The sequence below is a fragment of the Solanum verrucosum genome, unplaced genomic scaffold (genome assembly GCF_900185275.1).
Source record: "Solanum verrucosum unplaced genomic scaffold, falcon-dt-bn FXZP01000181.1, whole genome shotgun sequence".
Taxonomy (NCBI): domain Eukaryota; kingdom Viridiplantae; phylum Streptophyta; class Magnoliopsida; order Solanales; family Solanaceae; genus Solanum; species Solanum verrucosum.
In genome coordinates this window covers 3202711-3274799 of record NW_026020407.1, presented here as the reverse complement: position 1 = coordinate 3274799, position 72089 = coordinate 3202711, and the positions used below count along the sequence as shown (strand labels likewise).

At 35.0% G+C, this 72089-nt stretch overlaps 2 protein-coding genes across 2 annotated transcripts; one reads left to right on the top strand and one right to left on the bottom strand.

The window, feature by feature from the left end:
* Window positions 1-56470: 56470 nt before the first annotated feature.
* On the top strand, window positions 56471-58412 carry LOC125840516 (glutathione S-transferase U9-like). Its single transcript, XM_049519487.1, has 2 exons — window positions 56471-56794; window positions 57910-58412. The coding sequence occupies exons 1-2, from the start codon at window positions 56477-56479 to the stop codon at window positions 58276-58278; spliced, it is 687 nt and encodes a 228-aa protein (XP_049375444.1). The 5' UTR covers window positions 56471-56476; the 3' UTR covers window positions 58279-58412.
* A 3392-nt stretch (window positions 58413-61804) lies between these two features.
* Window positions 61805-64193, bottom strand: LOC125840544 (pentatricopeptide repeat-containing protein At1g74630-like). The gene is given in 3 exon segments (XM_049519516.1): window positions 61805-61948; window positions 62042-63231; window positions 63234-64193. Coding segments are annotated over 2 exon segments (1929 nt in total). The 5' UTR covers window positions 64183-64193; the 3' UTR covers window positions 61805-61948; window positions 62042-62251.
* Between the last annotated feature and the right edge of the window lie 7896 nt (window positions 64194-72089).

Genomic DNA, 72089 nt, shown 5'->3' with positions numbered 1-72089 from the left:
TACAAAATTATTGAGTTTATCTTTGTGGTTCAACTTCTTTGGCACTGGAAAGAATCTTGCTAGGAACACCTCAGTCAATTGGTCCCATGTATAGATTGAGTTATAAGGAAACTTAGTAAACCACACAGCAGCATCGCTGGTCAATGATAGAGGGAATACTCGCAATCCAATGACATGCATGTCCAAGTCCGGTCGACCCACACAACTTTTGCAAACACTCCTTAGCTTGGCTACGTGAGAATGTGGATCCTCTGATACCAAACCCGCAAACAAACCCCTTGATGTAAGCATCTACATCAAACTGCTAGTCACCACAAATGTATGACCCTGAGGTAGATGAGGTAGGACAAGAGGTCCATCAGATTCAGTAGCATTAAAGTTGACCCTATAATTATCACGCAGTCTTGGCCCTGGTGGATTTGGTACCCTCACTGCATCTCTCAGTAGATTCTCAGCTTGAATCTGATTATTCTAGTTACCAACCCTCGGAGGTTGCAACCCAACACCAACACCAACACCATCACCTAACTCTCCTCCGATAGGATTAACTGGAACTCCTTGATTATTCATTCTCCACAAAGTTCTGTTCAGTTCTGGATCGTAGGGAGTAAGGGGTTCTCCTTGACTCCGTATTCTTGGCATACACTAGAGTAGGAACCTAAGAGAGACAAAAACAAAAGAAAAAAGTAAAATTAGGAAATAATTGACTAAAGTTCAATAATGTAGTTAAACTTAATCTAAAAGCCTTATTCCCCGGCAGCAGCGCCAAAATTTGATACGCTCAAATTACACCTCCCTAAAGAAGCGTAAGCGATTGTTATCAAGTAAAGAACCCAACTTGGAGGTTGGGGTCGATCCCACGAGGAATATGGTTTAGAATGAAATTTAACTGACGATTATATTCGTTTAGTCAATGTATTTCCAAAAACAAGTAATTAAAGGGGGGGAATTTATGAAATAATTTCTGAAAGTTATGTAAGTATTCAGTGAGAAAGATTCAAACTTTAGTTGTTATCAAGATGAGAAAGTAACTAGGGTGTACGTGTTCCCCATAAGCTCATAACACGGTAATTCTAGTAATAGCAATCCTTTCCTAGTGTATTAGATGCAAAGTGATAAGTTAGGTATCTCTAATTCCTTGGTACGGCAACTAGAGAATTTCACCCCACACCTTGGTCCGGCTACGTGTGTATAATTTACTAACCCTTACATTTACCTCATATTAGACATTACATCGATGTATGGCTTAGTTTTCACCCTCGCACCAATAAACATTAGACTATTAGATAGTATCACACTAAATCTATGCTGATAATTCTTTTCTTATTAACTACCTCCTTGGTCCGGCAAATAGCAACAAGGCGAGTTCTAATGTGTGCACTCGTTAAAAAGACTTCTAAACGAAAGAATTATCAATGCATGCAACAACACTATTCAAGAAATGCTTAGTTACTATTCATACTTTGTTAATCGATCATGGTTCCCACAACCCTAGTTGTGGATTTAGTTACCCATATTAGAAAGAACACAATTCATATTTTTAGAAGAAGAAATCATGAACTTACGTAATGAGAATGATAAACCCAGAATTTCAACTTGAACTTCCAAACCAAAAACTTCGAAAAAAAACTTAGGAAATTAAGAATTGCTAAAGTTGCAAGTTAATCTCCCAAGTCAAGAACTAGAATAAAAGTAATTATGTCTAACCCCCAAAAACGAGGTTTACATGCCCTATATATAGAAAAACAAGTCCTAACTAAAAAGGAAACGAAATAAGGAAATAATGTTTCAGGACGCGGTTTCGTTCTACGACACTGACCTATGGACCATGGATTGATCTACGGTCCGTAGGTCCCATCCGTGGCTCAGGACTTAGGCAATTTTCCAATCTCCACTTCTCTGAATCAATCGACGGATCCACAGTACGGACCGTGGATTGATCTATGGTACGTATCCTCCTCCGTAGATCCATACTTAGAATCTTCAAAATTAGGTACTAGAACCCCTCTCTGAATGATTTGACGGAACAGTAGTATGGCCCGTAGGTCGATCTACGGTCCGTGGTTCCACACTTGGTCAAGAATTCCTTGATTTTCCTTCAACCCCTGCCTGCCCATCTACGGTCACCATCTACGGAGCGTAAATGGAACTATGGTCCATAGATCACCTCCATAGATGCCCTTTTTTTTTTACATCCTTCAGTTGTGTCTCTCAGTTTCCACGTCTGAACATATTTCCAGCAAACATGATAAAAATGCATTAAAACCAATAAAAATAGCCCTAGACACACACAACTCTTTAAGTGAAATGTATTAAAAATACCGTAAACCTCACGGTATATCAAAGATCCGACATCTATAATTACCTTTGAAGGCTTGGGAGTTAAGGAGAATCTTTCTTATGAAGAAGTGCGGTTGGGATTTTTGACCGACAAGTCAAGAAGTTGAGAAACAAGGAAGTTACTTCCATGAAAGTGTTGTGGAGGAATCAATTAGTTGAGGGTGCTACTTGGGAGGCCGAGGCCGATATGATGTCCTGACATCCTCATCTCTTTCCTTCTACTCCTACTCTAGCTTGAGGTAATGAGTTCCTCATGGTTTATTCTTTGTTTTGGAGTCATGTGTCTTAAATGTTTCCATGATTTCCTTATTTATGCATGTTCATGAAAAACTTAAGTTTTGAAAGAAAATGAGTTTACATGATTGATTTTTGTCATGTTGATGTGTGTTGAGTACAAGTTGCCTATGGACTTCATGAGATGATATGTTGAACATGTTTAGCTTGGAGTTGATGTTTCCTCCTCAAATATATGCATTTGAGTATGAGTTGCATATAGACTTTGTGATATGATTATGAGAGCACGCTTTAGCTTGGAGTCGAAATTTTCCTCCTCGGATATGTGCATTATGATATTTGTATTCATGTTGGGCTGCTAGTTCCTATCTTCCTTATGATGTTTTAAATATGTCCTAGCTTGGAGTCGATATTCCTCCTTAGTTGTGTGCATTTTGATGAGGTTGCATGTATGATGGGTTGCTAGTTTAGAGTCAGTTTTCCTCTAAGTGATATCTAGAATCTCATTTGAGGACGAATGATCCCAAGGGGGAGATAATGTAACACCATGGATTCGAGAAGGGGCAAGATAACTATTTTCAGAAGTTATTGGTGCTAACCCACAGAGGCCACTCATTGCCCGTGGATGAGACCACGGACCGTAAGTGTGGCCCGTGGTTGGTCACAACCAACCTTGACTAAAGGTCCAGAACCACGACCAGACCAATTGACCATTGATGGGACCACGATCCATGGTTGAGGGCCCGTGGTCCAGACCCCCCAAGTTCAAGTTTCTGACCACAGTCAACGGTCGTGCAGGACGGGCCGTAGGTCAGTCCACAATCCGTCGATTGAAGGTCGTGGTCGACAGGTCGACAGTTAGTTCAAAGGTAGGTTGGTATTTTTATAATTATTTTATCCCTATACTACGTCATTTTACCCTTCACTAAGACCCCAATATAAACGTTTTAAAACCCAAATTCCCCAATTGAAATTCTCAAATTTCTGAAAGAGGAATAAGTCTTCGTCCCAAAATATTTCTCTCTCTAGAAAGCTTGAAGATGAAGGGTCCAAGCTAGGGTTTGGAAGTCAAGTCTTCTAATCCTCCATTAAAGTTAAGCGATTGGCATTGAGGTATGATAGTTTTTATCCATGGATTCCTTCCATTCATGGAGTTCTCAAATTCTCATATTTTCAAAGTTAGAAATTCCCAATTGAGTTAGGGTTTTCTTCAATTGTCATGGGTTCTCTTGATTATTGATTTAAATGGTTGAATTATGATCTCTTATGCATGAAATGATGAAATAATGAAATACTTTGATTTTATGATGATTCCCTTACGAACCCATGTAATCCCCATGTTTTTTTGAATTATGATCATATGATGTGGGATTTTGATTATGAAAGAAGAGTCTTATGAAAACAAGCATGTATTGGTAGAATTACATGATTTTATGATGAAATCTATCTCTAACCCATATTTTCTAAATGTTGATGGTTGAAAGTGGGTTGTGAACCTTGAAAGGTAAATTATGGAATTATGCATGTTCTTATGAAATCTATGTAAATGTTTTAAGGATGCTTTGAGAGTGAAGTATCAATGATTATTTTGTTGTTGTGTTGTTGGAAGGATTTTTCTCATAAACACATGAAAGCATGATTGTGAAAGGTTTTCTCACATAGTAAGTATTCTAAGGTTGAAAGGTCTTCTCACCTAATTGAATCAAAGATAAAGAACTATCCTAATAAAACCTAGCTTGGATTGGTTATTAAATGATACCTTTCCATGGATTGACTTATGACTTAGCTTGGATTGGCAAGATGGCGTCCCCTTCCATGGATAATAAGAAAAAGTGAGAAATGACTATTTCGTAGGATTTATGCTTTACACTAAGAGGATATTGAGGTGGAGGCTTTCCCGTTAGTAGAGGTCGGGTTTCTAGTAGCAATCTCCTTATCCCTTACCTTTGTGCCCCCATAGGATAATTGTCTAGATAGACATTAGCTAGTGGATCCACCTAATCTAGAAGTTCATGGTCCTTACCTCGGCAAGTAGGACAAACCGGGGGATCATGTTATAGCTCACATGGTCTCTATGTCGATTAAGGCTACTTTCCACAATAATAATGAAATAAGGTTACTTCAAGAAGTATCTCATATGTGTTCAAAGGTTTTAAAGATGTTAGCTTGCATTGACCATGTTTTATGACTCATGTTTTCTAACCTTCTTATATCATATTTTAGCTTGGACAATTGCATGTCATGAAACATCCCATTTTAGCATGATTTAAATGTTTTATGCATGGTTATCATACTTGGTACATTGTTTGGTACTAACGCATACTCTTTCCTACATTTCCCCAAATGTAGGGTCCGACAGTTAGGGTCCTCAATTTCGTGGCTAGTGGTTGATTGCGAGATTTTCAAGCTTGGTGAGTCCTCATGCTTCGAGGATGGATTTTCATTGTTTTAGTTTCTTTGTTATATGCAGTTTTGAACACGATGAATGGGCTAGGCCCAATTTAATTCGATTTTACTAGATGGCTAATGAGAAAATTGTTTTAGACTTCTGCTTGCTTTTATAAAACTTTTGGACTTGAAATGTTATTTTTACCTATTATGGTCTATTTCTTATGTTATGAATGCTAAGTGGCTTGTATGGACTCTCTCGAGGTCCTATACGCCATGTTACATCTAGGGTGTACCCTTGGGTCGTGACAATTTAAGGCTTTATATAGTAGGGGGTGTAGATCTCCTATAGGTTGGTTTGAGGTGGGTGAAATTGCTTTAATAGGTCATGAGTTGGTGAATGAGGCTATGGAAAAAGTTTGGCCTATTAGGGAAAGGTTGTAAATGGCTCAAAGTCGGCAAAAGTCCTATGCCGAAGTTAGAAGAAGAGATCTTGGGTTTGAGGTAAATGATTGAGTCTACTTGAAAATTTCACCCATAAATGGTGTAATCAAATTTGGTAAGAAAGGGAAGCTTAGTCCCCATTATGTGGGCTCATATTAGATTTTAAGGTGAATTGGTAAGGTCGCATATGAGCTTGAATTTTCCAATGAGTTGCCATTCGTTCATCCTCGTTTCCATGTCTCCTTGTTGAAGAAATGTGTTGGCGATCTGACATCTATAGTTCCTAAAGAAGGTTTAGGAGTCAAAGAGAATCTCTCTTATGAGGAGGTTCCGGTTGAGATTTTAGAACGGAAAGTTATGAAGTTGAGGAACAAAGAGGTTGCTACTTATGAGGCCGAGGTTGATATGATGTCACGTTATCCTCATCTCTTTCCTTTTATCCCTACTCAATCTTGAGGTATTTAGTTCCTCATAGATTTCTCTTTGGTGTCATGTGTCTTAGATATTCCCATGATTTGCTCAATATGCATGATTCATGAAAAGCTTAGTTTTTGTGAAAATAAGTTAACTTGATTGATTTCCACATATTTATGTGCATTTGAGTATGAGTTGCATGTTGACTTAATGATTATGATGTTTTGAGCAAAGCTTGGAGTTGAGGTTTCCTCCTCGGATATGTGCATTTATGTAATTGCATGTTGTTGGGCTGTTAGATTAAGTTCCTACCCTTTGTATGATGTCTTGAATCTCATTCGAGGATGAATGATCCCAAGGGGGAAATAATGTAACACCTCGAATTCAAAAAGAATAGAATAGCAGCATTCTCCATGATTAGGTGCCAATTGACACACAAACCATAGGTCAGCACCATGGTTGGCCATCCCAAGATCGCAAAATGTCAAGTTTCAGTACTTTTTTTATGGTTCACCAAGACGGTATGTTGTTTAGTGTAAGAGTCATAGGTAGGTTTAGTAGGCCAATCCCAGACTTACAAAGATTTTTATATCAAAAGTCGCGACCCATGGCCGAGACCCATGGCTCGTCAAGGGAACCACAGTCTATAAGTGGGTCCCGCTAGTCAAGGACCAAGGATCATGGTCTCTGACCCCAAATGACGGTCAACTCGTATGGTTTGTGGTTCGACCGACGGACCGTAGGTCGTGCTATCTATGGGTATCAGCAGTTATTTAGTTAGGAGCTTTTGGGTCTTTTTCTAATTATTCTGGCCTAATACTATGTCATTTTACCCTCCATCTAATAAAGACTTATATAAGTATTTTTTTACCCCAAATTTCTTCAATTGAAATCATTTTCTCAAAATACTAAAAGAAGAATAAGTCTTCCTCTCTAAAATATGTCTCTCTCTAGAAAGCTTGAAGAAGAAGGAGTCAAACTAGGGTTTCAAGGCAAGTCTCTTAATCCTCCATTGAAGGCAAACTTTTTCCAATGAGGTATGATAGTTTTGATCTATCAAACCCTTTTCCTCCATAGAGTTCCTAAATTTTTCAACTTACATAGTTAGCAGTCTTAAATTGAGCTAGGGTTTCCTCCATGTGATGGGTTCCTTTCAATGTTGAATTGTTTGATTTTTTTTTTATGATCTATTATGCATGAATTGAGATAATTCTATGTTTTTAAGACTAATCCCCATGACCCCATGCATCCCCCATGTTTTTTAAGTCACGATGATATAGTGTGGGTTTTGAACTATGAAAGGAGAATTATAGAATTATGCATGTTCTTATGAAATTGAGGAATTATGATGTAAGTTACTTTGAGAATAAACCATATATGATGTTTTTGTTGTTGTGTTATGAAAGGATTTCTCATATACACAAAAAATCATGAATGTGAAAGGTTTTCTCTCATAAAGGATTCTAAGGTTGAAAAGTCTTCTCACCTAAAATGAATCAAAGTTAAAGGAGCTATTCTAATGAAACCTAGTGTGGATTGGTAGTCTTAATTGTACCTTTCCATGGATGACATATGACTTAGCTTGGATTGGCATTATGACGTGCCCTTCCATGGATGATAAAGGCAAGTTAAGAAAATGACTATTCTATGGGATTTACGCTTAGCACTGAGAGGATATTGAGATAGAAGCTCTTCCATTAGTAGAGGTCGGGTTTCTAGTAACAATCTCCTTATCACATACATATGTTCCCCTATAGGATAATTGTCTTAGCTATTCATTAGCTAGTGGACCCAAAATAGCTAGTAGTTTATGGTCTTACCTTGACAAGTGAGACACCCTTTTTGGTGTGGGGTAGACACTAGATTCGTGTTGATAGCTCACTTGGTCTTATATGTCGTTTAAAGGTAAATCTCTCACATTAATGGACTAGGGTTACTTCTAGAAGTATCTCACAAAGGTTTGAATGATATTAGCTTGCAATGACCATGTTTTATGACTTATGCTTTCTAACTCTTTTACTCATGTTTTAGCTTGGTCATATCATGTCACGAAAATCTCTTTCAAGCATGATTTATTATTTTTTATGCATGGCTATAATACTTAGTGCATTTTTGTACTACCGCATACTCTTTCCTACATTTCTTATAAAAATGGAAGTTCTGACACTCCAGATTCACACTTCTGTGGCTAGGGATCTACTAGTAGAAGCTTGAATATTGGTGAGTCCTCATGTTCCGAGGACCAAGCCCTTTCTTTATTATGTCTTTTCATTTCAGTTTTGAACTTGATGTACAGGTTACGTCCCGATTACTTCTCATGTACTAGATGTCTTTGAGATATTGTTAGATTTCTGCTTCACTTTATAAACTCCATGTTTGAAATTGTCTTTGAAATCTCTTGATTTCCATTAATCTTGTATGATGTATGCTAATGGTTGGTAGGAGGCCTCTCGGGATCTTATACACCATGTTACGCCTAGGGTCAACCTTGGGTCGTGATAAGTCAGGTATTGTAAATTGGCAGAAGGTTATTTGTTGTTAATCTTGTCACTTGTCTCTCTGTTAAAATTAAGGATAAATTTTTATCAAAGTATAATAAGAGAGGTATATTTCAATCGAAAGTATAATAAGAGGAGTATATTTAGACAAAAAGTATAACGAAGGTATATGTTAACTATATATATATTAGCACATGCATATATTTGGCCTTTTCCCATTTTGAAAATTAACACTAAAATATATGCTAAAAGTAGAATATAATTTAAAAATTAAGGAGTCCTAAAGTATAACGACGGGTAAATATAAATCATTTTACTAGTACATAGGTATATTTGAATTTTCCATTAAATAAAGTTTAAGCCAACATATATTGTGTTTTAACCAAGGTGGTTTTGTTGGAGTGTGGAGGGTACATTACTCATTCAACTGCCAAATATTGTGGAGTTGTAAATACAGTGTCTCCCGAAATTCACCCTCTCTATTATTCTCCTCTGTTTACATTACGCCACCAACGATTCAACTCCAACGAATTGAATTTGCATTTTTTTACGTCACCTTGATGAATCATGTACTTCAATTTGATGATTCCCTCTGTTCCTTTGTATATCTTTTAGGATTCAAATCATAATTTATTTTCTTATAAAGTTATATATGGAGAAATTGATGTTGTGTTTTTATGCTGAACTTCTACTTTTGATATGTTTTAATTTTGTAATTTTATTCACTATTAGATGAGTTTAATTGATTTGATATGCTTTACTTGAGCTATAAGTGTGTCTTGGAACATGCTCTTCTACCTACACAATTTAGAGGTAAGGTTTATGTACACATTGGGTATGTTATTATTGCTAGACGAGTTAAATTCTACTAATTGAACATTTTTCTATTACAATTCTAGTGCATAAGCATTTTTATGAGCCAAGGGTGTATCGGAAACAATCTAGTTAGGGGTTAAGGACGCAAATATATTTTCATCATTTAGGTTATGGGTTCATCTGAATTATATCATTTTGCTCGATTCATCGGCTAAAATAACATAAATAATAAATTTTCAATTCGGTACATTGAATGTGTTCTGATATATTATCAAATTTAAATATCTCATTCAAATTTTGAATCAGCCTCTCCATTTTTTGATACACTAAAATAAATTTTATGTTTCAACTCTTCCCAGCATACTTTTTTTAAGCAGTTGTGTTTGTCAAAAATAGAATGTTTTTCTTATGGAGCATGGAGGATACATTAGTAGTTCAACAGCCAACACTTCATTCAAAATGCTTTTTGGAACGAAGCATTTCTAATTAAATGTTGTCTACTTAAATTCCCAGTTTCCATTTTTTCCATATATATATATATATATATATATATATATATAGTGGCATATCCCATCTATTTGTTTACACCATTGCCGATTCACAACAATGGCCTCTTTAACCTCCAATTTCCTATCTTTTAGGGTTCAAATCATAATTTATGCTCTTCATAATCCTTAAAGAGTTTTATGTAGAGAATTATATTATAAATTACTATTAAATGAGTTTATTTTCTCTGACATGCTTTACATGAAGCGAGGATGTGTTTGGAAACATCATCCTCTACCTACACAAGGTAGGGGTAAGGTTTTCACATGCACTGCCTACCCGGTCCTCCCCTAGGTACATTGTTGTTTTTGTTAGACGAGTTTACCGCATTTAGCCTCTCTACCTCAAAGGTAATGGTGAGATCTGCAAACATCCTACCTCCTCCATGTCTCACTTTTGGGATTACACTAGTATGTTGTTGTTGCATTGTAGGGTGTGTTTGGCATGAAGGAAAATGTTTTCCTTGGAAAATATTTTCCTAGAAAATGTGTTTTTTGGAAAATAAATTTATTTCTAACTTATTTTCTCATGTCTGGATGAATTATTTTTTTGAGTTTGATTGGTGAATGAAAAAACATTTTCCAAAATATATCTTTTATTTTTGGCTAGAGAGTAGTTTTCTGAATCGGAAACCAATCTCGAAACTGATCTAAGACCCGACCCTGACATCTAATAACACTCAAATGTCCACTTTAAAATCAATTAAAAGGGACATCGGTTGTAGTCAATAGAAACCCAACGAAGAGTCGGTGTAAAATCACACAAAGAATTGTATATCGTAGAGAATTTTTATCAAGAAATTTGGATTGTAAAATCACTCATTTGTAATAGTAAGAACAAATGGGTGAATGATTCCACCAATTTAACAAAAAAAATTGGTTAACAATTATCACAATTAAACTAGAATTAAGGAAATCTCAAAGGTTAACAAGCAATCTAGGGTGCGGGGGTTGAAAATCAATGTCACATAGGGGTAATTGTGCTGCTCTATAGTGATGAACATCCATGAATAGGCTAAGTCATCTTCAATGAAGCTAATCTTCTTTCGATCTCATAACATCCTTGCATGAAATCTCCTATCGGTCTCATCTATATCCCAATCTAAACAACCCAATACCTTGCTCTATTCTCTCTTTCGATGCAAAAATAGGCAAATAGATTTGACCCATAACCTCTATTTTCAAGCAAGTTACAGACATCAAACCTAAATTGCTAGTAGTGGACTAATTATCAACTCCAATCAATCTCTTCCGAGCATCGACTGGAGATTGGAAGTAGGAATTAAGTTTGCAAACTTTACCCATAAGCCAACCCCATGCTAATTAGCTCAAATTCATGTATGAACAATAGTAAAACAAAGCATCACACAATACCCAATACATTAAATCAACACCCAAACCCATAATTGAACCCCTAGTTCTTAGAATTTTATCCACCCATCACAAAAAAAGTAAATAGATTATACCTTCCATGAATGCAGCCAAGGGTAACATGAAATTAAGCAATTACAGGTAAACCTACTTTGGATTGAACTTCAATTTGTCAAATTAATGAACAAAAGTTGAAAAAACCCCAAAAAACAGAAAGTGTTCTTCACTAGGTAAAGTTTCTCTCTCTTAGTTCAAACTCTCAGTACATATTTCTTGTATCTCAATATCATTCTCTCTTTTATTTCTTTATCCTTTCAGATATTTATAGTTTCCCAAAAACTCAATGCGCATCTCATTCAGCGACATTAGTCAGGCTCGTTGTGCTTATTCATCGAATCGTCTCTTATGTTTTAGCTCACCTTCTCATTCACTTGGCTTAAGGTGTTTGAACCTTATTCGGTGAACTAATTTGAGTCAGTCTTTCACATTAGGTGAATTGTCGAGTACCATCTTGTTTTGCCTTTCGAGCATTCAATTTTTCTCCTTGCACCGTCAATTTCAACGATTATCAACGTCTATTTTCTCATTTGGTGCATCGCCTTCTCTTTTGGAGTTCACTGACCTATCTCGATAGACACAAGTGGTGTGCACTGTCATTGTGGGCGAGGCCATACTCACTAGGTGAACCGCCTTTCTCGTTTAGCAATCAACAATGTATAGTTTGCACTTGTATTTGCATTTTGGCCATTCATTCAAACATAAATCCTTGCATTGTCCATTAGCTGCAAATCATCAACATATCATCAGAATAGGACAAATTTAGGCATTGAGGAAACTAATTATTGAGTTATATAGTCCTCCAATGAATGCAAATCTACAACTCATCAACACCCCAACTTAAACTATTGTTTTCCTCAGGTAAATCAAGAACACAATTAGCTCAATGAGGGTGTCTACAACAGTTCTCAATGAGAGCTAACGTGCAAGTTCCATAACAAGACTACTCTGAAAAAATCATGCTACACTCAATCATGATCAAAAAGCTTCAAATGATGAGTAGCCGATCTCATCAGAAGCTCAAGCTCACCTTAGCTTCCTTTCTAATGCAAGACCATGTTTCAATAAATGCATTCAACTTTCATCACATCAAGAACGAATCCATGGTCTAACAAAGAAAATCAACAAAGAAATAATTAATCAATGCAACTCGCACTCTCTCAAAAGAGAAACACTTGCAAGCTCGTCTCATAGGTTTGTCTATATTTTCCAATCATCACACAACCTAGTTCATGCAAGATCTCAAGGGTCTTTTAGGCTTGTAATGGGGCTGACGGTTAACGTATGGTCATTTTGGCTTGGTGACTTCAACTTTTCAAAGAATTGTTCCAATCATATTCACCTCGACTCAAGTTCTTTTCGTTCCTTTTCATTTGAGAACTCACACTCTAGCTTTTCACTCAATTTTTGTTGGAATCCCCTTTATTTCATCACTTCTCTTTTCATTTTAATTTTTCCAAAGCATTTTCATCACAATGACTCTTTTTTTAATGAGGGGTTCCTTATTTTTGTAACAAACTCCAAAGTTGAGTCTCATTTCATCTTTGGCTTGCATTCCTCCTTCCTTTCCACACCCCAAACTTCGGCTTTTGGCCTAAGTTAGCTATTCAAACATAACAATGCTTCAAACAGGATTTCAAGTGAGAAGGTAAGGACGAATTAGTTCAAGCGGCTTTCTTTGGGTTTTACCAACAAATGGGTTAGGCTCAAATGGTACCAAAATGGATTCACACCCTCCCAAGGTAGTCACAAAATATTATGGACATTTGGGTTCTCTCTTTGAATTATTCCCCAAAATCACGCCTCAAATTCTCCGAGATTTAAACAATTGGACTAACAAGGAAAATTATTGGACTCCACACTCATGCTTTCAAGTAAGACCTCACCACACATGGAACTTTGAAATAGACTCATTTAGAAAATACCGAAAAGATCAAAAGGGTATGTGTGATATTTATTGCAAGACTCACATTGAAACGCAGCTAGTCAACAAAAGATTCAAAGGGATCACTCAAAAGTGTAACCACATTAATTTGATTCTTAAAACATCAACACTATACACCATGCTCATCATGAGTACTATTAAAGACATTGATATTGAACATAGTCAATTCTGGAATCATTATCAATGAAAACTTCAAGAATTTAACGATTTTCAAAAACTCATAGGGGGTTGCAAAATCAAGAGAGAACGAAAAAGAATTGCAAAACATAAGAGACATACTCTACCAAAATAAATACTATAATATAATAAAAAGTACCAATACGATTATCCAAAACTAAAAGTAATAAAATACAAGCAAAAAAGGGAATATTGGCTCAAGGCCCTCACCCCACCAAAAAGAAACAAGTATTGTCCTCAATGCAATGATAAATAAAAGTACAAGAGGCTGATATAAAAGGGTTCCCTGAAAGACTAAGCTTTTGGAGCACTCTCATCTGGACTCTCGGGTGGGGAAGCATCAACTGGGCATCAATGCCCGGCAATGGGATCACTCGAGGTAGTAGTGTAGTCTCAACTAGGACATCAATGCATGTCATAACACTCAAAGGAATGGTGTAGTCTGAAGAGACCCCACTAGTACCAACTGTTGAAGTCTCCCAAACGGATCTCTCCACCTGAACAATGACCTCATCGATCTCCTACAGCTCCGTGAGGGTCTGGGTAATCCCATGCTCCTCACTCCACAACTTTTCCTTGTCCATCTCCTTGGACAAATCATTCTCGTCCCTCTCAACATCCATATCAACATCTATATCAACACTCACAGTTATCTCAGGCTGCACACTAGAAGTAGGCATATTGTTGGGCATCGATGGTGGCACAGTGACATGTGCATCTCATAGGGGAACCTTACCCCAAGACATCAAGAGGTCGGTACACTATAATTGAGTCACATCTGCTCACAAGGTAGCAAGCTCACCCCTCATGGTGTCAAGTGCACCAAAGCTACCCTCATTCATCTCATGGGATTCTAGTCTTGTAGTGAGGTTATCCAACCTTACATCATGGGCATCCACTAACCCCTCAAACCTAGTTACCATATCTCTTAAAGGAGCCAAGGCCCTCTCAATAGCCTTATCAAAAATATTGGGCTTGTCCGTCACAACCCTCATGGCTCTAACATTCGTCGATCAGGCAAAACTATCGATGTGATAAATTAATGCCTTGGTTAATGGGGGATGTATGATAGGAGTGGAGGTAGGCATATAAGAATCAACATTAGAAGAAGTACTAGTAGGAGCAATAGAAATTGTGTCCTTCCCCGAACGTACACCCTGGGCAGGACTGGCACTCGAGAACCATTATTTGCCTAGCTTACTTACTCAACAGAAGACTTAACTCAACAAATATAACTCATATAAAACTTAGAATGTTATAAAGAAAACATTCAACTAGTCAATAAAGCAAACTGAAGTGTCAACATAAGATAATGAAATGAAAAGACTAAAGACTAACATCTGACTGCGTATGAAGCCTCTAAACAACTGAGATGGATGTCGGGACAAGACCCACGACATCCTAATGAACTAATAATAATAATGAAAACAATGAAAAGGGACTCTCTAGAAAGCAAGGAGGCTCACCACAAACTCTAAATGCTCAACTGGATCAACAATGCGCTCGATGCTGATCCTGGTTACATGTGTCTGCATCATAATAAGATGCAGGCCAAATGGAATCAGTACATTGAATGTACGAGTATGCGAGGAGAATTCTAAACAAGACATAAGCTTCAAAGAAACTGAAGAACTTACCTGGCACAACTCAACTCAACATAATTGAACTCATTTCAATATAAAGCAGTTTAAAACAAGTGCAATATAAAGAAACGCTTTTAAAACATGATGTCAACTCTAGGTGTATGCAAAGATACATATAACTCTAGATGTTTAGAAGTCATTTAGAGTAGTTAGAATCAAGAGGAAGTGTTAGTACACTTTAGAAGGACTTGAACGGACTGAATGACAAAAAACTGGTGGAAAACGATGATTCGGGGGTATCCTTGGCGCGCCCCCCAAGTTACTGGGATCATTTCTAGCGCACTGCAGGCGCGCCGCCCCAGTCTCTCTGGCATAGATGGAGCACGACGCTCCAGACCTTCCCCAGATGAGTCTGACGAATTTTTCAACTCGTTTTCTAATCTGAAATCGCTTTTAATCGATTCCTTTTCTCATACCTTCTTAGATTCAGATACCCAAAACATGTACACTAGAATCTAACTCAAAACAACTGTTAACATCGCTAAAACGTCTCAATAAAACCCATCAATCACATATAAGTTAAAGAATGAAAACAATTCAAGAACACAACTCAAGAACATCAAATTCTAACTCTTTTAGGATGAAATCATTGAATTAAACATGTTTGGCGCGTGGGTGAATGGACCCAATGCTATGTGATCTCACATACCTTGTAGGATCAAATCCTTGATGAAATCCATAATTACGAAGACGACGAATCTTGATTTTCTCTTCTCTTCTCTCTAGAACCCTAGCATAAATTTCCAATTGTGCAAACTGAACCAATTCAGTTTTGACCCTTAATTAATTCACTAAAAACGAATTAAAATAATAGGGTATGAAAAAGACCAAAACACCCTTTCAAAATTCGGATTGGACATTTCCTTATTTGAACAGCCCAACTTCAAATGGTCATATCTCACACACAAACTCAGAATCACTCAAACTCGTTGGAGTTGGAAAGATTATTCCAAGAGCTTTCCTACGGTGTCTGGAAACACACCTAACTCATCCTGAGCTAGGATTTATGGTCGTTTGAAGTTGACCAAAAACCAAACTCAACATAACTTAACAAATTTTCCAGATTTTCATTCTTTTCTAAAATGACTATTTCCAATTCTAACTCTTTCTAGTTCTTTCAATTAGCGAGATGTTACAATATCTCCCCCTTGGGAATATTCATCCTCAAATAAGATTACTCTTACTAGGCTAAGGGTGTAACATCTAACATTCAGCTCAAACACCCAACAAGCAATGTAAATACAACATGCCAACTTATAAATTAAAGAGTACTAAGAATAGAATTAGTACCTTGGTCTGGAACTTCTCCAGTTTCAAAGAGATGTGGATATCTCTTATTCATATCTTCCTCAGCTTCCCAAGTAGCAGCTTCCTCAACAAATTGGTTCCTCCAAAGGACTTTTACTAATGCTACTTCCTTATTCCTTAACTTGCGAACTTGGCGATCTAGAATCTGAAGCGGAATCTCTTCATAAGATAAGCTATCCTTGATCCCAATATTTTCAGTTGGTATGATCAATAAAGGATCTCCCATGCACTTTTTCAACATGGAGACGTGAAAAACCAGATGAACCGCGGCTAACTCTTGTGCTAGCTCCAACTCATAAGCTACATTTCCTACCCTTTTCGATATTCTGTAAGGGCCAATATACCGGGGACTAAGCTTCCCTTTCTTACCAAATATCATAACACCCTTCATGGGTGAAACTCTCAAGTATACCCATTCATCTACTTCAAACTCTAAATCCCTTCTCCTAGCATCAGTGTAGGATTTCTGATGACTCTGCGCCGTTTTCAACCTCTCTTGAATTACTTTAACCTTCTCCATAGCTTGATGAACTAAATCTGGTCCTGTCAACCCTGCTTCACCAACTTCAACCATCCAATAGGAGATCTGCATCTTCTCCCATAAAGAGCTTCATAAGGAGACATTTAAATGCTAGAGTGGTAACTATTGTTGTAAGCAAACTCAATAAGAGGTAGGTGATCATCCCAATTACCTTTGAAATCAATCACATAAGCCCTAAACATATCCTCTAAGATCTAAATAGTGCGCTCTGCTTGACCATTTGTCTTAGGATGAAAAGCAGTACTTAAGTTCACCTTTGAACCCAAGCCTTTCTGAAAAGATTTCCAGAACTGTGCAGTAAATTGTGCACCTCTATTTGAAATAATTGAAATTGGCACCCCATAAAGTCTAACTACCTCTTGAAGATACAACTTGGCATAGTCCTCTGTTGTATGGGTAGTCTTTACCGGCAAAAAGTGGGTTGATTTGGTCATTCTATCAACAATCACCCAAATAGAATCGTGTTGTCTGCGAGACCTTGGTAAACCTGTGATGAAATCCATATTAATCATCTCCCACTTCCATTTCAAAAGTTCTATATTCTGAGCCATACCGTCTAGCCTTTGGTGCTCTACTTTAACTTGTTGGCAATTCGGACACTTGGCCACAAACTCTACAATGCCCTTCTTCATACTACTCCACCAATAAACTTCTCTCAAATCGCGATACATCTTTGTGGAACCCGGATAGATGGAATATCTAGAGCTATGAGCTTTCTCCATGATCCTCTCTTGGAGTTCATCCACCGTTGGTACACACAATCTACCTTGATACATCAATACACCATCTCCCCCTAGTTCGAAAGACATTACTTTTTGCTTATGAACATTTGCCTTCAATTCAAGCAAAATAGGATCTTGGTCTTGCTTTTCTTTCACTTCTGACACTAATGATGATTCAGCCTCATTCATCACCACTACCCCTCCTTCTGTGGAATCCATTAGTCGAACTCCCAAGCGTGCAAATCTATGCTCATTTTTTGCTAACTCTCTCTTTTCTTCCTCAACATGGGCGGTACTACCCATAGACAACCTAATCAAAGCATCAGCAACAACATTAGCCTTACCTGGGTGGTAAAGAATACTCATGTCATAATCCTTGAGTAATTCTAACCACCTCATTTGTCTGAGATTAAGCTCTTTCTGAGTAAACACATACAGAAGGCTCTTGTGATCAGTGAATACATCAACATGAACACCATGCAAATAATGACGCCATAAATTCAAAGCAAACATTATAGCAGCCAACTCTAGATCATGGGTTGGATAGTTCCTCTCATGAACCTTCAATTGTCTGGATGCATAAGCAATAACCTTGTCATTCTGCATTAACACACAACCCAAACCAACTCTAAACGCATCACAATAGACAACAAAGCCTTGTGTACCTTCTGGTAATATAAAAACTGGGGCAGTAGCTAACCTCTTTTTCAATTCCTGAAAGTTTTTCTCACAATCTTCAGATCATTGAAACTTCACTGTCTTCTGAGTTAACTTGGTCAAAGGGGATGAAATAGATGAGAACCCCTCTACAAACCTTCTATAATAACCATCCAAACCCAAGACACTCCTAACATCAGTTAGAGATGTGGATCTAAGCCAATTCTGCACTGCCTCAATTTTCTGAGTATCAACTTTAATTCCCTCTCCAGACACAATGTGGCCTAAGAATGCCACAGGCTCAAGCCAAAACTCAAATTTTGAGAACTTAGCATACAACTCTCTATCTTTTAGAGTTTAGAGAACTATTCTGAGATGACTAGCGTGATCTTCTTTATTCCTTGAATAGATTCATATGTCATCAATAAAGACGATAACAAACATATCTAAAAAAGGTTTGAATACTCTACTCATAAGGTCCATGAATGTTGCAGGCGCATTGGTCAAACCAAAGGACATGACCAAAAACTCATAATGACCATAACGGGTTCTGAAAGTTGTCTTTGGAATATCACATTCCCTTACTCTTAACTTATGGTAGCCAGATCTGAGGTCTATCTTAGGGAAACAGGTGGCACCCTAAAGTTGATCAAAAATATCATCAATTCTCAGAAGAGGATACTTATTCTTGATGGTAACCTTGTTCAACTAACGGTAATCTATACACATCCTAAGGGAACCATCCTTCTTTCTCACAAACAAGACCGGAGTTAGGTAAGGCCTACTAAAGTTTCATAGGTAAGGAGCTTTATTGGTTTAGCTAGCTACTATTATCGGTTTCTCAAGGGATTCTCTTCCATTGCTTCCCAATTGACCAATTTGACCAAGCAGAAGTTCCATTTGTATGTTCAGATGAGTGTGAAGAGATTTTTTGTCATGCCCCGAGCCTACACCCTGGGCGGGACTATCACTCGAAGACCATTACTGGCCTCAAGCGAACCCTTGGCATGGCTTACTATCTCAGCGGAAGACTATATGCATATTTATAAAGATCAATAGCACACTACTCAACTTAACTAATGAAATAACTTAGAATGTTTAATAGTCAACATTTAACTTGGCCAAAATGGCAACTCAAGTCTTAACATATGAAATGAAAAGTAAAGACAACTGAATTCACTAACTGACTGTCTGTCTGACTATCTGACAATCTATGAAGCCTCTAAACAACTAATATGGATGTTGGGACAGGCCCGCGACATTCTAATGAACTAATACGAAAACTGAAAGCAATGTGAAGGAGTCCTCTGGAATGCAAAGAGGCTCACCAACAGACTCTGAACTGCTCACTGGATCAACGAATGCGCCGGATGCCGATCCTCGTTACCTGTGTCTGCATCATAAGATGATGCAGGCCAACTGGCATCAGTACATTGAATTTACAAGTATGCGAGTTGGAATGCTAAAACACATAGGCTCGAAAGAGATTATGAAAGAAATACTTACCTTGGTTCTTCTCAACTCTTGAATACTTAAATAAACTCATTTCATTATAAAGCAGTTTAAAACAAGTGCAATATAAAGAAAAACTATTGAAAACATGTTGTCAATTCATAATCATAATATCATAAAAAGACAAACCATACTCCCTCTCAAAGTCTACTTGTGTAATGCATGAATGAAGTCCCATACCCCCATTCACGCTAAGTAGAACCCCTTAAGGAACCATGCTACTACTGATGTGGGAGTGTCTCTAACCAACAACCATCACTTAAGAATTATAGTGATGATACAGCGCTTTACCTCACACTGCCGAGGCCCATCCTATACCTTGCCGTGATATAGGAAGCTAACTTACTAAGTGGATCCACTAGTCTATGCGAAAAGGATTCATCTAAAAAGTATGACCACTTTCTACCATGATAGCTACATGGTTTATGGAGACTTGAGTTAATATGAACTCGCATCCCCATATCGGTGCTCAATACTACTCCCAAAAATACTTAGTTCTTTTTGTTTGTAAAAACAAAACTCCTTCTTTGGTTTGAGATAATTACTCAAAACTTAGCTTAAAAGCTCTCTTGGAAATCATAGTTTCCTCTTTACTGAAAAAACTAGCTCAAAGGCTCTTTTGAAATCTCAGTTTCCTTTCTTGTTTAAATGTGAAAACATTTACTCTTTGGGAATACATAGTCCCGATATACTCTTTTGAAGAAATGAACTCAACTCTTTACTCTTTACTCTTTACTCAACTTGAACTGTAAGTCTTAAAACAAAGTTAAAAGCATTTGCAAAAGACTTCTTGGAATGACTCGAAGAACTTCCTAAACTTGGCTCTTAACTTTCCTTGAATTTGAATTTATGGATTCAAGGTTATGATTCATGTTTTTAGATGATTTCTAGATGTTTAGAAGTCATTTAGAGAAGTTAGAATCAATAGGAAGTGTTACTACACTTTATAAGGACTTAAATAGGCTAAACGACGAAAACTGGTGAAAAACGACGATTTGGACGCATCCCGGGCGCGCCACGCCAGCCCCAACCTATCTGGGGCTCTATTCTGGCACACTACTGGCGTGCCGCCCCAGCCTGCCTGGAGCTATGGGGGCGCGTCGTGCCAGCCTTCCCATAGACACCAACTGACGAATTTTTGACCTCGTTTTCTAATCCTAAATCGTTTTAATATGATTTTTTTTTCTCAAATTCACTTTAGGTTTATGTACCCAAATCATATACACAAGGATCTATCTCAAGAACTAACAACTTAATCATCAAGAACTCCTAAAACTCAACTTATGTTCAAGAACGAAAGTAATTCAAGAACCACATTCAACAATATTCCAAATCCAATCTTTTGAGATAAAATCGCTGAATCAAACATGTTTGGCACGTGGGTGAATGAACACAACATTGAGATAGACTCACATACCTTGTAGGGATCCCCCCCCCCCCGACGAAATCTACAAGCAAAACTCCAAGAAATCGACGAATCCTTAACGTTCTTGCTTCCTCTTCTCCTTTCTCCTCTTCTTTTCTTTTCTCTCCAAACCCTAACTCTTTTGGTAAAAGTGAAAACTGATCTAATTCAGCTTAGACCCCTAATTAATTACCCAAAAACGAATTAAAGAAAGGGTTAAGGAAAAGTCCAAACTACCCTTTAAAAATCCGGATTGGACTTTTCCTATTCCAACAGCCCAACTTCCAAAGGGTATAACTCACTCATACGAACTCGGATTTGCGCAAACTCGGCGGCGTTGGAAAGATCCTTCCAAGAGATTTGCAACCATATCTGGAAGTACACCTTACTCATCCTGAGCTAGGAATTATTGCCATTTGAAGTTGACCAAAACTCAACTTTTCCTAACTTAAACAAATTTCCAGATTTTAATTTTTTTCCAAAAATGACTATTTCCAATTATAAGCTTCTTCCTAGTTATTTCAATTTGCGAGATGTTACAGTTTTGTGAAACTCAAGACCTTGTTTACTATTGCACTAATTCTTGCCTTGCATGTGGAAGGTAAGAATTTCATTGTTTATGGTGATGCATCTTATTTCGGTTAAGGTGATGTGCTAATGGAGGAGAGGAATGTAATTGCCTATGCTTCAAGGCAATGAAAGTGCATGAACGTAACTATCTGACCTATGATTTAGTGTTGGTTATGGTTGTATTTGCATTGAAGCATTAGAGACATTATCTTTACGGGGTCAAGTGTGAAGTCTATACAAATCATCGTAGTTTATAATATGTGTTCACTCAGAAAGAGTTGAGTTTGAGATAGAGGAGGTGGATGAAGCTATAGAAATACTATGATGTTACTATTCTTTATCACCCAGGAATATCTAATGTTGTGATTGGTGCCCTGATAGAAAAGCAGGGAGCATGGGGAGTTTAGCCCATTTACAGGTTTTCAGACGCCCATTAGCTAAAGAGGTTCAAACTCTGGATAATGTCTTTATAAGGCTGAAATCAACTGAGAAAGGAGAACTCTTGGCCTGTGTGGCGGCAAGATCTTCTTTTCTTGAAAATATTAAAGAAAAGCAATTTGATGATAAGAAGCTGAGTCGAATTCGTGATATGGTATTGCGAGGAGAGGCTAAGGAGGCTATGATTGATGAGAAAGTACTCTTAAGGATTAAAGGGATGGTACGTGTGCCCCGTATTGATGTTTTGACTCAAACTATTCTTGTAGAGGCTCATAGTTCGAGGTATTCTATAAATCCTAGTGCAACCAAGATGTCCAGCCTCATAAAGTCAGGGTATTATTCTATATATCATGATAAGGACAAACTACCACCACTCCTGTAGAACTTACATTTAAGTTTAAGTGATACTTTCATATCACATAAGACTTCTGAAGCAACCCTCCATTTCATCTATATTGTCCCAATGCGATGCCGGACATCTTTATCGATATTTCCACTATCTTGGATTACAGATCCAAGATGCTTAAAACTTCTATTTTGGGAATAATTTGTTTGGCAACCCTCACTTCCACACTTGTTTCATCCGACGTGATATTAAATTTGCACTCCAAATATTTCATTTTGATCCTACTCAACCAAAACCCTTTGGACTCCAAATTTTTTATCCAAACCTCCAACCTAGCATTAGCTTTGTTCCATTTCTTATCAACCAGTACTATATCGTCCGCAAATAACATACATCATGGAACCTCATCTTCAATAGATTGCATCAACTCATCCATCACCAAGGAAAATAGAAAAATACTAAGAAGTGATCCTTGGTGCAGCCCCATCTCAACTAAAAAGTGCTTCAAGTCTACTCCCACCATTCTAGTCTGAGTCTTAGCTCCATCATACATGTCATTTATCTCTCTAATATACACCATTATGACACATCTATAGATTAAGCACCTCTAAAGGAAATCACTTAGGACTTTATCATAGGCCTTTTCAAGGTCAATGAACTCTATATAAAGGTCCCTCTTTGTTTCTCTATACTTTTCCACCAGTCTTCACATAAGATAGATACTTAAGTAGTCGATCATTCCATCATGAATCCAAATTGATTTTTAGAAAATAGACATCCCTCTCCTCACCCTCATATCTACCACTCTCTCCCATACCTTCATAGTGTGGCTTAGCAATTTGATATCCAAGTAATTATTCCACTTTTGAATATCACTCTTGTTCTTATACAATCGAACCATTTTAGTCCACCATCATTCATTGGGCCATTTTTGTCAACTAAAAATAGTATTATTTAATTCAGTTCTACTTCATACCTATCTTGTTTGTGCTATTCTAAAATTCTATCAAAATCTCATTAAGTCTAGTTGTTCTTCCCTTGCTCATCCTACTAATTGCACGTACAACCTCATCAAACCTGAAACACCTATAATATCTTATGTCTTGAAGTCTTTCACAGTGCACCAAATCACCCAACACAATGTTTCTTTCTCCTTCTTTGTTTAAGAGTTTGTGGATGTAAGTTTACCCTCTTTGCATAATGGAGTTCTCTTCCACCAACACCTTGCCTTCCTCGTCCTTGTTGAACTTTAATTGATTCAAATTGGGAGCCTTTATCTCTATCGGTTTTGTGAGCCTCTAAAATTTACTATCCCCTCTTATGGCCCCTAGATCGACATACAACCATTTAACAGTTGTCGTCTTAGCCACTGTAACCCACTTGAGGCACATAAGCACTAATATCGTTCAAAGTAAGCCCATTACTAACTAGATTAATCATGTGCCTTGGAACCTACCCATCTGGTCTCCTAAACACAAGCTATATTTATCTTCGTCTTCTTGAAAATCTTCACTAGCTCTATGGACTTTTTTTTCAGCGACCTATGTTCCAATACCCTTATCTCAACTTAAGAGAACCCGTATCCACTAACCCTTACTTCTTACTGCCCCGGCCTTAACTGAAGGTATTATCCTAGTCCACCATCATCCAATAAAACTACTAAAATAAGAGGAGAGTCAAGGACCACTTAACTATACTAAAAATAGAAGAAAAAGAGAAATACCAAAAGCAACTAGCTCAGTGAAGTGGAACTATAGACAAAAATAAATAAGTGACATTTAAAGACAATAGATAAAGGCAGAAAAATAGTGCAGAAGATTACACAAACAATAAGCAACACTGAATGATTAAATCTAGATCGTAGAGTCCTTCTATATGATCACATAATAATAGAGCTAAAAATAACATAAAGAGATAATTTTGACCGAAAGAAAGAGGGAATAAAAACTACGTAACAATCATGACAAGAGGCAATATTGAACTATAAAACTGGAAGATTGTACGAACACTAGAAGCGATCCGAAAGAAAGTAAGAACAAGTTCTAAAAAGTAGAGGAAAAATCAGAATGAAACTAAAGGCAGTATGGACAAGAACTATCACATATAGACAAGGTTGAATAAGAACTACAAAACAATGGGTAAATTGGAAGATAGAACCTGGACCAAGGTGTCAGCAGTTAAGAAAACTTCTTCAAGAAAGCAATGTTGACCGACGGAGGAGAACCTTTGAAAGTGTGTCACCGTTTTGATTTTTGAAGATCTTATGCTAGACGGGAATGGTCAATCTCGACCCCAAATAACCAAATCTAGTATAATCTCAACCCAATTTTAGAAAAATCCCGATCCCAAGTTTAGAGAAAGGCGGTGATTTCACTGGAGATGGACAAACAATAGTTGTCCAATGCAAGATTTTGGATCATTGACGTAGATGCATCATAAACCATAGCCGATGAAAGAGGTAGAATTTGTGGTTGCGGTGGTGCTCTGGAAGAGGGAGGATTTATCAATGGGGAGAGAGAAGATGGGTTACGGGGGCGAAAGAAGAGGGGTACTTAATAGGGAGAGAAAAAAAAATATTGTCCTTTATTTTCCCAATACTTTTAGTTGATATTAGAATTATTTATTTCTAATAACTGATTGTAAAACGTAAATAATTTAAGATGAAATCATATTAATTATTCAAGATCGTGGAATGATATGATTTTCACAAAACTTACAGTAACAACAAGATTTAGTCAAGAAAAAACATACTTGAATTGGTAAAAATTAATTATTTTAACTATAAATCTTGACTTGAGAGCGGAAAACTAATCAAGAGCATGGATTGGTGTGGAAAATTAATTTGCTTGTTCACAAAACAATTTAAATTTAGTATTCACCAAATATTCAATCATGCACTTGGCCAATTATTTCCAAACATGCATCTACAAAGAAGGTAACATTGATTTGTTAATTTTAAGCAGAAGCATCTTAACAAATATCATCACACATAACAGAAACACAAACTCCAAAAGAATTAAAAAAATTGTTAATTCCAAATTTCAAGTAATAGCTCATTAGGTATGAAATGCGTGAACAAAGAATTACAATTTTGTTAGATATAGTTTAAATAGGTCTGATAAGTCGAATATATATATATAGAAGGTAATCAATTTTCAGATTACTTAGCTAATCATGCCATGAAAATTAAAGGTTGTTACAGCACAATTACTTTATGTAGTGTAACACCTCAGAAATTGGAAAATTGAATTGAAAAAGAAAGATTACAGTTTTAGCACTAATGCATGTTCTACAAGCCAACCTACCAATTGTAGGAGGTTCTACGGGCTGTAGGAAGGAAGTCATAGGAATTGAGTTGAATTTTGGAAAATGTCAAGTCTCTGATGATGATCTACGGATGGACGAGATGAACCATACATAGGAATTGTTACGGGCCATAGAAAGGCTTCAATGGAAAGTGATTGAACTCGGTGAGATTATGGAGTTGAACTTGGGTTCTACAGACTGGATCTATGAGACGTAGAAAGGAAAATGATCCGTAGAAGAGTCCCATAGAAATTTTTCAATATTTTGATCCCCAGTATTTGACTCTACGGTTGACTATGACGATCCATAGAAATTCTTACGAACCGTAGGTCAAAACGGTAGAAGTCATCCGACAGTTTTAAGTCAGAGTTAATTGGGTCTTTTCCTATCCTTTTAATACCTCGAATATGTCATTTCTAGACTACTCCAATGACCTATAACTGATGTTCTACTCCCACATCTAACCATTCCCTCGCATTCACTCAAAACCTCAAATTCCCTCCAAGTTCATCCTCTCTAATTATCTATCAAGTTCCAAGGTGAAGAACTAAGGTTTCAAATGCTTCAAGGATTTTATCTCTTTATTTTAGGACTTTGATCATCAAGGTATGTGGTAATTCACTAATGGATCCCTTTCATCCATTTGGTTCCAAAGAATCTCAATTCTCCAATTGATTTTCACCTAATTCTCCTAGGGTTTTATGTATTCTCCATGGGTCCAATTGATTATGATTCAATTACCCAAATTCAATCTTATTATACATAATTTGACTTAATTACACGATTTTCAATCGGTTTCATATGGACCTGTGTCTATGCCTACTTTATGAATATAAACTATGATTATGAACTTATAAATTATGATTTGGATATGTGCATGTTTTATGAAATTGATGATTTATGACTAAATGATACTTTTAAGATAAAGAGTGAATGATTTGTGAAAGGTCTTCTCACATTTGAATGAAATCATGATTTAGATGTTTAGGAAGGTAAGTGTATTAGTATGAAATAATGGTTTTGAAAAGAACTACTCTAATATGAACTTATGATTGACTTGGTAGTCTAGACTTATTGCCTTTCCCAGTATTTTGATATGATATGATTATGATTATGTCTTTTACTTGGCATCGAGAGGACTTTGGAATGGAGGTCTTACCATTATAAGAGATTTGGTCTTTAGTAGCAATTCTCTTGTCCCAAATTATGTGCACCCGTAAGAATTTTTTAAATGACCTAGCTAGAGGATCCACTTTAGCAATAATGAATGATATGGAGTTCTTACATTGGCAAGTAGACTCTCTCTTTTTGGTGTGAGGGCTACACAAGATTCCATGTTATAGCTCACATTTTCTTTATTGTCAGTTAATGGTAAATATCTCACAAATGAACTATATTTTCTTCAAAAGTCTTATCAAAGTTTTTTTATGGTTTTCAATATGCGTTGACCTTGTTTATGATTACGATTTCTCTTTAAGGGCTTTTTACTTGGTCAACCATATCATGTTTAACCTCACCATTTTATCTTGTTTACATTTTATGCATTTCCCCATATTTAGTACATTCAAAGTACTGATGCATATTGTGACTATATAGTTTCATAATATAGGGTCTGACACTCCTCCTCCTGAACGTGAATAGATCGGGATTGCTCAACTATTGACTACTTGGATTTGTGAGTCCTTATGATTCCAGGGCAAGGTTATGGACTATTTTATTGCTTTTGATGTCTCTGTAGTTTCCAGATTATGTTCATGACTTAGGGGCTTGTTCTAGTCACATTTATGAATAGAAGGATTATGTTAGCTTAGTAGTACTCTGTGTATTCTCTTATGTACTATATTGGTATCATTTATTTCATCTTAAGGGTTGAGACTTATTACTTATACTCTTTCATATTGTATTTCTTCTACATCTTTCTTATGTCAAGTGTTTTGTTGTCACGATCCAACTTCCTGAGTCATGATGGCACCTACTATAACCCACCAGTAGGTAAGTCAATTCGTAACCCAAAACGACAAGTAATGGGTACAAGGGTAGAACTAAACAGGAAATAACACTAATAACAAGGAAAGACAAATACAGGAACAAACCAAAATTATAAACAATGGAAACCCTTCCAGAACCTTGAAGTCACGAGTACAAAGCTTTCTAATATAAACAAGTACAAGTCCCAAAAGTAGACCACAACAAGCCCTCGCAAAGGCAAAAGACTAGCTAACATATATTTAGAAGAAGACAGGCTGATCAGGATGCTAAGTTCTCACCCTCGTCTCTGATATCCACAAGCTGCAAAATATGGCATGAATGATCACCACTGGTAGCTGGTACTAGGATCTGTATCACGAAAAAGATGCAAAATGTAGCATTAGTACCACAAAAGGTACTCAGTAGGCACCATAGGCTGATTGAGCAAGAAAGGTAAATACAATCAGAAAAGATAAAATCTAGACACAAACAGAGGTCAAAGCTGATATGAAAAGAAAGAGGGGACACGAGCAAACTGAAAGTTAATCTAATTACAACTAAACTAAACCTAAATGGACCCAATAACCCTAGAAGGTACACTCGTGTGCACGTTTAAATAAAAACATGAGCATACCCCATAAGCATGGTACTACCCTCGAAATAGTATCGATAAATCCTAAAACAGGGTTTCTCAAAAGAAAAGTAGGAATAACAAACTACCCACAACCAATTCACACTAATCATCACTAATTTACATATTTATGCTCAATCTGAAAGAAAGAAAGAAAGAAACAAACAAACAAACAAACAAACAAAGGAAGTCGTAACCTACATATAGGTCGATCCCGTGCACTCCAAATCACAAGGTCGGAGCTTTTCCTTTCCGAACAACCTGTGAACACGTCCACGCTATCAAAAATAGGATCATAACGTAATTACAAATGTTTAGACACTAAAGCACATACAATGGAAAAAGATCAACTTTATAGTCAAATGGAAATTGTGGGACCCGCATTGGAATTTATAGAATAGGCTCCATCAAGATGTCCTAAACTACGCTCGAACTTGTGTTCCAAAAATTTAACACAATCCAAGGCTCGGAAGTAGCAATAACAACAACATGCAATTTCAACAATAAATTAAACCAAGGTATCCTAAAGACAAATCAATTCACCTCAAACAGAGGCTTTTCAACAACTTCTAATCATAAACCTAAGTAGCCAAGCTCCAAAAGATCACACATGACTTTGAATCACTCAAATCAAATCTCGGATGAGGGATAAATCACCTTTAGAAAATAAGAAATGAAGCTGCAAATTCACTATATAAATAGCCAAGATTGGGTTGCTAAAAGTCTATTTCTGGTCACTAAAAGTCTGATTCCTCGTCACTAAAAGACTGCACCAGATATCAGCACTTCGGTTGGTTTGCTTAAACTCTGAATTCTCCAACGGGGCTCAGGATTCATTTGGAACCTCGTGCACACAAATGAGATATGCGACTCTACCAAATTAAATATTTTGGATTCAATAAAGTAGAAAAAAATTTCCATACTAGATCATCTTGTCAAAAGGTGGGTCCCACCCTCAAACTCTATTTTCAGCCAAAATCCACAAGGAGGCTCGGAATTAACCCAGAAGCCTCGGGATCCAAACGAAAGGTAACACTCGCACTTTCAGAATGTCTTAGTTAACCTGCACCTTCATGGTAGGAGTGATTAATAAATTAATAATGATTTGGTATGCCATATTTTAAGTGTTCAAGGGACATATCTCATGTTTTAAATTTAAGCGAGTTGTGAAATACAAGTTGGCGAAAGTTATTGTAAGTTTATTTTAAAGTTTTCTCTAAAATTTGGGTCATATTTCTTGATGATTTTCTCCCAATATATTAAGATTTATGGGGCCCATAATCTATCAAATCAAAGGCCTATGAGTCTAGTTTCCAAAGCATCAAACTGTTCATTAATACAACTTCAGAATAGAGAGATATTTGCATTTTTGTAAGATAATGCAAGAAGGCACGTGAGGTGGGCCAAGGTCGGTGGAAACTTTATTTAATCAACCGAATTCATTTTCCTTTTTCATTTTGTTCCATTTGCCCAAAATACAGAGAAATTCTCCCAAAATCCATAAAATACTCTTTAGGTTTGAGTGATTTCATCTTGCAAGCTTCAGGAAATTTGCTCTACGTTGCGACCTCATTATTTTGTTATAGTTTTCTCTGTGGATTGTGTAGTGTACCTCCGTGGTGTTTTTAGTAGCAAGAGTTTTATTGTGTTTGGAGGTCTTGAGCTTTATTGTAAGCTTAAGTTCAAGGTAATACCCTCCTTTTGTTGATTCTAGCCTTGGTAAGCCGCAAATAGTGAGTTGTGACGGCAATCTATTGTCACGCCCCGAGCCTACACCCTGGGCGGGACCGGCACCCGGAGACCATTGCTGGCCCCAGGAGAACCCTTGGCCTGGATTTCTTAACTCAGCGGAAACTTAACTCAACAGTACAACTCAATGCAATGAAAGGTTATAAAACAACCAACTGATGCATAACATGTCAAAAGGCAGCTCGAGTCTCAAAATAGAATATTTACATATATACATAGATGAGAGACTCTATACTAACTGACTGACTATCTATGAAGCCTCTAAAATACTGAGATAGATGTTGGGACAGACCCCGCAACATCCTAATAGAACAAAACTAAGTACACAAAATAATTGAGTCCTCCGGAAAGCAAGGAGGCTCACCACTGACACTGGAGTGCTCAGCTGGTTCAACGATGTGCAGGATGTTGATCTGGGGTACCTGAATCTGCATCGTCATAAGATACAGGCCAACTGGCATCAGTACATTGAATGTATGAGTATGCGAGCTGGAAAGCTAAACCACGACTTAAGCTTGAAAAGAGTACAAGAGAACACTTACCTTGGCTCTGTTCAACTCATGAATAACTGAACTCAATATATAAAGCAATAAGACACATGCAATATATAAAGCTTGTAAAACTCTTAAAACATGACGTAAAAATCATATTTATAATATCATGAAAATACCATGTTTCCTCTCAAGGTCTACTTGTGCAATGTATGAATGAAGTCTCATACCCCCATCCATACTAAGCAGAACCCTCGAGGAACCATGCTCTTTCTACTGTGGAAGCTTCTCTAACCGACAAACCACCACTATGAATATGAGTGGTGATACAACGTTTTACCTCATGTTGCCCGAGGACCATCCTATACCTTGCCGTGATATAGGAAGCTAATGATACAACGTTTTACCTCATGTTGCCTAAGGACCATCCTATACTTGGTCTTGTTATAGGAAGCTAACTTTACTAAGTGGATCCACTAGCTTAACTTTACGGGTTCATCTAAAAAGTATGACCCGTTAACTCCCATGTTGGCTACATGGTTCTTATGGAGAGTTGAGTTTAATATGAACTCGCGTCCCTAAATCGGTGCTCGATACTACTCCCAAAATGCTTTTAGTTCATAAGTGTTTCAAACACATCTTTCTTTAAATGAGATAATTACTCGAAATCTAGCCCAAAGGCTCACTTGGAAACGATGTTCCTTTTCTTGAAAACTAGCCCTAAGGCTCTTTTGGAATCATAGTTCCTTTCTTACTCAAATGTAAAAACATTTAGAAACTTCTTTGGGAATACATAGTTCCCTAATAGCTTTTGAGAAATGAACTCACCTTACACTCTTGACTTAACTTGAGTCTTGAGACTCTTTACTTAGCTTGAAACTCTAAGCTCTTTACTTGACTTGAAACTTGAGTCTAAAAAAATGAAGTTAAAACGTTCAATGAAGACTCTTGAAAAGCTTGGAGGACTTGCTTGAACTTACTTATTAACATGGCTTGACTTGACTCTAACTTCTCTTTAACTTGATACTAACTTGCCTTGAATTGAACTATGGATTCAAAGTATATGATCACACGTATTTGGTTGAGTTCGGGATGTTTAAAAACACTTTGGGGTGTTGGAAACAACTAGGGAACGTAGGTATAACACCTAGGAACATGCATGAGAAAGCATGGAAAGAAAGAGGGAACATGGCGTCCTTGGCGCTCTGCAAGGCGCGGAGCACCAGCCCTCGAAGGTCAGAGGTCACCTGCTGGCGCTCTGAGAGGCACGGCGCCCCAAGGGGAAAACCTCAGAGCCCCTTTTGGGGCGCGCTGGCAGGCGCGACGCGCCGACCCCTTGCCCAGAAAACTCGCCTTTTCTCCCTCTTTTCTTCAACTCTAAACCACTCTTACTTCAAGGGCTTCAACCCCAAACACTAAGGATCATCATATCCCTCAACATACCATGGATTACAACTCAAAACACAACCCAATCATGTCCCACAACCAACAATAACTTCAACAACACAACTAACAACATCAACAACAACTAACAACTTCAACAACAATTCCAATCTTTCCTCAAATCATAAAATGAGCTTGGTGTGTGGGGGAAAGGATCAACCCACACAAATAACTCACATACCTTGAAAGGGATCACCCCCGATGAAAATCAACATTGATCTTTGACGGAAACTTGTTGATCTCCTCTTTCTCCTCTTCTTCTTCTTCTCCTTCTTCTCTTTCTTCTCTTTCTTCTCTTCTTCTTCTCTTCTTCTTCTCTTCTTCTTCTCAAGCCCTAGCTTTCTCTCTTTTTAAAATGGGATAAAATGATCCAAGGATCAGCCCTATACAACAATATAATCCCAAAAGAATTGGCTAGGGAAAAGACTAAAATGCCCTTAAATTTCCGGACGGATTCCTTGTCAACTGCCCAACTTTCAAAGAGCATATCTCACTCATACGAACTCGGAATCGAGCAAACTCAGTGGCGTTGGAAAGTTCATTCCACAAGCTTCACAACCATAACTGTAAATACTCCTAAATAATCCTGAGATGGAAGTTATGACTGCTCAAAGTTGGCCAAAAACTCGTTGATTTCCACACTTAGCCAAATTTCCAGATTTTTAAATCCTTTCCAAAAATGAAAATTTTCAAATTCCAAGCCTCTTCTTAGCTATTTCAAATTGTCGGATGTTACATCTATATCTTTTGTTGGATTATCATAGTACTTTTCATTCTTTAGTGTTGATTGTGGTGCTTCCTTATTGTAATATAGAGGAGGGTTTCAAGTAAAAGTTTCTAGGCCACTGGAATTCATCGAAAAAAGTATGTTAAGACTATTCCCTTTGTTGGTCATGTTTTCTTAAAGCTTAGGAGCGATATAATAGAGTTGTTATCATTGGTGAATGTGTAAACATAATTGTTAGTGCTTGGCAGATTGAGTGGTTGTTATCTTTCCTTGTTGGGACTCGTAATCTGTTAATAACGACCCTATGTAGGGAACGACTTAGAGACTCTTTGTATAGATTATTTATAGTTGAATTACTTGCCTTTAGCCTATAGAAAATGTTTGTTATTTCCCTTTGGGATATTGTGGTTAGTTGCAGAGTTATGAACTGCCTGAGAGGCACATGTTGTTGCCAAAAAAGGTTATGTGTTGCTTACAGGGATTTATTGATTCCAAAGAGAGCTATGTGCTGCCTACCAGGCTATACAGATGCCTAAAAGGGATATGCACTGCCTACGGAGCTAAATTGTTGCCTAAGAGGTCTATGTGACTTCCTATGCGTACAAGGGGCTACCTTTAGGCACCTTCTGGGCTTATGGGGCCTAGGTAGGTGGTCTTGTTTGCTCCTTGTACCTGCCGAGCTTATGGGGGCTTGGTTGGGTTGTTGTTTGAGTATTTTTGTATGTTTAGATTCAGTAGCAGGTTAGTATGCTAATCTTATTTTTGATTCCCTTACCTGATTAACTTTAGTATATTATGATACCTACTTATTTAGTCTATTTCCTTTCATACTCGGCACATTATTTTGTACTGACGCCTCTTGCTTGGGGGAGCTGCATTCATGCCTGCAAGACTTGTCAATCGACTCGATAGACCTCCCCAGCAGCACAGTTGAGCTCCACTAGGTTTTATAGCCCCTTCTTTCGGAGCTACCAAAGTTAAGAGGTTTGTTGGCTTTTGTTGTATATAGTTTTTGGATAAGTCGGGGCCCTGTCCCGACCAAGCATTACTGCTCTTAAAGGCTTTCAGACTAGTGTGTTGGGTTGTATACCCGCGTTATCGATAATGTTTGACTTGTTTGTTGGTTGACCAAGGTTTTATGGTACTTTGGTGCATTAACTTGATATATAGCATTTACAGTTTTCTAGATATCATGGTGGCCTGAAAAACACAAACAGAACTTATCTACCTGTTGGCTACTTCTTTATATGAATTGTTGGGTGTAGTTGTTTCCTTTATATAGTTGTTGATAGGGCCTTACCGGCCGAGGGATTAATTTTAAGATGAGATACACTCATTTTTTTCTTAACTATCTGAGGCTACTATATGCTATTAGCAAATGGTTCAGCAGAGTCGGCGAAGACCTAAGTTTTGGCATTAGGTGCCAATTGCACCCCTTGAGTTTAGGGCGTCACAAACTTGGTATCAGAGGAACATCGTATCCTAGGGAGTCTTCAAGATGTGTCTTATAGATTCTTGCTTATAAATGTGTTGTGTACCACATTCTATAAGCAGGAAGTTACATTGCATGTTAGATTGGTTATCCTTCTTTTGCTCACCTCGTGCTATAGAGTTGGGTCTTAAGGAATTACTTTCCGAACTTATATTTGATTTTTATTTACAGAGAGATGGCTCACACCAGACACACCTCATCTATCCAGGGGCTAGATACAGTTGTAGGTGAGAGTACCCATAAGGCTCCACTTAAGACAACTCATTGTGAGACCCATGAGGAGACATCTTCTCAGCCCCATATAGTTTCTCCACCAACTCAAGAGCCTCTGAGGGCTACAGGACCCCCGACACAACCAGAATTACCACCTCCAGCTCCTCCTATTCAATATGGTCATGACTTCAAGAGTGCAATGTGTATGTTAGCACAGTTATCCGTTGCACTGCGCTAGCCAGTTGCCAAGAGTTGTCGAACCTTTCGAAGGGCCGGGAAGTTTGAGAGTTCGTGACTTTCTAGCCTTGAGTCCTCCAGAGTTTACAGGGAAACATCATAGGGAGGACCCTCAGCATTTTGTCGATCAGTTTCACAGGATCTTGAGGGTCATGCATGACTCAGCGACTAAGCCAGTTGAGGTAGCAGCCTTTCGATTGTGTGATGTTGCAGTGTTGTGGTACAAGAGTTTGGAGAGATCCAGGGGGAAAGATGCACCTCCATCCTCTTGGGATAGCTGTACCAAAGCTTTCATATATCACTATATGCCTCGGGAGATTCGGGATGTCCGAGTAGATCAGTTCCTAAACGTTCGATAGGGGAGCATGAGTGTCCGGAAGTATGGGCTGATATTTGATTCATTGGCTAGGTATGCACCAGCATTTGTTGATATGATGCATGATAGGGTTCAAGGATTTGTAGGAGGGATTGATTCAAACAATATTGATGATTGCACTATCGCTGCACTAAATGATAATATGGATATCTCTCAAATTCAGGAATTTGCATAAAGCATAGAAGAGTGTTGACATCAGTAGTATAAGAGGGAGAGGGTTAGGCCCGCTAGTTCACATTGACTACTTTCAGAGTGGTCTCAGGCCTCGATATTCTAGTAAGCCACCCAAACCTCCACTACAGAAGTTCCAAGGTATTAGACTTGATTGTTATGGACAATCAGGTCCAGGTAAGGGTTCATGAGCATCAGGCTCTCAACAACAAAGGAGTTCAGGCTAGGCTAGGTTAGCCCTTCCGTGTCATGCTACATACGGTAGGATGCATTTCGGGAGATGTAGGTAGGGTTCCACATGTTATTATTGTTTTGGGCAGGAGGGTCATGTGTGGAGGAACTGCCCGACCATAAGTCAGGGTGGTATGGCTCAACCGACTAGGTCAGGAGTAGGTTCTTCCTCATCAACACATTCTATAAGGCGTGGACCTTAGAATTCACCAGGTAGAGGGAGAGATAGAGGGGGAGCATCTAGTTCTTGTAGTTGCCAGAACAGTGCATATGCTCTTGCTGACCGACAAGACTAAGAGTCATCACCCGATGTTATGATAGGCACATTGATTGTTTGTTCTTATTGTGTTTATGCTTTGAAAGATCCAGCTCTACCATATCCTATGTTACTCTATTTGTTGAGGGGGAAGTTGTGTATAGCTGTAGAATCATTATATCGACCCTTTATTATGTCTACACCAATTTGTGAGTTTATTATTGCAAAGAGAGTCTATCTAGGTTGCACAAAAGAAATTATTGACTGTCAAACCTCTTTAGACCATAGACATGGTAGAGTTAGAGATGGTCTCTGTCGACGTCATTATGGGTATGGATTGGCTAGCATCCTGTTATGCTAATGTTGAGTGTTGGACAAAGATTTTTAGATTTCATTTTCAAGGAGAGGCACTGCGAGAATGGAAAGGTAATATAGCAGCACCGAAAGGTAGGTTTATTTCCTATCTTAAAGCAAGGAGGATGGTTACTAAGGGTTGTATTTATCATCTTGTCCGAGTTCAAGGTATGGATGCAAAACCACCAATTCTCCAATCTATTCCAGTGGTTAATGAGTTTCCGTATGTATTTCCAAATGAGCTTCATGGTATTCCACCAGAATGGGAAATTGATTTTGCTATCGATATGCTACCAAGTACACAACCCATATTTGTCCCTCCTTATAGAATGGCTCTTGTTGAGCTAAGGGGGTTGAAGGATTATATGAAAGATTTGTTGGATAAAGGATTTATCAGGCCTAGTGCTTCACCATGGGGTGCACCAGTATTATTTGTGAGAAAGAAAGATGGCTCTCTTAGGAAGTGTATCGATTATCGACAGCTCAACAAGGTGACTATAAATAATAAGTATCCTTATCCAAGGATCAATGACTTGTTTGATTAGCTGCTAGGTGTTAAGTACTTCTCAAAGATTGATTTGAGATCAGGGTACCATTAGGTAAGAGTTTGGGAGAAAAATGTTTCAAACATAGCTTATAGAACTAGATATGGACATTTTAAGTTTTTGGACATATATTTTGGATTGACCAATGCCCCTGCAATGTTTATAGTCCTGATGAATAGCATATTCAGGTCGTATCTAGACATGTTTGTGATTGTATTTATTGATGATATCTTTGTGTATTCACGTTCAAAAGTTGAGCATGCAGATTATTTGTGAGCAGTCCTTCAGGTTCTTCGAGATCAGGAACGTTACGCAAAGTTCTCTAAGTGTGAGTTCTGATTGAGCTTTGGCTTTCTTAGGGCATATTGTATCAGATGCAGGTATTATGGCTAATACACAAAAGATTAAGGTCGTGAAGACTGAGCCTAGACCCACAATTCTGACAAAGGTTCGTAGTTTCCTAGGATTAGATGGGTACTACAGAAGGCTTGTAGAGGGGTTTTCTTCACTTTCAGCACCACTGACAAAGCTGACTCAGAAAATAGTTAAGGTTTGGTGGACTGAGGCTTGCGAGCATAGTTTCCAGGAGCTAAAGGACAAGTTGACATCAGCAGCAGTCCTAGCCTTGCCAGAGGGTTCAGAGGGCTATGGGGTGTACTGCGATGCTTTGAGTGTTGGGTTAGGATGTGTTTTGATGCAACATGGTAAGGTGATAACGTATCACATCAAAAAAAGGGTCGATTCGCGGGAGTTAAAATTACAAATAGTGGGGGTTTAGAACCCCCAAAATTTGTTGTTACAGGGGTTTCAAAAACTCCCACTATTAGGTATGTGGCTATTAAGTTGTGGAAGTTTTTAAATAACCCCAGGAATCATTTGCGGCAGATGGGGGTTTTGACCTTCGTAACTTTTTTTCAGCAAATAATTTTATTTCATTTCCTGGGGGTTTATAACCTTCACAAATAAATTTTAGTACTTCATTTTTTTGGGACTATAACCTCCGCAATACTTTTGATGAACCTTTAATATTCAATACTTTAGCATGTCTAAATAGGAGGGAATAAAGAGCAAATTATTATCAACTTTAAGCACAATGAACACATATTTTAAGAATGAAATCAAAAGTCAATATCCAAAAGATAAATGATAGAACCCCATATACTTCTTCATTGGTCTCTGAATGCTCAATGTCTTCAGCAGACATACATACAGTGGTGATGTACTCAATATGACCCCCAAGCTTTGATAAGCCAATGTCAACATTGTATGTTCAAAATTCAAGGTTCTATTTAGTAATTCCAGAACAACTTCCGTCTCTAAAACATACAACAATATAAATGTCAACTTCATTTTTCATCTTCAGTTGCATCACTTCTGTTTAAACAAGTCTATGTTGACGCAAGTGGGGTTTTGGATCCACTCATCCATTGCTACACAAGTGTCTGCAGTCACACTGAAACGTTAAACAAAGAACGATTAGGGATGTCCAAATGCATGATATCAAAATGACTCATTAATCAACTACGTCATTGTTCTTAATCTTCTATAACAAAGACCCTATTAAACCATCACTATTTTACATCATGTTGTCCTCCCTATTAGTTTTTCTACAAGGTTCGACACGACAGTATCTCAGGAGACGATATAAGTAGTTACAACACGCCCCTGAGACTGTTGAATAAGAATAACACACAAATTCTATATAGAGGACAATATTCGAATCTTCGTGTATATTAATCACTTCTAGGATGAGGCTGTTAGTTTAGGTTTAACGTTGATCAGAAATCAGCACAATTTGAAAGGCTCTTACGCAGCATTTTAGCAATACTGATACCAAAAGAAGGCATGAGGAAGCACCGGTTAACTCTGTTTTTTCCTGTTTCCAGGAGAAGCTGAATGCATAAGACAAAGATTTGCCTAATCTGAGAAGTGATGTCATGAACTCTCAATAGATTAGTGAAATAGCAATGGAAACGTTCTTACAGAATGAAGTACGTGGGAAATGAGTTAATGGAAAGACAAGAGACATTAGCAGGGATCAAAATTTGATCCACCGCGAGCTGTTTGGCAACTGCTAGATAAACAGACACATTCATGAGAGTATCAGATGTGGCATTTACCTAATGCACCACATAATCCAAAGTGTTAAGTGTACTGCTGTGGAACTTCTCTTGGCCTTTGTACAATAAGACACATCCAATGCTGCACATCGAAAATTAAATTTGAACCAAACTTCAAAAGAGAAAGCACATAAATGAGAAATTAATTCATTTAGCTATCCAAAAGAGATAAAAAAAACGCTCTGCATCTTCTGAGGATATTAAGGTTGTGGACAAAGGAAAGTCATCCATTTCCGCTATGGAGAAACCCGTAAGTCTCCAAAACTAGTAACGATTGAAATACTACAATAACTAAAGTGAAAAAAACTACACTATCAGATCACTTATATGTATCATATATATCCAAAAGGAAGTCAACTCAAAATTAATAAACCTGATAGCACATGCTCTGTAAGTACCTGAGTTGAAGCAGAGAGAGTATATATGGAAAGAGATTGAAGAGCACTCTTAATTAGAACAATTTGTAAGTACCTGAGATGATTTGCCGAATCATGTGACCATCTGCCGTTTTCCTAACTTGTAGCATATGTGTCCGACCATGGAATTTACGTGTACTATTGTTTACTGATCAAGTGAGATTTATTACAATATTTATGTTTGACAAAAGTGGATCAAAAAGGCATTCAAAAGTGTGACCTAGTGGTCAATGAAATGGGTTGAGAACCATGAGGTCCAACAATGGCCTTATGTGGCTGCAGCTTATGCCCACTATACTCCTCTACCTGCATAAATCATAAATGTATGTATATATATAACAATATTATTATATTCATAATTAAATTTAACAAGTAAAGTATATATACATACCATGTTGCTTGTGGTGAATATATGTTTTGTATTAATCCCAGTATAGAGACCACCTAGTACTTCCTCTCCACGACGTTTTATGGCCATTACTATCTATATATGTATAGTAGTGCAAATTTATAAGCAACGAACTTTGGAAATTCAGCTTAAGATCTTACCGCTGTGGTCCTTTAATGGAGCAGTCCTACCAATAGCAAAACTGAGACCACTGCGACGAGGAGAAGAATTATTTTCAGAAGATGGTGTTCCCTGCTTGTCCTTGACCATAAGATCAGGTTGTAATATGTGATCCATATACTTGCAAAAGCTTGTAATCTGGGAATGCACATTTTCTTGGACCTGCTTCTGTTGATCAGCTAGGGAGGCCTTGCCAGCCATGTCAATGATCTCCTCTGCATCAGTTTCAACGGCATCCTTCCCCAGACGATTGTAACTGAAAGGTGAAGTTAATCATGCAAAGTTAAAACTATAAGTTGTGAAACTTAAAGCACAAAAGACATGCAATTTCACCATAGGTTTCATAATAGCAATTCATCAGAAAAGAAATTAGTTACAGGTAAGATCCATAGAGGACTATAATTTATTGCTACCCCTTCCCCCTCTAGATTGGTATATATTGCAACTAGTGTTAAAGACTTAAAGCTACAGTTCTCTTAAGAAGAAACAAAAATGAAAATGTGGAATAAGGATTGTTGGGTGATGATTCAAGTAAAATCCTAGCTCTTGAAAGAATCGAAAGAAGCACAACATTCATTAGTACTTCAACCAGTCCCATACATGTCTTTCAACACGGAGAAAAGACCTTACTCAACTCAAAAATAATTAAAACTTCCATCATCAAACAAAAATATGACCTAACCAGGAAAAAAGTACAATATCCTAATAAAACATCTTACCTTTCATAAATAATAAGGTAAACTTTCATAACTTCATCTATTTACAATGGAAACCTATTTATGTAACCCTTACCCTTTGTCTTTCACTTGTTAAAACAAATCTTATAAGGTTGCATATTTATATTTTAAATGAAGAACTGAATAGCCTGCAGAATTGTATTTACATGAAGGAGCCCATCTTGGTTGGACAAATACTCATACAGAAAGCTGAATCAAACGGGGCTTTACGAGGAATAGTACAAATAATGCAGCCAAACAACTTGGTTCTGCCAATTCTTGGTACAAGCATCAATGATAAAGCTATGTTCTTGGAATAAATTTCAAAGAGTACAGATAAAACCTAGAGTTGATTGACTTATTTATATCTAAAACACAATTAAGTTGTAGTTGTCTCACCAATCTATTTACAGGAAACACCAGCATCTTAGAGAACAACATAACTTTTTTTTAACATAATACTAAGCAAATCTTAAGACTGAATTCGAGCGGCTCACCACAAAGAAGATCTGAGCAGAGAACATCATTTTAGTTAATCTAAACATGGAGCCGAAGCGACAAGTATCTTAAGACTAATCTAGGCATAGAAGAGGAGAATTTAAGAATTAAAATCAGTTATACACCAATAGAGTACACAGATGGTCTCATAACTTATCTAATGGAAACTAAAATCTTTAACCATGACCATCACAAGTATACACTCAACAGTAGGTATTACTACCCATAATCATAGTATAATGAAGAGTTTCAAGAGCAGAGGGATAGGAAAGGAGGATGGAGAGGCAATGCAGGAAAGAATCAGTTAATGAAGTGGAATAAGGTTGGGGTAATCTCTTCCAATCAATTTGAAGCCCTTGGTGACAAAGAAACTGGAGGAGAAGCAACACGAGACGAATCAACTAGCAAACAGCCACCACCAGTCATCCAAAGCATAGGTAGAGGAATTTTTTGGTAAAAACATGCCAAAAGAGAACAAAGGGGAGATGAGTCAACTGGAGTCCAGCAACATGAAAGGGGCAGCAGCAAGTAATGAGAAAGGTAGTAACATGAAAACGCCAGACCAATCGCGTGGAAAAGAGAATACACAGATTGTAGAGCGATGAAAAGAGAAGAGAATTAGAAAATACTCCCATTGAGGTGAATAGTGTGGAATCAGCTCAGAGGGCTTATCACAGTATCTCGACAAGAGTTGATGGAGATCAAGAGTTTATTACAACTCCAAAAGAGAGTAATGAGACGAGCGCCAAATCTGATAGAGGAGTCAGAGGAACAAATTCAAAATAGAAGAAATGCAGAGGAGGATGAGGATTTGGAGGAATACATACAACAAATAAGTATAGCTGGAGAATCTCCCAGATACACCAGTAGCTTGAAGAGCAGGGCCATGAAAAAAAGATCTATATTTCCTCTACAAGTTCAAATAAGGAGAAGTAAAGATAAATCTACAAGTTGTGATCAATGAATACAAAAATGTTGTTTTGGAATATTAGATCCGTTAATTCTCAAAATTCATTTGAGCGGTTAATGGAACTTAATAGAAGACGTTGTTATTCATGCATAGCTTTTATGGATCCAGTAGAGTTAGACTAAATTGCGCGGACTCTTCACTTTGATGCCGCACCCGTATCGGATTCTCCAAAAATACACTACTTTTGGAGAATCCGACACGCACCCGTTGACATTTGTGAAGAGTCCGAGCAACATACGAGTTAGATCAATACAAAAGCAGGTTAGGAACGAGCAATGCTTTGACAAACTGTTCGAACAAAATATGAATTTTTTGGACGGATATATGGGAAGGACAGATGATTATTGATTCGTATCAACTAATCACAATGAAATTCAGCAATGACAATAAATTGTTACTCATTACAGCAGTGTATGCAAGGTGCAATGCATTGGAGAGGTTGGAACTATGGGAACAACTGGAAGAATTAACTCAAGGAAATCTTTTACCTTGGGTAATAGAAGGGGAATTTAATGTGATCCTCAATAAAGAAGAGAAGCTAGGTGGTTTGGGTTTCACTCAACACGGGCAATAGATTTTGCTAGTTGCATCAGTAATTGTGCTCTTTCAGAATTAAAAACTACAGGAAACAAGTTTACCCGGTGGAATGGTAGAATAGAAGAAGTGTGTATTTTCAAAAGATTGGACAGGGTGTTAGTCAATCAGGAATTCATCAATAATTTTCCTTCATCAGAAGTACAACATCTCATCAGACAGGGATCTGATCATGCGCCACTTCATATGAATTGTGAATCTGAGGAGGAACCTATCATAAAGCCTTTCAGGTTTCGTAATTTTTGGGGTAAACATCCTCAATTCAAGGAGCTTATAAGACAAAACTGGAACATAGACTTTGTGGGAAGTCCTTTGTTAAATTCCAGGCAAAATTAAAAAAGATCAAGAAGACACTGGTAACATGGAGCAAAGAAGTGTTTGGGAACATATTTCATCAAATAGCCACCCTGGAGGATGTCACAAGGGTGAAAGAAATAGAGATGGAGATTCAGCCCACATGTTCAAACAGAGCAGAATTAAATAGGACAGAAGCGGAATTAAAGAAATTCTTTAAAATTGAGGAAGCATACTGGAAACAGAAGGCAGGAATGCGGTGGTTTACTGATGGGGACAGAAACACTAGATTCTTTCACTCCTATGTAAAAGGAAGAAGAATGATGCCGCATATAGAAAAAATCACTACAGAGCAAGGGGTGATACTTGAATCAAATCGGCAAATTGGAAAGGAGGCAGTTGAATTTTTTGCAGAACAGTTTAGACAACTGGATCAGGACCATGATCTGGCTATACTAAACCTTATCCCCCAAAATGATATCAGATTATCAGAATAAAGAAATGACTAATTTACCTAGTCATGATGAAGTTAAGAAGGTGGTTTTCATACTAAATGGGGATAGTGCTTGTGGACCTGATGGATTTTCTGGTTTATTATTTCAAAGCTGCTGGGAAATAATAGGAGAGGACATCACCAAATTGGTAAGGGCATTTTTTTTGTGGTCAGGAACTACCAAAATTTGTAACACATACCAATCTTGTCCTGCTGCTTAAGAAGGAAATGGTGAAAACTTTCACTGACTGGAGACCAATAAGTCTAAGTACTTTCATTAACAAGGTGATCTCTAGAGTGTTGCATGAGAGAATAACTGTTGTACTACCAAACATTATCTCAGAGAATCAGGCAGGTTTTGTGAAGGGAAGAAGTATTACTGAGAATATTCTACTAGCACAAGAGCTTATAAGAGACATCAATCTGAGGAACAAGAATGTTAATGTATTAGTTAAATTAGACATGGCCAAAGCATATGATAGAGTATCATGGATTTTTCTGACCAAGGTATTAAGAAGGTTTGGATTTTCAAAAGTAATTATTGATATGGTTTGGAGGCTGGTCTCAAACAATTGGCACTCCGTACTAATTAACGGACAATCGCATGGTTTCTTCCAGTCCTCAAGAGGAGTCAAGCAGGGTGATCCTCTTTCACCAACATTATTCATCATTGCTGCTGAAGTTTTGTTTAGGGACTTAACAACCTTCATGGAGATGATAGATTTTTGGGTTATGAAATGACTAAATGGAGTCCAGAAATCAATCAACTATCTTATGCTGATGACACAATTTTATTTTGTTCAGGTGATAGAAATTCTATGATCAAAATGATGAAAGTGTTAAAGAATGACAAAAGTCTCGCATTGGTGGTTAATGAGATGGGTGGACTCCTTATAAGGCTTGGGCAATCCTCCTCCCTTTGAGCTAGCTTTTGGGGTGTGAGTTAGACCTAAGACCTAATTTAGCATGGTATCAGAGCAGGACCTACCTCACCCAATGTTGGGGGCCCCAAAATCAAAAATGCCCACGCACCATATGCTAAGCATTGGGCGTAAGGTGGGGTGTTAAAGAATGACAAAAATCTCACATTGGTGGTTAATGAGATGGGTGGACTCCTTATAAGGCTTGGGCAAATCCTCATCCCTTTGAGCTAGCTTTTGGGGTGTGAGTTAGGCCTAAGACCTAATTTAACAGAAAGTATTGAAGGAGTATGAACCTGATAAACAAAACAAAAAATTCCTTCTTTCTGCATGATCGAACCCCTTTAATTGTAGCAATCAGATAGCGAAGGTTAACAGGTATCAAGAAAGGAAATTTCCCATTCATATATTTGGGATGTCCAATTTTTTTATGGAAGAAAGAACAAATTTCACTTTGAAGACCTGGTAAGGAAGATAGCCAGAAGGGTCCTCTCGTGGCAAAATAGATTTTTATCCTTTGGAGGAAAGTACACTCTCATAAACTATGTTCTGTCAGCATACAGAGAACTCAGGTCTACGGAGGAGCAGCATGCAGGATGGCCCTGGAGGATGATCTGGAGAACAGAAATTCCCTACAAGGTGAATTACTTCACATGGCTCTTGGCAAAGCAGGCAGTCTTGACACATGAGAACTTAAACAAGAGGAAACCCAATCTACGCTCTAGTTGCTATCTATGTGAAGAACAGGTAGAGACAATCAACCATCTCTTTTTACACTGCAAATGGACTGATCAATTGTGGTAGATGTTTATCCAAAAGAGGAAGATTAAGTGGACAAAGCCTGGGAGTATTATAGAAGTCCTACAATGCTGGAACAGGGATGGAAATGCAGGAGAAAATGAGAAGAGATGGAGGATTGTCCCAGCTTGCATTTGGTGGACAATTTGGAAGGAAAGAAATCAAAGATGCTTTGAAGGAAAACAGAACAATATCCAGAAGATAAAGACTAATTGCCTAGGGCTTTATTAGTTTTGGTGTAAGCAAGTAGTGATAGAAGATGCTGAAAATGAGTTTAATATTATTGACTGGTTGTAACTAGAAGATCCTAGGAATGATGTAAGTAAAACTTTTTGGAGAGGGACTACACTTTGATGTAGTATACCTGTGGATATATAGAAGTAATGTTACCTTTCTCAAAAAAAAAACTATGTTCTGCAATCAATACCTATATACCTTTTATCGACAATGAATCTCCCTAAGAAGATTATTGAGCGAATTCATCAGATTTTTGCAAAAATTTTCTGGGGCAATAATAATTATTGTCTATTATACTATTTTGGAATGTCCTACAATACTTGTCCACTTTATGAAATCAATGGATAGTTTACCCCTTATCATTAGTTATAGTCATTTTTCAATTATATTTTTTAATACATTATATTTATTATATTTAAAGAATGATATAGTAATATTACTCTTTTATTTATAATTTCTTAAAAAATGTATAAAGTGAATACTGGAGAAATATTATTGGAGAGAGAATAGTTGATATCAGTCACCAAAGCAATACAACTAAGTAGTAATAAGTGAGGCCCATGTTTTCAGAAAGTTGTGCGAATTATTTGTAGTTTTAAGGGGACAAATTAGTCCAATAGATACAAAAAATGAAATGCAGTTGCACTATTCCTTTAACTAACCAATTGAATTACATTTTTCATGTAAAATTACAAAAGTAACATCTGAGGATTTTTTTGTCAATTCCCATAAACGGGAAGCTCCTCACATTTACTCTTATTAATAGTAGTAATATAATAATTTTCAAAGTTAAATTAGATTGTATTAATTTGATATTTTAAACAAAAAATTTAAATATGCAAAATCTATACAAAAAGTAGTATAAATTGTAATTTTTTGCATATGAATATGATGAAAAAACACGTTGTAAAATATTAGTTAAAATTCTTATAGTTTGACTCTAAAAAGGAAATCATAACAATTAAAAGTGTATAGAGAGAGTAATAAATAGGTAATTAAATTTCAAGAAGTTTAAAACAAAAGGTTGAAAAAAAGAATAAGATAGACAACATATATTGAAAATTGAAAATATATAAATAATAAATGGGCCCAAATTAACACTTGTCATGTCTAAGTAGTAGATATTTCCACTTATTATATATAGTAATACTCTGATGGTATCAAAGAAGAAAAAGTCACTTCAGTGAAAATATTACTCTTTGATACAATCAAAGTATCAAAGAGTGATTCAGTGAAAATGCTACCCAGTTACTCCAAGTATATATATGCTTGTGTGATTAGAACACGCGATCACTGGCTAACTCATTCAAAGTGTTTGAAACTCATTAAAAATGTCTAAAATCACTAGGCTACAACAATCTACTGTGTCAAAGGTGTCCAAAATAAATTATTTAATCACTTTGTGTATCATTTTATTTGTATATACGATATTTTTTTGAGACGAAGGGTGTCCCCTAATTTGCGTGTGCCTACGCCCCTGCCAGAGTGTATATAGACTCATTGTTATAAATTCAATTTTGGTTACTCCAACAAGTAAAATACATTTTAACAATGTAAAATTAATTTAAATTGTACCGAAATAGTTGAAATTCACACATAGTACTTATAATACATCTATATTAAAAATATTTTAGTTATATATTCACCACGCACATTGAAACATGCCTATAATATGTATTATATATTGAATCTAAAATGTATTATAATTATTTTTATCTTTTTTCTCTTATTAACAATGTTAAAATGTATTAGTATTGTATCAAAAATATATTAATTATATATTTACCATGTGCATGAAAAATGCCTATATATATAAGGTATTAAATTGAAAATGTATTACAAGTATAATTTACATTTGTTTACTTTATTAATGATTAAAAAAATTTCATATTTTAATATCTTCAAAATAAACAAATTTTAGTCTTCGCCAAATATCCCTAAATATTAACCTATAAATTTCATTTTTTAAAATTATTTATAATAATATCAATTCAAAATCAAGTCTCAAATCAAAATAATTAATTATTATTTTTTAATAAAAGAGGGTGAAAGAGGAAGAGAAAGAGAGGGAGACGAAAAAAAAAAGAGAAGAAGGGAGGGAGAGAGAAAGTCGGACGGAAAAAAAAGAATGGAGAGGGAGAGTGAGAGACTATTAAATATGTATTTAGTTATTTCTGCTAACAAGAATAGAGTGGGAGACTATTATACATGTATTTAGTTATTTCTAGTAAGAAGAATAAAGCTAATTTGTGTAAGAGTAAAACATGTGCTATAATTCGTAGATAAGGATATGTAATTCACTATCTATGTAAATTGACCTTATTTTAATGTTATGGATATTTGGTATAGTTTTCTCTATATACTATTATTATCTATACTTTTAAAATATTATGTATTTTTTCATTGATTAAGAGTTTTCTATCATATATTGAGAAAGAAACACTTAGATACATGTATTTTTGCCACGAAATACACTAAAATAGGGAGAGAGGTGAGCGTGATTTAATTTGTTATGTATCACAAATCCACCCAAATCACACTACATACATGTATATGTATGTAACTAGTTGTGATTAACGTGTATTTGTGATATTAGATATATAGGAGAATGACGAGCAAAATGGGAGAGAGGCAAGAAGGCAATCGAGATTTATTATGCATTACAGATACATGCAAATCCACTTGGATACAATGTATCTAAAACAAACTTGACCATATGTATCTTGAGATACATGTAATTCAACGTATATTCGAACACACCAAAATCTAATAAGATACGTAATATTGCAAATTAGATTGTATCTAAGTAATTAGCTTCTAAAATGTAGATCTACAGAAGTTTCCTATGATTAAATGGTACTTGCCCATGCTACTACGGCCCAATAGTTTTGTTATTTTTTGTCAAATTTTTAAAGACTTCGTGGGGAGTGGGGTGGGGTGGGGGGAGCTAGATGTTTATTTATTCTGCTTTGAATTGTTTGTTTATTGTTATGCAATTTAGCCATGAAACTTTTATTCTATTGGTTTTTTACTAAATATTTATTGTGTTTTAGAATTAAATAGTTTATTTTTTATTACAGTTTTTTGTCTATTCTTCAAGTATTAAATATTACACTCTTTTTCCTAATTTATGTGACCTCTTTTTATAGTCCGTCTAAAAAAATAATGTTACCTTTTATGATTCGAAACAATTCAACTTTAAAATTACTTTTTTACTCTGTTAATGATTTGTAACCACCATAAATATCTGAGATTTATTTTATACCACGAGTTTTAAAATAAATTTTTTTCTTAAACTTTGTGCCAAGTCAAAATAATATCACAAAAATTGAGACGAAACGAGTAAATACTAATAACTGGTTTATTGCTGCAAATCATGTAGCAAACTGTCACGACCTAAACTGTCGTGAGAGACAACCCTCAGTGGGAGAACCGCTCACTATGCCAATACGTAATTAATAAACCGCTAAAAAGCAACAATTCATAAGTTAGAGTTAAAATTCAGTCAACACGTTTCATTTGCGGAAATATTCCCCGTAGAATTTTAAAGTTGTGTACCAAACATCTAAGATAGTCTAGAATACGGGGATGCAATCCCAAAACAAAATAAAGCTAAGTCTACACAATGGACTAAAGAGAATAGATAAATCCATGAAAGCCCAGAAGAAGCGGCTCACCCTTACACTCAAGCTATGTGCCAATTTTACTATGTATTGATATCGATACGGTAGCTACTAAGAAGTTTGATATTGAGAAGATGTGGGATGAGTCACGACTTGAAATGTAGGTGCAAAATCTGGTAGCACAAGTATTTGGGCAATTACTCAGTTTGGGGCTGAGAAAGAGAGCTCCTCACGATGTCCACAAGCACCGCCACCGACTTAGACACAATCTACATCATATGTTTCGGGAGCTGTAACACCTCAGAACATAGCAGCCTAGGCAAGGGTCCAAGGGAGAGGTTACAAACTAAGGATTTAGCCTTAGCACCCTCCATGAAGTTCACACGAGTCGTGAAGGCACCACGAGTCGTGGTGGGGTCGGTAGACCTTAGGCAGTAGACAACCAATCTGCCTTCACCTTCCACGACCACCATGACGCCTCGTGGTGGCATTCGTGGAGGACTAGGCAATAGCTAGTCAAGGCTGCCCAAAACAAGGGACACTCCCACGAGCCACTTTACGGCTCGTGAAGGCCTTGATGGCCATGGGAGGGGTCGTGGTGAAGAGTTGGTTTTAAGGGGAAGAGGGGTGGCAAACTTAGCTACTGGTCAAGGGCCACAAACATCACAATAGTCCGTGAAGGATTTTCCTTAGACTTAGAAAAGTTGCATTTGCAATTTCTCGATCCACACTGTCCAAAGTATACATTTTTGTGTATTTAATGTATTTTGATGTTTAATATTGTCTTTATAAGTTGTTTCAAAATTCTAATACATTATTGATAAATTGATGTTCTCGTATTTCTATGTATCACGATTTAAATGTACTAGATTGATACATAAAATATTATGAATCACCAGGACATTGTTTTTTTGAAGAATCAATACGAACTGATTGGTTATCACTGAATACACTACATAATGTATCAAGTTCTATAATGTATCTTTCAATCTTATTCAAATTTAAAAGGTTATATAGACAGTACCAAATCAATTGTGTGTTATGTATATGCATTCTTTGATGTTTATAGTTATTCTTAATGTATCAAGTTATAAATGTATTGTAATCTAATGAATTATGTATCACTATCAACTTATGATATATAATGTGATGTAATCTGATGATTTAAGTAGCAATCCCTACATATCATGTACTTGATACAAAATAAGATTATTGAAGGTGTCATTTTTAGAATATGAAAGTATAATGAGTATCAGATTAAATCTATGATACATTATATTAAGCTGCAGTGTGTGTCATATACAAAATATTAATACTATGTATCATAGCAAACTAATTGGTCATCACTGGATACACTACATAATGTATCAAGCTCTATAATGTATTTTTTAATCTTATTCAAATTTAAAAGGTTATATTCACAATACCAAATTAGTTGTGTTATTTATCTACGCTCTTTAATGTTTATAGTTATTTTTAATGTATCAAGTTATAAATGTATTGTAATATGATGAATTATCTATCACTCTCAACTTATGATATATAATGTGTTGTAATCTGATGCTTTAAGTATCAATCCTTACAATATCGTTCATAACTCAGATTATGTACTTGATACTACTTATGAGATTCACAAATTAAAAAACGCTTGTCCAACAATTATTTTATCACTATTATATCGTTCATAACTCAGATCGCCCACCAAAATTTCTGAATATCTCAACAAAAATTGATATATTCATCATGTATTTTGGATCTGTTATAATTTGGGATAGATGGAGGAGAAGAAAAATTCAATTTTGAATTCTCTAAATCTATTACGGATTGGAATAAATTGATATCAATCAGTTTTGCGTGATTCATGGGATTGATAATTAATTTTATATTTAGATTCCTTTTTAAGTGCAACAATTAAGTTATTTAATGTATCAGAATTTATGTATCCGGATGAATATATTGTATCCGGATGCTACAATTTTTAAGGGATTTTTGTAAATAGAAAATAGTAGGGATAAGATGTAATTTAGGTTTTACACTATGTGATTTATGTAAGTTATACTACATAATATACAAATCAATGGACAATTCAAATAAAAGTGAAATCATTAATGAAATATAATTACATAAATACTCAACTTTCAAGACTATTATGGTGCTCTCATAAATGCTCTATTAATGCATTACAGAGTTCAAAATAAGCATTTTTGTTCTTAATTTTTTTATATCTAGCTAAAAATTATTCAAATCGGGGATTTTCATGCAACAAGAACAACTACGAATAATTGAAAAAAGAAATTAGCAATCACAACTGCAATCACAACCACAACAATTCTCTGGATCATACACTAATTTTTTTTCCAAATATTGTTAAATCTGGAGACGACCTACCGAATTACTAAATTATTATTGTGATAAAATTATTATGTTATATATTGTATTGTTATCTTGTATTTCAATATCATGTAATGTATTGTAATTTTAAATAAAAAATTTCATCTTAGTTTTGTGCATTCTTCATAGTGAAAACTAATAATAATATCAAATTATATTAAAGTGACAAAAATTAAAAAAAATCAAATATTATTAATTCAGGATGAAAGTAGTATATATTAAATAGAGTAACATATTTTTTAAAATGTTATATTACATTTAACAAGAATTACTAATATTAGAAATTTAATTAATGACTATATATGAAAAATAATATGTTAATTACAAAATAATATAAATAATAATAAAATAATGAAAAAGTGAAATAAAGAGTGTGAATAATAATTTTCCAAATTTGGAGAACTACGATTCACCTCTCTATAAATAGAGAATAGAGAGTCATGTAAAGAATGGTTGTAAGTCTATTCTTTATTTTATTCTTCAAATATAGAGAATGAAGAGTAAAACAGAGATAAGTCAGAGATAGTCTTACCTAGGGGTGTCAAAAGAATATGAAGAACTGATCGAACCTAATCGAATCGAACCAATTTATGCTATTGTTTCAATAAAATTGTGGACTTTTATTTAAGTGTATAACCGTCCCGAACAACTGGAATGGTCTTTTTAATTTATGAAAAGAACCGAAAAAGTCTCGACCCGAACCGAATAACCTTACATGTATGTAAACATATTTTATATATTAATAATATGTTAATTTTAATATATAAATATATTTTTAAATATTTTTCAAATATAAATATAACTTAGGTCCTAGGCCTCTGGTGACTAGACGACTTTGGGTCTTTACTATTTAATTTGCCTTTATTTAATTAGGTTGAAATTAAAATATACTGTAATAGATATTCTATCAAACAATACAACAAAATTTATCCAAACACTCCTATTAAATATTTAAGATCAAACAATGCGATAATAAAGTTTTATATTCTTATCTTTTTGGGGAAGAATTAAAATGCTTCTTCAAGAACATATTTGTGAAAGAAATATATTAATAGTGGTATATGTTGAGGTGATATTTTAAAAGAAAAATAAATCAAAAGTTAATTGTACTGATATTTAAGAGAAATCGATATGATTGAAATGGTTTTAAAAAAATATATAACTTTGGTTATATAGAATAAAATACCCAAAACTGAAATTGTATAATTTTTAAAAAATAACCGATTGAACCTATTTTTATCTTACCATACTTGGGCACTAAGAAATAGGCCAATGGATCATTGCAGTTGTCAATCGGCTGACAAGTCAAAGACGCAAAGAGAAAGGAGTACTTCATATCATCACATTTGTCAGTTCCGTTAATTCTAGTTACGAGGATTGTGTTGTGCAGGGGTCCAATATTTATTTACAAATTTGTTTCAAGTGTTATTAAATAAATGATATTAAATTATTTCATTCAGTGTAAAATAAATACTTGATAAATATTAATAATATTAATAAATTATAAGTTGTATTGATAAATGATTTACACCCGAAAATAAATTATACGTAATATATTAATATGGTAGTAGATCATCTTTTTGTTGGCGCAAATTTAATGTGAAGAGGTCCATAATTAAATTTCGGCATTGACCGTTGATTTTTTGCTCAAAGTGGTTACAAGATATAAATAAATATTACCGACATTCAAAATATTAAAATTATAACTAAAAAGTATGAATTTGAACCAAAAAGTCATAGCTAAAATGGATCCCATAATTTCAAAAAAGTTATACACTAATTAAATTAAAGTAGAACAAAAGAAATATATAATTTTTATTATTTTTTCGAAACATGGTGAAGCAGACACGTTGACAGAGACGGATCCCATAATTTCAAAACAAATATATTCACTAATTAAATTATAGTAGAACAAAATAAATAAAATCTTTTAAAAAAAATTTTCAAAACACGTCGTGAAGTCTCTTGTATATATAATAATCTATCTATATATCTATCTATATATAATAGGAGAAGAAAAAAGGACACATGTCAGCACCACAAAATTCAAAATTTTAAATTATAAATAATTAAATATTATATAACTAATTAAATATTCTAAATTCAAAATTTGAAATAAAAACACAAGTGTCAAAATCAATTGGTTATAAAACTCCACTTCAAATCAGTTAAAATATTCAAAATTCAATTTAAAAAAATTATATCTAGGTAAGATTTAATATTTTTTAATAAAACTAATTTATACCTTTTTTTAAAAAAAAATGCATTTATATAAACACGGACAAAATGTCATCTATTTTTATATAAAAACGCTGACAAATGTCATCACAAAAAAAAAGTCTATTTTATTTTTATTATCATATAAAAAAATTGCTTTTTAATATCGTATAAAACGGTTTTTTAAATAACTTTTAAATCTGCTTTCTTTTTTTTTGGATGCTGCTTTTTTTTTTAAAAAAAAAGTAGCATTGAAAAAAAAAACTGAATTTGTTTAGCAGATTTCTAAAAAGTGCATAAACGGTTTAAACTCACAAAAAGAGTTTTAAAAATAAATTTTAAATTTCAAAAGAATTCAAACACACGGTTTGCAAATCTCTCTAATTAATGAGTTGAAAAAAACGATTACAGAATTGAAACTATTTATATATATTGGCAAACCATTCTTTCAACTTTCTTTTCTTTCTATCAGTTTTTGTTCTTCTTTTATCTTTGTCTTATTTATATGTATATATTCATTGTTCTTCATTTTTGCTAAAATTGTTCAATCTAAATGTTAAATTTTGATATTTTTTTAGTGCGTTTGTGTGTCACTTCAAAATGTGACAATTTAATATTTGGAAGATTCTTGGGGTATAAAATCAACACTAGAGGTAAGTATTTATAATTTTTTATTTTAGAATTTAACAAGTTTGTTCACCGTATTAATTCATGTCTCTTTTTTTAATATAGATTTTTAATCTTAGCGCAAGAAAAATTTGTCATGATCATAAATTTAATACAAAATTTTAACATATGTTTTTATTTGATTGTATAAACAATCATGAAATGATCTCAATATTTTGTTGAAGTTATCTAAGATTCTATACTATTTTATTAGTATATTTTGAGTTTGTTGGTTTGATGCTTAAGTTTTAATTAGTCGAATAATTAGTGTGTTGATTTTGTTTTTTTGTGATACTTTCTAATAATGAAGTAAGAAACTATTTAAAAATTATAAAAATTATTTTTTAAAAGAGTTACATAATATTTTTAATTATTTGTAATTTGTAATCATATTAAATTCTAAAATTAAGTTTTATTAAAGAATTACTTAAATTTATCGTGATATAACCATTTAAAAAAACATATAAAATTTATATTAACATAACGATTAAAAAATTTAAAATTTAAATGATTCGCTTTAAAATTTTAAAAAATATTTAAATAAAATGTGAATATAAAACTGAATTACTAACTAAATATTATCATTTTTTTTCTAATATTAAACTTTTATTTACAATTTACAATTAGAATTTAAATAGTCGATTTTACAACTTTCCATTACATTTCCACCTATACACGAACTCTTTAAAACTGATTAACAAAAAATTAATAAAATAAAAAATTAGATTTTGTTAAGAATAAAAATAAATTTATTTATTTGCAAATTCACTAAATATGCTTACTAGAAAAGTGTAAATCATGATTTTTTTTACCCCTTTTGAATAGCAACTACAAGGCAAGTTTTTGTCTCCTGTGATGATTAAAATTAATTAATTTATCTCCAATTATTATTGCAGTTATTTTTTTTAATTATTAAGCACAATTTTAAATTTTCGTATGGTAATTTTATGAAGGAATCCTTCAAAAAAGGTAACTGATTAAGAACTTCTTCGCCTAATTATTTTGGATCATACTTTTATCATGAAATTTTTTTCAAAGTAAATTTTTAAAGTATTTATTATTAACAATAGATAATCAAAAAAATTCACCTGCTTAACTTATCCATATTAAAAATTACAATTTTTTTTCAGATAACTTATCCAAAAAAACATGCTCCTAAATCATAGGTGCACAATAAATCATTTATCTCCAACCCAAAATAGCATACATGCAATAGAAAAAAAAATAACAAACATGAAAATTAAATCTCTTTTTTCAAACTTAAATAATTATAAAAATAAATATGGATAGTTTTTTTTAAAAATAATTATAAAAATAAAGATAGATATGTTTTTCTTCAAAAAGTAAAGGCAAAAGAAACTAAGACATGCAGCATATATGCTGGGTTATTCAATTATGAATATGAACAGTACGTATTAGTAAATATATTAATATTAATTTTTAAAAGAATTAATTTAAAAAATAAAATTTATTTATTTTTTAAAAATGGATAACTACAGTTATATAAACTGCATACAAATAATTAAATAACCTCATTAATTTTTAGCATAATAAAGCACTACAAAAAAATATTATGTTGATAAAAATAATAACCATATCTTTTTTTATAAATAACAGAAATATTAATGGGTAGAAAATAATAAGTTATAGTTAAATATTTTCTTTTAAAATAAATAAATTATAGAACGAAGTGATGAAATCATATTATATGTTATTTATTTGAAAAGTAATTTTTTTAAACTATTAGTATACTTAAGATAAATGAACTGTCTTTAACTTTTAGAATATAGAAATCTATCCATAGATTCTTAAAGAAAATTGTACAAAAAGGAACTATTATTTTTCAATTCTAATCTTATACTAATTTAAGGATGTAAAAAATATTTTGAACCTTTTTTATTCAAAGAAAACAATATGCAAAAAAGGTCATTTAATAACATTTCATGTGAAAAGTTTGAACTAATAAATTGTTAATATGAAAATAATAATAATTTATTAATACAACATAAAAATAATACATGACAAACGTGTAAAAGTATTTGAACTATTTTATATTTTCTGAAATTAAATAATTAAAAACTAATATATCCGCGCAACGCACGGGTACGTATACTAGTTTATAATAATATACAAAGATAAGATTAGAGAAAATATATATCCAAGTCAAATTTAGACAATTAATTTTTGTTAAATCTATTCGAGCCAAATTAAGCTAATTTAAATGTGGGGTCCATTAGTACATATGACACCAACACTATGTCATGAATCTTGATGGACAAGTAGTAATTTTCCTTTGTCCTCAAGGAATAAAGAATTGTATGGTATGGTTGACTAAACCAAAACCTCAAGAATTTATATGACATGTTCAACATTAGATGTTAGTTGTGAAAGAAAATGGAAGAGGAAAACAGAGTTACTCTTCATGGAATGTGGGCTAGCCCTTATGTGAAGAGAGTAGAACTAGCTCTAAAAGTAAAAGGAATACCTTATGAGTATGTGGAAGAAGATTTGCTGAACAAAAGTGCATTGCTGCTCAAATACAATCCCATTCACAAGAAAGTACCAATACTTGTTCATAATGGAAACCCAATATCTGAGTCCTCTGTAATTCTCGAATACATTGATGAGACATGGAAGAATGAGTCACCACTATTTCCACAAGATCCTTATCAAAGAGCTAAAATTCGATTCTGGGCTTCATACATCCACCAGGTATTATCAGTAAATTCAACATTTCTTATCTTCTTTCCTCTCAAATACACATTAAACAATGAGATTTTACCCAAATACTAGAAAAAATTATTATTTGGAAATTTTGGATAATTGCCAAAAATATTTGCTAAATAATGACAAATTGTATGGACAAATACTATTTGCCAAATTTCCCCCCAAATATTACTTGGGAAATCTATGGCCAAACGGGTACTTATATCTTGGTGATTTCAATGAACCAACATTACTATTGATACATCCATCTTTTGTATTCCCCTTTCTATTTTTATTCAATCATTATTGAATATTCTAAAGTAACGGTCAAACCTTTTGCATTATGTAAAATCTATTGTTATGTATTTATAAAAAAATAAATTTATTTTTTGGTGTAATCTTTAAATTTCAAGTACGGCAACAAATCAATATTATTTTAATATCATTATATCAACATATTAAATTCAACGCAACTATTCAATATCCTTATATAAACTTTTTAAATTTTTGAGACAATTTTTTTTATTCTAAACATTCTCTTATTTTTTTCATTAAATTTTTTCATTATTTACCTTCTTACTTTCTAAGATTTGCGTACAATCTATTTTCTCGAGACTTCACTCGTAGGATTACTTTGAGTATGTTATATCTATGAAGTTTGACTTTAGGCCCCTAAACTTATTGAGACAACCCTGATAGATGTAATAACTTTATATAACAAAACATAAAATGTACATTATATAAAAAAATGTTATTCGAAATAGTCTAATTAACCTCATGGTCTCCAATACAAGTTTTTGTTTAAGCACAATTAAGAGTAGTAACTTTTAGATGGAGGACAAACTGTCTTATTTTGCATAGTTGGAAGGAAAAATTGAACCATTTTTTATTTTATTTTGGAGCAACTCATGTTAGAGAGAAGGCAATACAAATATTGTTTAGGGAAGAGGTTATCTTGGTTATGTTCTATGTTCAAACATGTCCTTACTATTACATTTTTGTTTCAAAAATGCCTTTAAGTAGCAAAATAGATAAGAAATAGTGCATTAAAATATGATAAACACATCTCATATATTTTTCGATTGTCTAATTATTTGAGATATGGTAATATGTGCGCGCAGGTGTATGATTGCATGCTGAAGGTGTTCAGAGGAGAAGAACAAGACAAAGCATTAGAGGAATTTTACGCGAAATTGAGTGTGCTGGAAGATGGAATTAACAACACCTCACTGGGGATAACAACTAATATGAACAACATAGGTATGCTGGATATTATGATTGTTATTACATTAGGGGCATACAAAGTACAAGAGGAAGTATTTGGTTTTAAGTTATTGGATGCAGAGAAGACGCCATTGTTATACTCATGGGTCACTACTCTAATTGAGTTGCCTATAGTTAAAGGAATCACTCCCCCTCATGACAAGGTGGTTTCATTTCTTCAATATCTCAAAAATAAGGTCTTCAAAGCTACCCCTCATGCCAATTAAGCTTTGTGTTTGTTTATGTCCATCTCAATTCTCTTGTCATGTATTTTGCTCTCTATAATAAGCCCTATGGCCATTGGATTCCCAAAGTTTCTTACATTTTTTATGACCAAGTTATTTTTTTGATGTTTTATCAAATAGTTGGAGAAAAATGACTTTCCTCATTTATAGGCAAAAAATAGTTTTCTTATAATATAAACTTTTGACTTTATATTATTGTTTGCAACATCTTTTTGATTCTGCTCCCTTAAGATTTCTTCATGATTCGAGGGTTTTTAGTGGTGTATTTCTCCATTAAAGGATGTGTGATCTTTTTGAAGTATTTGACTATCAAGAACAGTCCGGCATATCTTGATCTCTTAATGGATATCTCAAGAATTTACGGGATATTTGAAATGTCTTTTCAAGGAAATATAATAGGAAAACTACATAATTACACATACTTCACTTTCGTACATACTATTATTATCTATACTTTCAATTATATGGTCGACCTGAATTATTTCAAGTCCCTAAAGATCAACTAGACTACTTATTACCTCATAATATCCCTGCAAAGTTACACAAGTATAGTTTATCTCTTATCTATTAATTAGAGACAAGAATCCGGGGATACGCTGAGTTGTACTCACAAGTTTGATTAAAATATAATTTTTCTTTATATTTGTTTCGTGATTGCAGTTATTAATTTTTGAACTGATAAATTTGTCTAATTCTTGTAAATTGGCCCCTAAATATCCAAAATGGACTCTGAAAATTGTGAAACTGTACATATTGCTACCCCAACTTCCTACGAGGGTTCCTTAAAAGTTTCACAAAGAAATCATTTTGAGCCATATCACCAAAATATTCATTTTTGAGATTTAAAATGTACCAAGTCTTACAATGGTATTCCTACGCAACTCTTTTCTTCGGATGGACTCAAAGTGGTAGAACCTAGATGTCTTTGTATATTGCTCAAACTCAACAGAAAGGTCATGTAAGCCACTGACTCTTGATCAATAAAGTGCCGAGGACTTGATTTGACAACCATCATAGGATTATAGCTCAAATATCTTTTGCAGAAACCTGAAATGTGATCTGCACCAATCTCAATGATCTTCCTCTTGGGGCAGAGCAGCACTAGGGACTTCAACATAGTTGCTCACCCCTTTTGGTCTCCCCGAGGGCTTTCATCGTTGCTTTTGACCTCTTTGGAGAACCTACAATGCCAGAATAAGGATCAGTATCGGCCAATCAACCACCAGACTGAGTTGGACAAATCCTTGCAGGACTTTACTGGGTCGAGTAGACCAGTCAAATAAGCAGCAAGAACACAACAAACTACCTGCAGCTTTGTAATCTGCTCTCAATGATATTTGGAGTCACAATTGCCTTTTCTTCTCTAAAATATGCTTTATTTCATCCAAACAAAGACATCTATGTCCAGTTCCGATCCGGATAGAAAAGTCAAATTGAATCATATAAGTGAAATCTCCCTTAGTCTGATCTTCTACTCTTTTCTTGTTTGGTTCTAAAGAAACTGAGAAGAAAAGGGTTTGCCATAAAATTTCGACAATCTAAAAAGAAGTATATCCCTCTCCCTAACTATCTTTCCACTTCCCTCATTCGGGAAAAGAAATTTCGCCTCGCTCTTTGCATGTTGGTCCTCCTCACTAACCAATAAGCTTTTGCTACAAAGACTACCTATTGCAGAGAACATCTCTTGACTCACAAGATGGATGTAAGTGATAAGGGATCTTAACCTAAAGACCTCAAAAGTCACAAGGATCTATTAAGCAAGCTCCAGAAAAATTCACACAATTACCATGGAACATGGCTCTTCGATGAGTTACAGCAGCCATTGCAGAAAGTAGTGGATTCCCTGAGTGTCCCTTCTTAGCAGACAATACCTACAATAAAACATAAAATATCAAATATAATTGTTCGTAGCATTTGCAAATGTTCTATATGAAAATTTCCAACTCTGAAGTTTGATGTTCTAGCAGTCAAACAACAACAACATACCTAGTGAAATCCTATAAGTAGGGTCTGGGAGGGTAGCATGTACGTAGAGCTTACCACTACCTCGTGGAGGTAGAAAGGTTGTTTCCAAAAGACCCTCGGCTCAAATGCAGCAATTCTAGATACAAAGAAGGAAATATAGCCAGTTACAAGCAACTGCAACAACAACAACAAAATAGTGCAATAAGCGAAACACAATAAACAACATACTAGGATAGATTATTGAAAACAATAATAAATAATGATGGATATAAAATATAAGAACTACAGTACCAACCACCCTAGACAAGACAACACTACACTACATATAAACATTCTACCCTAATACATGTCATCAACACCTTCCTATCTAAGGTCATGAATAATCTGATCTAGCAGTCAAACATATAAATTTTAGCCAATGGATAATATGCAGCAGAAACCCAGATTTTAGCTTCTAATTCTGCAAGAATAAGAAATTATTCGAGAAAGACTAGTTCAAAAGCTTCACAATTGTGTTGTCCATTTAACATCTATGTCGATCTTAGGCCAGCAGGTATCACAGAACTAGCTGTTGAGCCTTCTATTAAACAAGAATTATGAAGGTGCAAAGTAGGAACGATCTAGGTTCATTTTCCCCCCTGCTATAAGATCTTTCAAAACCAATAGGAGGTGGACCAGTCTAGGTGGGGAGTACAGCAATAACTATATCATCATTCCACCCCCCTCAGCTGATTCATTTGTTTTGAAAGTATTAGAAGAGTACTCCTATAAAGAAATTAGTGCTCTAAACCTATTAACGAATTTTTATACATAATCTAATGCAGAGGGGCATAAAAAAAAAAGGCATTAACAGATGCATCGTACAAACAGAAAAAACAAAGAATTAGCATCAAAACAAAGCACGACTTTTGGACAAACTTCAAAAGAAAATGGAGAAGGAAAACCAAGATGCAAAATGATAGCTATGCTTGATTTCGAAGAGAAGCATACAGAAACCGATTAGGATATTGCATTTAAGAATTTCACAAACTACAACAATGATACATCATTATAGATCAGCTTATGTTAATCTTCAGGCACTGACAAACTGGGTAACTTACCCTTGACAAGACAAGATGAAGGGGTGGATTCATAACTGCAGTTATATTGTTCATGAGTCATAAAACAAGAATCAAATATGTCAAACCAGAAGAAAGGACAAGAATTTCCAACTCTGGTCTTCATATTATGGTAAAAGATAAAAGAAAGTGAAAATGCACTTGCTTTGTCTTTAAATTCTTTTTCATAAAATAGTACCTACGGACAGTCTCTCAACTTTGGTTTTTATTGTTCCTCTCCTATTGCACAGTACAGTGTCATTCAATTCCTCAATACGAATGGAAGGAACATTAACAGCAGTGACCTTGGGCTTACAAACAAGAACATTTTGCAGAGCAGAAGATTATAACCCATGACACACTTTTGTTGTAATCCTCTTTTCCTGACACTATGCAGTTTAAAGAAGAAACATTTATTTCTTTCAGTCATAAAATGAACAGCTTACCAATCTATTACTATCCACAATGCTGTAAGGTTAATTTGTCGGCCTCACACTATTTTCATTTGCATCTGCTTCCTAATTAAAAAGACTAGCATGTTAAAATAACTTGAACAACATTCCCAGAGGCTCTGGAAGTGAACAGACCTTCTGTATCAAGCAAAAGTCAAATTTATGTTTGCAATATTGTTCAGGGCGATTATGCTTTAGTTATTAAATAAGCAGAGTCCTCATATCACAGACCTGAAGATCTGTAAGGAGCTTGATGCAGTTGCCTTTTCCAAGTCTATTAGTTGACAGACATGTTTGACTACTTCTTTTCCATTTTCTTTCATTTTGATGGCAAGCATGGAGGATTCCATGTCATCCAAAATGTGGGTCTTCTGTTTGCAGTCAACATGTTTATCCTGAAAATGAGAGCATTGCCAATTTGATTGGACCATAAATCATCCCTCACCAATAATCTCTGCAAGAGCAAGAACCTTCTTTAAAAGAATGAAACCTGCTTCTGTCTCTAACCACAATCTCTAATCCGTAGACTTTAGATATCAACTTCATAAAACTATGACAATCTTTGCACACCCTCAAATTCTTTACAATTCGTATGGTGCTTCCCTTACATAACCTTGCCATACCAAAAGCAACAGCAAGTTTCTCGCTGTGCTTAGACACGGTATCTTCCTTTTCTTCCTCTTCTATATCATGCAAAACACTGCCTACCTCTGGAATATAACCACCTTTTACTTTAAGTTTTAACATTATCTCACTTAACTTATTATAAGCCTCTTCAGTAATCTCATTTCGTTTATCACCTGCTACAAAACTGTACATGACCTTGTCTATTTCAATCATGCTCCAACCTGGTATTTTCTTCATATTTTTCTCAGCCATTGATCTCCTCACCATGGCAACATCCTTCCATTTCCCAGCAAATGCATAAATGTTGGACAGCAAAACATGGTCACCACAATTGTCTGGATCCAGCTCAGAGAGTCTTTTGTTAACTTGCTCAGCCATTTCAATGTTGCCAAAAAAACTGCAAGCCCCAAGAAGTGTTCGCCAGATAACGGAATTGGGTGGTACTGGCATTTGAACCACAAAATTATATGCCTTACGAAGCTGACCAGCCCTACCATACAAATCAACCATACAACCATAATGCTCAATAGTTGGTTCAATGTCATAAGTTTCTGTCATTTTACTGAATAGCTCATGACCTTGTTCAACTAAACCAGCATGACTACATGCATAAAGTACCGAAATAAAAGTGACCCCATCAGGTCTGGTCCCAGATTCTTCCATCTCATGAAAATATTTTATCACCTCTTCACCATATCCTTGCATTGCAAACCCTGCAATCATAGAAGTCCAAGAAACAATGGTTTTCTTCCCAAGCATTCTCTCAAAGACAAGACGAGCCATCAACACATTCCACACTTGGAGTAAGTATCCAAAAGTGCATTGTTCACAGAAGTTATCCAAACCAACCCCACTTTCTCTATAAATGCATGCAATACCATCCCAAATTTAAACGCCCCAGCTTGAGCACACGCAGATAAAGCACCCGTCAAGCTCACTTCATTCGGCTTACTTCCACTCCCAACCAACTCCCTGAAAACCCGAAGCGCCTCATCAAAGCAACCATTATGAGAAAATCCAACAATCATAGTACTCCAAGAAACATCATCTCTACTTGGCATCTTCAAGAACAACCCCTCTGCACGCTCAAGTTCCCCGGCTTTAGTATACCCAGCCAGCATTACATTCCAAGTAGTCAAATTCCTAAACGGCATTAAACCAAAAACTTTATCTGCACCACTTACATCACTCCCTCGAAAATATGCTGTAAGTATTGCATTCCACGCCACAACATTTGGTTGAGGTATTTGAACAAACACCTTCCAAGCAAACTCAACAAACCCACATTCCGCGTACATACTAATCATTGTAGTTCCAACAAAGAGATGGGTATCAAGCCCACGAGTCATAGCTTGACAATGCAGCTGAAACCCAGTTGTTAAACACCGTAAATTAGCCGCTGCTTTGAGTACAAAAGCAAAGGAGAAACTATCAGGAGGAGAATATGATTGTCGCAGCATGTAAATGAATGAGTTGACTGAATTCTTAGGTGAGTCTGACTGAGATTCACCTCGGATGAGGGTGTTGTACATGAACACATCTGGGTTTGGATTGTGTATGAGCAGACGGCGAGCGTAATCAATAGCATCAGAAATTTGAAGGGCACCAAGAATTACAAGTTTTCCGGCGATTAGTGGGTTGGTCTCAAGGCCGGATTTGTAAACAAAGGCGTGGATTTGGTTGAGGTTTCCAAGTGTTTTGCAGTAGCTTAACAGGGAAAGACACACCTTTTCTGCCCTGCTCATTTTTTCAACATTTCAAAGCTTGAGCCAAAAGAAGGCTACCAAAAGAGTTTTTCTGTTTAATATTATGATTTCTTATTTTTTTTTAAATAAAATAAAATATGTGTCTGGTTGTAAAACTTAAGAATAAAAACAATATAAAGAAGAAGACAAGAAAAATATAAGATAAGAGGAACAATATAAGATAACTTTCTTTTTTTCAAGTGTTTACCAAATTTTCAACTCACACAATATGAACTTTTATGCCTCTATTTATAGTATAACATAGATGCATACAAAATGTTAGTTATAAAAATGACATTAACATGAATATAATTGAGGAGGTTATGAAGGTGAAAGGTTAAAAGAATAATGGTCATAAAGAGGAGGTTATCTTCATAATGGATTAAAGTAATGGAGATAATTAGTCATAGTAACTTCTTGGTGTAGTGGACATCCATATCATAATAAAGGTGGAGGTTATCTTCATAATGGAGGAAAGTAATGAAGATAATTAGTCATAACAACTTCTTGGTGTAGTGGACATCCATACCATAATATTTCATAACACTCCCCCTTGGATGTCCATAGATAATATGTCTCATTAAAACCTTACAAGGAAAAAACCCAGTGGAAAAAAATCCTAGTGAAGGAAAAAGAGTACACATATCTTTTAGTATTGAGCACCGATATGGAGATGAGTTCAGACAACTCACATTCCTCATAAACCATGTATGCATGGGTACAAGATCATACTTTTTAGATGAATCCTAAGTGTCTTCGGGCAGAGCTTATGGATCCACTTAGTTGAGGTGTTCTATACCCCGACAAAGTATAGGACAGTTCGGACAGCGTGGGCGAGACATTGTATCATCACGTAGATCATAGTGATGGTTGTCGGTTAGAGAATCTCCCAAATAGAATTAAAAGTGTATTTTTATTATATCACTTAATATGTTGAGTTCCGAGATGAGTAAGTATTTTTGTAAAGTTTTAATGATTTCACTTTTTATTTCTTTACATTCAGTTGAGTATATATCCATATCTACAATAGTCCTTTCATTCAGTTATTTGTTATTCAACTATATTACATATTCGTACATTCAATGTACTGATGTCATTCAACCTGCATCTTTCAATGATGCAAATACAGGTTCTTAGGTACCTCAACAAGAGTTTGTTGAGAACACTTCATCCGCTCGTCAACTTTCGAGTGAAGTCTCCTTGCTTTCGGAGGACTCCAGTTTTATAAGTTGCTAGTAGTAGTTCTTTTGAGGAGTTATGGGTTTTGTCCCAACACTCATTTTTGTATAGTAGAGGCTTCATAGATAGACAATTTTGGAGAATCTTTCAGTTTCAAATATTTTATTTAAAACTTATGTTTCATACTCAGTATATTCAACAAAGTTTTGAGATTCAGTAAACTATTTTTAAACGTTTCTTTCAATTTGATGCTTATGTGTATGCCTGAGTTAGTCTTCCGCTTGTAGTCAGCCAAGATGAGGGTTCGATGGGGACCAATAATGGTTCTCGAGTGTTGTCCAAGTCCAGGGTGTAGGCTCGGATCGTGACATTATGTTTCTGCAAAGTTATTGTTATAAGTTTCACACACGTTTTCTCTACAGGAATTGTTGAAGGTACAATAAAAAAAATTCCTTAAAAATCTATACAACATCTCTTGAAGACATAATTCAAATTTGGTATGTCATGGTAAGGACATAAAGACCTTAAAAACCTTATCGTGCCTTGTGTACGAAGTGAACCAAGAAAAGAAGACAAGAATTAATAAACTTTTGACATGGCTTCAAGGATGTTGTGTTGGATGACCTATGGAGGAATATGACTAGACTGGAGCCTCTTTTAATCCCAAAGACATAGATAACTATCCAATAAATTAATTGTTCATATTCAATATGAAGTATGGATAGATTCTCAAGTTTACTGCAAGTTGTAAATACTTTTCTTGAAGTAATAGATGTGTTTCTCGACACTGCGATTGAAATAGAAGTGTAGTTTCAAATTGAACTTCATCACTCTGGTATGCTGATTTCTAAAAAGTACCCAAACAAACTGAATATTTTTTGTGTAATATTTTTCCCGTATATATAATAAGTTGAATTGTTGTCTAATATGATACAATCTTCGTTTAATTTTCCATTTTAATAATTTCTTATGATACATTTAAATGGGGGAACTTTAAAATGATATATGTAAACCAAAAGGTATGACTGAACTTTCTACACATTAAAATTAGAATATATATTCACTTTTTTCAACCTTTTTAAATTTATTTATCCCTTCACTAACGATTATTTATTTATTAGAAAATGTAATATCTCAGGTTGATGTTCATTTGAATCTCCAAAAATATCAAATAGTAACACTCCCTGGAAGCAAAAGGATAAATTATAAAATCAAATTAAATATAATTGATTGAAAGATAAATGATAAGATGTTATAATTATCATTTTCGTTTGCATTATTAATGTTTGTTACTACGTTATCTTGCATGTAAGATAATATAGTATTTTAATTTTAATGACACATAAGTTTTAAGTATTGTTTTATAAATTCTGTAATATTAAATTCTCGCCCGAGGCGCGGATAATTTTACTAGTTTAATATATTCATAAAGAGTAACTACTCATAACTCATACCCTTCAATTTTTAGTCTTAATAATTTCATAACTTACAATTGTAGTTTAGATTTCTTTCCCTTTTTGATGTAAATATTTTTTTATTTGGCATGATAAGAATATAAATACTATAAATACTATACATAGAACAATACCATATTAACAATTGTTTATATTTTTCTAGTGTTTTATATTATTATAATTAAATATTTTATTTTATTTATTGTTAATTGTGTTAAAAATAATTGATAGCATATGATGAGAGCTTTTGACATAGCTTTAGAGAGTGGAACATGGTGGTGGATCTACTTACAAAGGAAGTCTTAGAAGACTATTTCTTGAAGCATAATTAGGAATTACTTTTACTAGAGATTTTTTTGTTCTACTTTGACTTGTAATAGTAACTTAGCTACACATATTGACAACATTAGTCATTTGGTCCTCTATAATTCTACTTTTTATTAAAAATCATAATTAATATAATTATCTTATTTCAACCAAAAGAATTATGAGAATAAGTTATATTTTGATTTTTCTCTCAAATAAAATCAAAGATGAAGTAAATTATTATATGATATCATTTCTTATTCGTTTACACATGTAACAATTTGTTTTTGTCGCTATTCTTTTCTTGTCTGAAATGCATTTATAAGTTTTTTCTTTCATTTTTATTACTTTGTGAATATAATAATATAGGTTATTTTTATATGTATTAGCTACATAATTATGAATATACATGTCTATATGTTATTTAATTATGGTCTTTGAGATTGTATTATGACACGTATCTTAGGTATAAAACATAAACATGACCCTTAAATTGGTGTCAGCGGGCAGACCTCTAACTTTGGGTGTGCACAAGTAGACACTTAAACTTGTATAAAATTGAACAAACAGACACATTCGTCCTACATGACACCCTACATGACAATTTTGTATCTTGCGTGGTGTTCTAGGTGTATTATGCCATGTAGGACACATGTGTCTACTTGTTCAATTTTATATAAATTTAAGTGTCTACTTGTGCATACTCAAAGTTGGAGGTCATAGTTGTCCACTGAAGCTAAGTTAAGGCTCATGTTTATGTATTATGCATGTATCTTACGCAATCAAGTTATTTATCTTTTTTCTTATTTTTATGATTTTACCCCTTATATTTCTCGGTCATTTATTTATTTTTACAAATAAAATCAATGCATAACGATTAATGTATTTAATGTCCTAATCTATATATAATATAAAGGAGAAACATAGAAAATGTGATGTGGCACCCCTCTATGGCCTCCATTCATATTTATCTTTTTTCTCCTTTTTTTGAGATTTTTTTCTTAATTCTTTTCATTGAATATTTTATTTATTAAATAAAAATAACTAATCCTATTTACTATTCTAATTTTATCTAATGAGTTACAAAAAACCTCCATCTATTCATATTCTCTACTTAAATAACATGTCTCTTCAACTTATTCTTATGGATTATCAAATCTATAAATTACAATCATCCATGGAGATGTTGAATATTCATTTTTGCATTTTCTCATTCTTTCTTTCTATTAGTATAGTTTTTTTTCTCATTCTTTCTTTCTATTAGTGTAGTTTTTTTCTCATTCTTTCTTTCTAATAATGTAGTTTTTTTTTTTTTAAATAAATTATTCTTCATCTTTTCCATAAGAAATCATAGAAAAGATAGTGACATGATATGTTCTTCACTTTGATGAAGATCAAAGATATATTCTTCAAAGATTCATTATAAAGAGATGTTCACATTAATTTAGTACAAGATCATCAAAATGAAAAAGGAAGTTTAATTATGTTGAAAGATTCATCAAGAGAGATAATCATATTAGTATAAAGTTTGAATGTTTCCAATAATTTAAAGATTCATTAATGTATTGTTTTGATTTCAATATTCTAAATTTTGTCATGCTTGAAAGGTATATTATCTATGGTACATTTCTCATAGCTATTACATATTGTTGTACTTAAAAAATCTATATATAATATAAACTAGATGTTAGAGGAGTGAAGTTGCACCTCTCTTTGGCCAAAGATTCTATTTATCTTTTTTCCTCTTTTTTTTTTGACAATTTTTCATATTTTTCTACTTACTTATTATTGTACAAAAAATAAATATATCAATTACTACTCCTCTATTTATTGGTATACTTAATGTGTGAATGTAATGACCTAATTCCGTCGTTAGGGAAAAGCCAATGGAGAAAGAATTGGGGTCAGAAAATTTTTTGTAGTAACTTGGAATTTCCTAACCTAGTCCAGATTTGGACGAAATCGAAGACAGTAAAGTCTAGGGAAATCTGGTAACAACTGGGTTATTTAATTATGGTTTTGATTACATTAATAGATAGCTAAGACGTTAAGGAGCCCGTACGACTTTACAGAATTGAATTCGAGCGAGTAGAACTACTGAAAATGATCTTAGCGTGAATGGGTGGTTTTTTGAATGTTAAGGGTTGAAGCTGTGTTGTGAAATGGGGGCTTGGAATTCAAATTCGAGCATTCTGTCTCCATGCATGCTGTCGTAGTGGGATTACTGCCGCTATAGCGGGATGGGTCTCGCTGTAGCGGGACAGTCGCGACTTAAGTCGGAAATAAAACCCCAAAAATGTTTTATTCTGCACTTTTCGACTTTGAGAGCTAAGGAACAACCATAGGGGTTTTCGTGACAGTTTTCCACCATTCTTGAGGCTAAAGGTAAGGTTTTCACTCCCCGAATCCATTTTTTGATCCGTAGAATGTAATTCGTAGGTAATTATTATGGGGGAAGGGTTTTGATCTGAAATTAATGGTGGAAAAATCCCTAAATTTGGTATTAGGATCTTGGGTTTGGTCTAGGGTTATTAGATTTGTTATAATCCGGATAATTAGACCTTTGATTGTTGATCCTTGCGTTAATTGTATATTTTTAGACCACGAACAAGCGAGAAGAATTCGGAAAGGAAGGTTCAAGTACCTTAGGGGATTCAAGCTTGGATTCGAGGTAGGTGATGGTTGTGATTTCATGATTGTGTGATATATGTTTGTTCTTGCTTCATTATAATACGAGTATGTATGCGAATGTTGCACTATTTATCACACTACTTGTGGATGAGGATAGATGAATAATTGTATGCCATGAATCACCTCTTGTTGTATGATTGTGAGAATATACATTGTGATTATGATTGTGGTTTGTTGAATGGATCGAGTGTTGCATTTCGACAACACTAACATGGGATCGGTTGCCACGTTCTGGCATAAACATGTGATCGGTTGCCATGTTCCGGCATAAATATTGGATCGGATACCACATTCCGGTATGCTAACAATTTGGGTGTGGGTTCCATGAGAGGACCATTGATTTGACATAACTGTATATCTTGATAAATGTGAAATTTTTCATTGTTCGTAAATGATATCAATATTGTGTATATTTTGTGTATGCATGTTATTATATTATTGTAATGACTTATGTATGTTGCACTTAATGGGATAGCCGCGTGATCCTACCAGTGTATTGTGGTTGTGTACTGATATTGCATTTGCTCTTTCTTTGTTGAGTACATGGCATCTTCAGGTGGCTATTGATAGACCTCAGCTAGGTGACTATTGAGCGTGATCAGATTCAAGGGTGAGCCAGTTCTTTCAGGCTGCCATGGATCTTTCTTGTTTAAGTCCACTCTTTTCGGACTCAGACTATTTGTTAAGATGTTTGTTTAGTTTTGGGGTTATACCCCTTGTTCTTAGACTTGTCGTTTGTAGAGTTTTGGTACAATGACTTTCAAGTTCTTGGGGTTGTTCTTCCGTATTAGTTTGGTTAGTTCTTTGTTAAAACCTTGAAGTTTATGAGGACTCAATTTTTATTGTCATTTAAACTTACTTATTTATCTTTAAATGCCTTAGTTTTCATAAAATTTATTAGTTTGGGTTGTAGTAATAGTTCTCCCACCGGAGGGTTAGTGTGGGTGCCAATCACGACGGTTTGGATCGTGACAAAGTTGGTATCAGAGCCCTAGATTCGTTGATCTCATTATATCAAAATGAGTCTAGTAAATTCTTGCGGAACGGTACGATGACGTCCGTACTTTTCTTCGAGAGGCAATAGGACTTTAGGGAAAACTCACTTCTTTCTATCCCTTCGTGCTATGACTTGAATCCAATTGGTAGCTGGGTTATACACATTGGTATCTTTCCTTATTCACTCTATGGTCTGAACTAGAGCAACAAAAGTGGTAACACCATCACTAGCAAGAGAGGATGTGTATAGACTACCGACAATTGAGTAAGGTCACCATTCAGAACAAGTATCCATTGCCTCGAATAGATGACCTTTTTGACCAATTGCAAGGTGCATCAGTTTTATCTAAGATTGATTTAAGGTCTGTTTACCATCAGTTAAAGATTGAGGCGGTTAAGAATTGGGTTTGACCAAGTTCTATGATTGAAATTAGCATTTTTGTGGGGCGCGCTAGCTACTATTGTCGCTTGTGGTATGAGTTGAGTCCAATTGGTATCTCTCAATTCCAATTGGTATCTCCCAATTCCAATTGGTATCTCAACGAAGTGAACTAGACGCCGTAGTCCTGGTTGAAGGGACACACATAAGTTAATTGAAATTGAGAAGGTTCCAATTGGTATATGACCTTAGGGGCCGTATAAGGCATATATGATCAGTAATGGTCGCCTATGGAATGAACTAATTAAAGAATTTGGACTTATATGCAAGCTGTAACTGATTGAGTGTCGTGAAACTTGTTGTGAAAAGAAAGTCATCACGAGATTAGGTGCAAGGGTCTAGATAAATTATGATGTGGTTCGTAAGTGAGAAATCTGGACGTGCGTTGCGATCAACTGATAATCGTGTGAGAGTCTGGGTATATCCTGGGGATATGTGTGTGGTAGTGTTAAAACGATGTAAAAATATTCTAAAGTGTGTACTTCGTTGGGTTGACCGGAGGGGGGGGGGTAGCCAACGACTATCCTAGCTAAGGGGAGTACTCTAAAAATGCTTGTGTTATAGCTGGGGACCTTTGAGAGAATTAAGAAAAGAGAGGAACCCACAAATTTATTGGTAGGGGTTCTATTTCCGTCAGGGCCACTGGGGCGGGATTTCCCCCGCCACGACGAGATCGCCAGTGCAGGATTTCTCCCGCCAAAGTAGGACAGGGTGAGACAGAATCTCATCCCTGTCTCCCCTGTTTTCCCCTAGTCACAATTATGGACCCCGAATCGTACCCGAACTAACCCCCGCGATCTAATTTAGTGTTCAACAATCGAATAGAAGTTTAAGGTGTGTTA

What these genes read in the sequence shown, in the direction of transcription:
- LOC125840516 (XM_049519487.1), top strand. Translation starts at nt 56,477, where the DNA reads ATGGAAGAGGAAAACAGAGTTACTCTTCATGGAATGTGGGCTAGCCCT. An exon ending in GGGCTTCATACATCCACCAG is followed by an intron (nt 56,795 to 57,909) that starts GTATTATCAGTA and finishes ATGTGCGCGCAG; the next exon opens with GTGTATGATTGCATGCTGAA.